A 72,089-nucleotide genomic window follows, 5' to 3' on the forward strand; every position below is an offset into this window, starting at 1 on the left:
GAGCTGCTGAGCGCCAGGAAGCAGGAGCCACCGTGTGGCCATCCTCACATCGGGCCAGCTCCATTGTGCTTAGTCTCTCAGAGCACTCCACCGGCTCCTGGTGGAGGTCATCTGGGGAATCAGTACCATTGTAGTATTGATTCCTTTTGTCTTTGATGTTACTTTTTGGCATTAAAGTTTTAATTGCATAAATATTCTAGTGCTTTGTTGTATGTATATAATACATGTACACACTGTGAGCACAGATTTAAGTGTACGGTCTGCAATGGAGCAAAAGAGCTGATGGAACATAGGTAAGAGCCCTATTTTAGAATCACTTATAAAGGGTAAGAGAGACACTATATCATTGTCAGAGTAATGAATGCTGAGTAACTGTATCCATTTTATAGAGAGCTGGTATTGTTTTAGCATAAATGGGCAATCATTTGGGGACTCAGAAAAATATAAACACCTTGATTTGAAATATAAAATCAAAATATAAAAGACCTTGATTCAGGACCTGCCCAGTGGTGTAGTGGTTAAGTTCATACACTTTACTTTGGCAGCCTGGGGTTCACAGGTCCGGATCCCGGGCGCAGACATAGCACTGCTTGTCAAGCCACATTGTGGTGGCATCCCACATGAAATAGAGGAAGATTGGCACAGATGTTAGCTCAGGGCCAATCTTCCTCACACACACACACAAAAAGACCTTGATTCAAATGTTACTTTTGAGATTATCAGGAAATCACTGGATAATTCCTTATTAAGGCATATTTTACTTTAAAAAAAATTTATAGCAGTAGACTGTAGTAAAGGGTAGAGTTTTGTATGTCTGTGCTTTAATTCAGGTCAAAGAAACAACAGGCTATAACATTTCAGAGGATGCACAGCGTCCCTGAGGGAACTGTTGTGTGCTAATTTCTGAAGAGAGAAATGAAGCGGTGAACCAGGGATTTTTAAGACAGCTACTTGGGAAATATGGGTTAAATTAAAACCAAATAGAACAGTAAAAGGAATTCATGTTTGTTTTGTCCAGGGATGCTGTATGATCAAAACGTTTTTCTGGGGCCGGCCCTGTGGCAGAGTGGTTAGTTCACATGCTCCACTTCGGCAGACCAGGGTTTCGCTGGTTCGGATTCTGGGTGCAGACATGGCACTGCTCATCAGGCCATGCTGAGGCGGCATCCTACATACCACAACTAGGAGGACCCACAACTAAAATATGCAAGTATGTACTGGGGGGATTTGGGGAGAAAAAGTAGGAAAAAAAAAAGATTGGCAACAGTTGTTAGCTCAGGTGCCAATCTGTTGCTAGAGCTTTCCAGAGGCCCGGTACCTGAAGGCGTGTCAGGGAGGAAGCGGCAGTGCCCTGATGCTGCCAGGTACTGCAGGTCACAGCTGCTCCTGGTGCCCCACTGACTCGGGCCTGACCCTGCCTCCCACAGATGGCCGGCATGCTGCTCAAACGGGGCTGCGACGTGAACAACACCAGCTCTGCAGGGAACACAGCCTTGCATGTGGCCGTGATGCGCAACCGCTTGGACTGCGTCATGGTGTTGCTGACCCACACCGATGCCCGCGGAGAGCACGGCAACACGCCGCTGCACCTGGCCATGTCGGTGAGCCCAAGCCCCGCTGTCCTCCCACGCACGGCCCTAGCTGAGTGCCCATGTGGTGGGGATGCCCGAGGACCGGCAGGGCTGGAGCCCTCCCACGCTGCCCTTGTCCTTTCCTCGGCTGCTTAGAATCTTCTTACGTTCTTACCTTCTGAGACTCAGTTCAGACCCTGCCTCCTCACTCAGGAAGCCTTCCGTGTGTCCCGGTCAGCTCCTTCCTCTGCACTCTGGTACCCCTCACTCTCGTGCCTGCCACTTGACACTTGCATGGTGTGAGAGGGAAAGTACAGCTCTGGCTCCTGCCTGTGACCTTGGGTAACTCACGTCACCTCTGTCGGCCTTGATTTCCTCCTCTGGAAAGGGGAGGTGCGGGGACGCAGGTGGCAGAGTGAGGGGAGTAAAGGGTACACGGCCGGTCTGAAGAATGTCTAAACAACACGCAGTTCCTGGCGCGGAGTGAGCCTCCCACAGATGTTCCTCCTCCTTCCCGGCACCGTTAGGGGAAGACGTCCATACCCTGGTGTGTGTGTACCTCACTTTGAAGACACAAATTTAGGCCATTATGATCTCTCATCTAGGCAGTGGCCCCTGACCATCCATTGGAAAAAATCCCAAGTTCTTTAGCACAGCCATCAAGTTCCTTCATGACTTGGCCCATGCCTACCTTTCTTGACTCATCTTCTATATGCTCCCGGTAAAAGTTTATGTTCCAGCAATGTTCAACTACTTCCTGCTCCTTACTCATACCACGCTGTTCCATGCTTCCATGTCTATGCACTGGCTGTTCCTCGTGTCTGAAGTGGACTGTCTCCTCCTGGTGAAATCTTTTACTTTTTATTTAAAACTTTGCTCCAGCATCAGCTCCTTTCTGAATGAATCATTCCTAACCTACACAGAGAGAATGAATTACTCCTTCCCCTAGTACCCTGTCCACGTACACGCACCATTTTACTGCCCAGATGTCATATGGTATTGTTTGTATTTATTTACTTCATTTCTTATACTTGAGTGCAATTGATCTTATACTTGAGATTACAGACAATGTCTTATGTATCTATATATCCTTGGCACGCGGCACAGGTGACTTGAAAAAAGTTGCTTGAGGCTGGGGAATAGCATAGCTTACTTATATTATCCATTGTAATGCCTTTCTCCAAGAACTATGCCTCAGATCTTAGAAATGTAAATATTCATTGAATAAATAAGCAGATAGATGAATGGACAGATGGATGGATGGACAGATGTACAAGTGAGTGGATAAGTAAAAAGGGGAAGGCATAAAATAATTTTAATATAAGAACAATCATATGGAAGAGGGAATATGTTTGTTCCATGGCACGCCAGGGGCAAAACCAGTTTCAAATAATCTAAGTAACAAGGAAGCATATTTTAGTTTAACCTACAAGAGAACATTTTAATCATTAGAATGTTCTTCATAAATGGCACAGGTTGTTTAAAGAGAGAAAGCTTCCGCTCAACAGAGGTTGTTTTTTTTTTTTTGAAGAATGGTATAGTCATTAGATAAGGTTGCCCAGAAAGGATATGGTATAGCTTCCACCACACCTCCATGATGGAGCCTCGGCCTGCCTTTCTGAACTCTTCCCAATTCCTTCCACTCCAGCCACACTGGCTTTCTTGCTCTTACTAAAGGGCAAGAAAGGGCCTCCTCTGGGCCTGAATACCTGATGCCTGGAATGTTCTTCCTCCAAATTTTCTCATGGATCTCCCTTCTTGTCAGCAGATCTCCGCTGGAGTGTTATCTCCTAGAAAGAGCTGTTTCTATCTAGATCACTCCATCCATACCAGTCTGCTCCCCACCCCCCAAACACACACACACACACACACACACACTCACACACACTTACCCTCTCCACTTAATTTGCTTAATGTTCTGTACAGAATTTATATCTGAAATTATACATTGTGTTTACTTGTTATTACCTGTCTTCTCCATTACAGTGTAAGCTCCAAGATGAAAGGGATCTTGCCTGTTTTATTCACTCCTGTGTCTTTAATACCTAAAACAATTTCTGGCACCATAGTAGGTGCTAAAAAAGTTTGTTGAGTGAGTAAATTTCTCTAATAACCAGTTGGTTGTTCTCAGAATTGAATCTTGACAAATGTGTACAGTCGACAGTTTGATCTAGTGGCTCTAACATCCTTTGCCCAATTTTGTTGAAAATGAATTCCCTCCCTGCATCAAGTCCCAGGTATGACTGGTATTACTCGATCCCAGGAACCAACTTTATAAAGCAGATAGTTGTTGCATGATGGTACTTGAATAGGCACTGAAAACGCCCTACCAATGCCTAAATCTCTCTCTTTCTAATGCATGAGTGCTTGAAATTGTACCTTTAAAGATTCATTTCCTTGTGTTCTCAAAGAATTTTAAAGTCTTCTAATAAATTGTTGAACTGAAGGCCATAGAGATAACTGGTTTAATTATTCAATTTTTAAATTTAAATAAAAATACCCCTATTCGAGGCAGTCTTCATCACATCTCATCTAGGAAACTTTTGGAAGGGGACAAATGTTTTGGGAAGGTAGGCAGGAAAGCACTGACTCCTCAGTTCTAGCTGGGATGGCCTGGTACTTCTCTATCAAGACCAGCTCATAGAAAATGACAACATGAAATCATTTAGACTAAGATGTAAATGACTGATTAAGCAAATCAGTGACCTGTTGCCCTATCTAGAAGCAATTGAAATTTTAGATGAAATTGGATAGACGGATAACATGCATTTCAAGGGGCAGGAAGTCCTGCCTTGTATCTCTGAAAGCATGTTTTTGAATTCCATTGCCAATCTCTGTTATGAGAAAGGGTATGAGTGCTATTTTGTAATAAAAGGAATGCTTGGCGAATAGCAGGTGCTCACATTTTATCACTCATTGGGTGAATGAATGGACAGTGATAACTGGAATGAGTGAAGTTGATTTAAATCAATATAGTGGCTCACAGGAGGAAATGATTAAATCCAGTGTTAGGGTTCAGGAAAAGCCTTTTGAAGGCGATGTATCAGTCCAAGGCACATCATTCTAGGCCAGAGCAAGGCCCAGGGGCTGGAGAATCTATATTTGTAAAAGGTGCCAGGTTGCATCTGAAGTATGATGTTTCAGACAGAGCAGCAGGGGTAAGGGCTGAGCCCAGGTGGGTAGGGCTGCAAGGGAGTTGATGGAAATGAGGCCAGAAGGACACATTTGGGAGATGCCCTCACATCAAACCACCTCACTTTCAGGCAGCTGAAGCCAAAATCGTTAGTTAAGTGGATTGCCCAAGGATGCACACAACAGCGCTGCAAAAGCGGATTTAGCCCCAGGTCTCCAGTGTTGTTTCCACTATACCAGGTGCCTAGGTAGCAGTTAGACCAGGAAAGTCTTGAAATGTCCAAAGGATGAGCTTTTTTGCTGAGGAAGATTCGCCCTGAGCTAACCCTCACTGCCAATTTCCCCCTTTTTGTACCTGAGCGGCCCCACAGCATGGCCACTGACGGACGAGCGGTGTAGGTCCCCCTGGGAACTGAACCCCGGCGCCAAAGCGGAGCGCCGGGAACTTAACCACCAGGCCGCCGAGGCAGCCCGGAAGGATTGAATTTTTTGATAGTCTGTCTTAATAGTGGCTAGATGGCCACTTCTAAATCATGGAACACCTGGTGCTGGACCTCCCAAATTCTTAGGGATTACTTTTCCGGCCTCAACATAAAAATGCTGGCATCCCCTCTCCACACCGACCCGCCACCACAGGAGGCACTCAGGCTGCTTTGCGCGGTCTGCGAGGGTCAAGCTGACAGACCGTCGCCTTCCCTGACCATCCGCCACATGCCCGAGATGACGTCATCCAACGAGCTCCGGGGGTGGTGCGTCCCTGACCACACCCCCTGCGGCCGAAGCCCCGCCCCTCAGCGTGTTCTCTCTCGTTTTTCCGGCGCGTCATGACGTAAGAAGTGGACCACGCAGAATTAACAACTGGCCCCGGAAGCAAAAAGCGAAGGGGCGGAGAAGAAGGCGGAAAGGAGGGCCCGCTCCCGGGTCGGCCGGCAGGGGGCGGGGAGGGGCGGAGCCGGGCATGGTAACGGCTCGCGGGCCGACGGGGCTGGGCTGGAGGGAGGCAGAGGAAGCCGTGTCGGCCGCGGCCTGTTCCGTGTGACCCGCGCGGACCCCGCCTCAGCCATGATGATCCACGGCTTCCAGAGCAGCCACGAGGACTTCTCCTTCGGGCCGTGGAAGCTGACGGCGGCCAAGACCCACATCATGAAGTCGGCGGATGTGGAGAAGTGAGGCTCCGGGGCGCCGGGCCTGGGCGGGAGGCCGGGCGAGCTCGGCGCAGCCGCAGCCCTCCCCTGGGGCGGGGGCTGTGGCTCTGGGGACGGGGTCTCCGAATGACACCTGAGAAGCTCTTACCACCGTCTCCGTCCTTCGGGTCGCTCGCCAGGCGCTGCCTGCGGGACGCCGTCGCTCCGCCGGGTGTGATGGAGCGCGGCTGTCCGGGGGACGTCCCCTCTCGCCGGCGGTCTCCACCTGCCCCCGACGGCGCCACCTTTAGACTGTTTCTTTGTGGGTGACCCTGACCTGTTTTCTTGGGGTTCATAACCGGCAGGGTGTATAGGCTTGGTTTTTAAAAAGCGTGTCAGGTGCTGTACCAGGCACTTGAGACACGGAAGATGGAAGATCACCTCTGCGTCAAGGAGTTCACGGAGAGAAAGACAGACAATTATCATACGGGGCGAGTAGCTGTTTGATAGAGATGTATCCGCGGGGTTATTTGAGGGGGACAAGGCATCCGGGAAGTTGGGATGCCTGAACTGAATCTCCACCCAGCCCGTGGATCGGGGTAGGGGTGGGGCACGTGTGAAGCCAGGAGGCCCGGCAGAGCGGGGAGAATGACTGGTTTGAAGGACCGTTTCTGTGACTGGAGCGTGAGGTCCCAGAGGAGCAGGGGTGAGAAGTGCGGGGAAGGCCCTGAGGGGATTTGTATGCCGGGCTAAGGAGTTTTGTATTTTATCTGCTACCACCGGGTGTAGTTTAATACGAAGGGGCGCCATTATCAGATGGACACCCTGGTGATTTCTCCGCAGGTGATGTGGAGGATGGATTGGAGGGCTTCAGGACTGGGCGAGGAGACCGCTTAGAAGGGGAGAGAGGAGAGGAGAGGTTTTAGAAGGTTAAGTTCCTAGATATGATGGCCAATTGATAGGAGGAGGAACCTACACTGATGGGAAGATTTCTGGCTGGGGCCACTGCGTGGAAAGCATTGCCACTGAACAGGGTGAGAAACACAGGAGGAGCGGACTGGGGGCAGGAGTTGCATTTATAAGAAGGGAAGAGGATCGTAGAGGATGAGTTCAGTTTGTTGAACTGTGATTGTGTGTGGGTCACAAAGTGGAGGTGTAGCAGGCATTTGGATATATTTATCTTGGAGCTTCAAAATGATGGCTTGTCCATGGGTTTATGTTTGGGAATCATCAGCTTATAGTTGATACCTGGAGCCTTTCCAGTCAATTAAGTTTATCTAGAAGTCATTCAGAAGAAAAGGAAAAGGTCGTGAGATGGAACCCCAGGGAGCTCTGGCGTTTTAAGATTTAGGAAGAAGAAAGAAAGGAGGGTCAGGAAAGGACATTTAGCTTCTTAATTAAAAAAAAAAAGCATTGTTGCAGACTCACTAAGAAAAATTAGGGAAATACAGAAAAGAAAGGAAAAAAGTTCCCTTTTTTGAGATTGAGTTACTCTGTGAGTTTTCCCCTCCATATAATTTTCTGTTACATATTGCACCATATATATAATTGTACTTATATAGAAAGCAATCAGCTTCAAGTTGTGGTTACCCACATAATTTACTTACAGACACTCTAAGAGGTGCTGGCTGCTTGGAGAGTTTGTTTTCTTTTGAGGAAGATTAGTCCTGAGCTAACATCCGTGCCCATCTTCCTCTACTTTATATGTGGGACGCCTGTCACAGCATGGCTTGATAATTGGTGCATAGGTCCATGCCCAGGATCCGAACGGGGGAAGCCGGGCCGCCGAAGCAGAGCGGGCAAATTTAACCACTATGCCACCCAGCCAGTCTCTAGAGAGTTTTTAAGGGAATCAAATTCCAGATCTTTAATATCTTTATTATTTCTAAAATAGATCTGCCTGAGTATACTAAGTCTTCTTTCTTATGACAAAAGAAAAGATTACCCTAACCCATCCTAAATTGTTCTGTGGTGCCTTGCCTTAGGGTATAAAAACCTCTAGGGTGCTAAATAAATGGATCAGGGGAAATAATTGAGTTAGAGAAGCTTCCTTTAATGAATGAAGGCATCTTAAACCCATAGAGGCTTCCGGTCTTCTCTGCCTTATAAATGGTCATACACATCTGTTAAGAGTGAAGCTCAGTAGTGGAAATGGGGTTAAGATCCTCTGTGTTTGGCCTGTGTTTGAGATACTCTGAATTTAGAACATTTGAAGTAGTTTAAGGTGGTGACAGTGTTTCTTTCACATATATAACTGGAATATCTCATAGGACTGCCACATTTTTCCAGGTATATTGGGAAAAAATCCACAGAATCACATCTTAGATTATTTCATATTTGGTATGCATTATTGAGTAAAGTAAGTAAACTTGTTTTATCTGATCTTTTTATGGTATTTATTCCAATTACAGTTGATCTTTATATTATTTAATTATTTAATATTTTCCTTTTTAAAAAAATACCGTTTTGTTGTTTTAGGAACACTTAACATGAGATCTACTCTCTTAACTGATTTTTCAGCGTCCAATACCTTATTATTGACTACAGGTAGAGTGTTGTATGGCAGATCTCTAGAGCTTACTTGCCTGGGTTGACTAAAACTTTATGCCTGTTGATTAGTAACTTCCTATTTCCCCTCCCCCAGCCCTTGGCAACCATCTTTGACTCTATTAATTTGACTATTTTAGATGCCTCATATAAGTGGAATCATGTGTATTTGTCATTCTGTGGCTGGCTTATTTCACTTAGCATAATGTCCTCAAAGTTCATCCATGTTGTCACATATTGCAGAATTTCCTTCTTTTTAAAGGCTGTATAATGTTCCATTGTATGAATAAACCACATTTTCTTCATTCATCTGTCAGTGGACATTTAGATTGTTTCCATGTCTTAGCTATTGTGAATAGTGCTGCAATGAACACAGGAGTGTTAATCTCTCTAGTATTTAATCTTTTCTATCTTTTAATAACAGTAAATTTTATTAAAATCTGTGATGAAAGATTAACATTATTAGAGATCATCCTAAAGATGTGCAACTTAAAATGTTAGATCATTGATATGTGCACATATGCATACACACGCACAGATCTAATAAATATACATTATGTGGCTGATTTTTTCCTTTGCTATTGTATCATAAGTATTTTTCTACATTATTATATTCTCTTTTTAAACATTTTTAATGATTCCATAATATTTCATCGTATGGATATATTGTAGTTTGCATACCATTTATTTTCTTATAATTGTATATTTAGAGTCTTTCTTTTTCACTACTGTAAATAAGATAATTATCAATATTAACGTGTAGTTTTTTTCCTTCATTGGGGATTATTTCTTTATTACAGATTTCCCAAAGCTGATATTTTGAGTCAAAGAGTATAAATTAGATTAAATTCTGGTGCTTTTTGCTTAATTGTTGCCCCAGGGTGGAATGTAAATTGACAGAGTCCTTCTGGAAATCCGTATGAGCAAGTGCTGGTTTCCCTCTTCAGTGTGGGTGTTTTTACTTTCTTCATCATCACCTTTTAAAACTTGCAACAAGTTGAAAATTTTACTGGAAAAGTTGTTTTCCTATAAGAAACAGGATCTTTGCTATCTTTTCCTATAATTAATATAACTTTGTTGTGTAAAAACAAAAGGTTCACCAGAGATATGAAGCTTATGGAAACATGGGGACTATGATGCGTTGTCATCTCCTAGAAAGGCATAATGGAATTAGAACCTATCTTTATTCTTGAAAGTGACGAGCCTTTGATGATCAGGAATGAAATAGATGTTTCTAATAAGAATCAATGTTTTTCTCATTGAAAGCCTAAACTATTTAATTTTTTCATTTAGGGTCTTTTGCTTATTTGTTTTTAATATATATACAAGATTTAATTGATGTGTCTGATTGGAAATAGATCTAAAGCAATTGGAAAGAGGGTAATTGTGGTCTTAGAATATGCCTAGATCTTTTGTTGGCTTTATGTAAGAATATATTCTTTAATATAGTAGTATTTTACCTTACCTAGCAAGTAAAGCCCTGTAGCTGTTCAAAAATCCAGAAGTCTTAGAAAAGAAAAAAGAAAAGAAAGCCTTCTGATCTGCTAAAGTAGCTATCATAGAACACCTGCACTGAAATGCTGTGCTTTATTAAGAGTCCCTTAGAATGTCGTTCAGAGCATATTTAGACTTTGGACTCTAGTGCACACTTTATAATTATAACCATATTGGAGATGGAAGGAAGCAAAAAGTTCCCTGCAGTCTCTTTGCCCTAGTAAATGAGTTGTTACTATTTTTCATGTTCTCTTTTTATTCATTATGCAATTTTAAGAAATGTGTGATTGTTTGCTTTTCCAGCCTATGATAGATTAGAAACCAAGTAGAAAGGGGCAAGGGTGCTTCAGGGGCAGATAGCACATTCTGGAGCAGCCAGAGGTGTACACACTCAATTGAGCTTGAGGACACTGTCTCACAAGATTGTTAAATGTGATGATCCCTGATCATCAAGAAAAAGTAAAATAATGTTTTATATTTTTTGTTTAAGAACACAGAAAAATCTGTAATACATTTTGAAAATTTTCCAAAATCAATAAAATAAAAAATTTGGTGTATAAAGTAACTGGAAAATTCACTTCCATGAAACCTCTGTGTTAGTTATGCTTTCAGGTTGCAAGGATTAGAGACCCAAGTTGCCTCAAGTAAGGGAATTTAATAGTACATGAGGAAATAATTAAACACAGAATTATCTCAGAAAATGAACGGCAATTCTCGCGGCCCCAACAACTGTAGAAGTCTGTTGTTGTTACTGTTATTTCTCAGTCTCTGCTTTGCTCTCTCTGCTTCTCTTGCTGTTACTGAACATTTTCACTCTTCCCCTCTCTCTACTTTGTGACTTCTGTTTTGTGTCCTGTCTCTTGGTCTGTGCTTGACTGTCATTCAGACTTAGGAAAAGAGAGATCAGAGTAAGTTTAATTGGCCATTATTCAATTCAGCATGAGTCTATGGGGCAGAGTTCTCAGGTTAAAGTTCAGGGGTTCCTGCCAGCCCGTAGATACTTGCATTTGGTTGAGAAGCTGAACTTTCATCCCTAAGTTGAAAGTCCGGGTTGTGACTGAGGTAATGGGTTCGTAAGGCACAGGAACCTGTACATACAGTTGCTTTTTCCGAAATGAGTAACTAGCTGCCACTTGGAAAACTTTCAACAAGGATTCCGAACTCAGCTTTCCGAAGGGCCAAGGTGACTGGTGAACCAGAGAGCCCGGGCCCCACTTAAAGGGGGCAGCCTCTACTCAGCTCTAGCCACTTGGTGCTGTGTGGCAATGCAGGTCCTATGTTGCCTAGTCTTCCATTTTTTTTAAAAAAGAGAAACCAGAAGTCCAGATTTCTCAAAAGGCTCTCAATTTTTATTGGCAACTATTTCTCAATAATTGTTGCCAACTATTTCAAATATTCAAGAAAATATTGTACAGGCTAATGAAAACACATCTGTGGATTAATAATTTATGATCCTGGCTTTGTAGTATGTCTAATATAACTTTCTTCTCCAATGAGGCTGGACAAATGAGGTCCAAGTATTTATAAAGCAGTCTAGTATAATAGAAAGAAGCCTAGTGTTAGCTCTTAGTAGCTCTGTGATCTTGAGGTAGTTACTTAAAGTCTCTGAACCTTTCTTAGCTCACAAGGTAGTTTTGCAGCTCATCTCAGAAGCGTCTCTAACCATCCTACCTAAAATAGCACCCCAATTACCTTGCTTTTCTTTGTGTGTCATTTATCACTAGCTGATGTTATGTTATGTATTTATTTATATTTTTGTTATCTGTCTTCTTTAGCTCACTACCTAGTACAGTGCCATGAAGATATACATGGAGAGAATGGATGACAAATGCATTTACAGACTTTACAAATACATTATGTTTATTAAATCATATCTTACTTAACTCATTCAGTAATGTAGGAAGTATTCTGTTGGGATCAAAAGGAAACAGCAGTGCCAACAGCTGTATAAAGTAATCCTCCCTGACTTTTGGTGATGTGTAGGTTAGCCGATGAATTGCATATGCCATCTCTCCCTGAAATGATGTTTGGAGACAACGTTTTAAGAATCCAGCATGGCTCTGGCTTTGGGATTGAATTCAATGCTACAGATGCCTTAAGATGTGTAAACAACTACCAAGGAATGCTTAAAGTAGCCTGTGCCGAAGAGTGGCAGGAAAGCAGGTGAGAATCTGGGCAGTACGGGTTAAAGGAGAAAGACTTGAAAGAAATATTCAGTCATAATATTAAGCTTGATAGTTGGATCATTCTAGAATTCTTTTTTTCTCATCCATGAAATGGAGATTACTTACTCACCTCTTGAATACTCGTTCAGTTGACTTACAGTCAAGCTGAGCTATGTAGGGTTTACTTTTTTGAGTTTTCAGGGTTCTTTAGTGAGGAGGCAGTACCCTGTGAACTGTAATGTTCTTGTTTTTGAAGAAAAATGCTTGCTTATGATTTGCATTGAAAATTTGAGGAACAGTGAAATTAAAAAAAATATATTTTCCTTGATAAATCAGCAGTTATTTACTTTGTGCCTGTTACGTACTAGGACCTTGGAGGATACAGTGAAGTATAAGCTTTTAAACCATGTCCTCAGGCAATATAAAGATGAGTGGGAGAGACTACATCAGCACATGACAAGTTAAATAACAATAAATGTGCAGAAAAACTGTAAGAAGTTGTATTTATGAATTATGACAAGTATATGTATTTAGTAGGATATTTTACATTATTTGTAGAATGTAATTTGATGTGATAAATGAATAGAGATGATCTATATTCTGCATCACTGAATCTGATCCTTCTCATTTTGGTATTTGAGGACGGAGGGTGACCACTCCAAGGAGGTTATTAAACCATACGATTGGACCTATACAACAGATTATAAGGGAACATTACTTGGAGAATCACTTAAGTTAAAGGTAAATCTTCTTTTTTGCTTTGTGAGTCATTGTCTTGGACGGTCTTAGCAGTAGAACTTTGTAATGGGTTATTTTTTGCTTCTACTTATTTTCTGTTGTGGGAGGCTTCAGAACCTAATGTGAGGGGATTTTGCTTGATGATTATCAGCAGAAAATAAAAGAAGGCCATAGTAGAACAATTTTTATCTTAAAAATGTGGTTGGTAGCAATAGCAAACTTCCTTAATGTTGTCATTATCACTGTCAAGAAGCATTAGAATGTGTATCTGTCCTTGGTGGAATGTGTTAGGTGATTTAGACAGAACCTGCTAGATAGTAGCTTACAGTTTTACAGATCAACAGGCATGTGGGCAAATAGGACTTTTGGTCAGACAACTTAGGTTTTTGTCCTGCCTGCACTATGTGTGAACTTGATACTACTTTAGCCAAGTTACTTAATCTGTCTGAGTCTCAGTTTAATCAGTAGATTGGGTAAACAGAAATATCTACCACGCAGTAGAGTTTTGATTTGAGATAATCTGTGGGCAAGCTCTCAATAAATTCTTAAGCCTTATATTGTCAAGTTGCATCTGTGTAAGACCTGCTTAAGAAGAGACTCAACTTCATCATAAATGACACTAGGAAAGTGGAATTGTTAGGTCTCACGTTGAGAGCTTAGCTGTATTTTGAAATCTTACAGTGTAACTGAAATGAAGTCACATTCATTTCACATGAATCACGCATTCTATTATAGATCACATTCTAAATATCACATTCTCAGTATCACATACTATTATATGTCACATTCTATTATAATGGATGATAAATATCCCATTCCATTATAGAGAACAAAATTATTTCAGTGTAAGCTATTTACATTAAAAGCAGTTATTGGAGACCCTATATTGTATGTTGGTGCTTAGGTGGAAATGTTAGGAAGATAGGGTTGTGTGCGGGCTCCTTGTTTCTGCGTAGATTTTTAGAATCTTGGGAAGATAGAAGTTCATAGCAGGAACTTCATAATTCTTATTTTCAGTTTATGGCACTCCTACATTCCAAGCTTTAAGTATTTTTCCATGCTGTTTCCTAGACAAAAACACAGTTTTTGAGAGAATGTGTATTCATTCATTCATTCTTGAGCTCTTACTGTGTGCCAGGCACTAATCCTAGGAGTCGTGGATACAGCAGAGGACAGTCAAAAATCCCTCCCTTACAGGCTAATGAGGGAAGAAGGTTGCATCAGTCCCTTATGATACTTCATTGATTAGTGTTCTCCTTTCTCCTCACTCTTGATTGAAAAACTTTGCAAATTGCATAGGCCGTTTAATATTTCATTGCCGGGAGTGAGGAAATGGGAACTTGTTTAACCCTCTGCAATAATGATGATGACTTACTTAGTTTGTGGGCTGACTTACAAAAAAGCCTCCTGGAGTCTATGAAGTAGCATTAGCCGTGACCCAGGAGCAAGAACTATGGCAATGGAAATGGAGTGAGAGAGTCGGAGGAGGTGAAAAGCGTGTGCTCAGTACTCTTATTGACCCTTCAGCCTGTAGTGTCATTTCTTCTAAGATATTGCCGACAAATGTCAGTGTTACTACCTACTCGCTGGTAGTGATGAGCTCGGGCTTTGGCAGAACACAGACCTGGGTTCAGATCCCAGAACCATCAGTTGACAGCTTGGAAAACAATTTGATCTTGCTAAGCTTTGTTTCTCACTTTGGTCAGCTGGGGATCATACCAGTTGTGAGGTAGTGAAAAAGATTGTATGTATAAAGTGCTTAGCACGGTGTCTGTTATACTGTAAGATGTCAATAAATGGCAGCTGCTGTTATTACTATGATAATATCATACCTCAAACTGAGGGGAGCTAAGTTACTATTATTGAAATACCAAGAATAAAATAGATATGTTATCTAAATATTTATTTTTGTTTTATGGTCTAAACAGAGCTGATGAATGTGTTCCTATATGGCTTTAAAAAATGAAGAGCCTGGGGCTGGCCCAGTGGCACAGCATTTAAGTTTGTGTGCTCTGCTTTGGTGGCCTGGGGTTTGCCTGTTTGGATCCCAGGTGCGGACCTATGCAGCACTCGTCAAGCCATGCTGTGGCAGGTGTTGGACATGTAAAGTAGAGGAAGATGGGCACAGATGTCAGCTCAGGGCCAATCTTCCTCAAAAAAAAAAAACAAAAAAAAAAAACCCCAGAAGAGACTGTTTCCAGGCAAAATTGTTAGGGCTTTGTCACTTAATCCTCAAAATAACCTTATAGGATAGGTATTATTATCCTCATTTTGTAGATGAAGAAATGGGTTCAAGATTTTAAAGTACGTATCTCAGTAACATAATAGCAATAACATAAATGTCAAGGCTATAGCTTATTGTTAAGCATGTCTGTTATATATGGAAGATCACTTCCATAGGAACATTTTTTGCATTTAACTCTTTTAATACCTTTAAGGTTTATTTGATCTATAATGTTACTTAAGATTTTTAAAATTCTTTACTCTTCAACCCTTCACCAAATCACTATTTAAAAGCCCTGGAATTGTATGCCTATCTAGGAGAATACATTTTATGTGGATAGTAAAGAGTGTCAGGCATTGAGGCATTAGAATGAGGTCTTTCTTTTGCACTTAAATTCTTGCTTTCTAGTTGCTGGGGGCTGCTGGTCTGTGTGTGTTTAGTGTTTTCTCACTCTTTGGGGTTGTTTAACCTCTGATTCTGTGAGTTGTAGCATGGTGTTAGAGAAAAGAGCCAGTCTCAGAGTTGTGCTGACCTGGCTGGATTCAAATTCAGCCTTGCCATTTATTAGCTGGGCCACCATAGGCACTTCTCTACGATCATGTTATGAGAATGTTATGAGAAAACAGGTCAAATGCCCAATATGTAGCTGGCCCATAGTAACCTATCAACATATGGCCGTTTTCTTCTTTCTTATTAAATAAATAAATTGACTTTGCAGGAGAGTAGAAGTGGAAGGCTGTTTCTCCTATTTGTACTGTCTCTTAGGAATAAGACATGCCTAGTATCCAGGCACTTAAAAAAGCATTTTTTAAAAACACATTGGAACATTTGCTCAACTGATTCGGTGTAACTTAATATCTTGAACTTCTTTTTCTTTTTATTGTGGTAAAAAATGCGTAACATAAAATTTACCATTGTAACAGTTTCTGGGTGTATTAAGTACAACCATGCATCGCTTAAGGATAGGGATACATTCTGAGAAATGTGTCCTTAGGCGATTTCGTCATTGTGGGACCATCATAGAGTGTCCTTACACAAACCTAGATGGTGTAGTCAACTACACACCTAGGCTATATGGTACTAATCTTATGGGCCCACCATCGTTTATGCGGTCAGTTGTTGACTGAAATGTCGTTATGTGGCATATGTCTGTAGTGTTAAGTATCTTCCTGTTGTCATGCATCGAATCTTTAGGACTTTTTCATCTTGCAAAACTGAAACTCTCTACCTGTTAAACAGCAGCTCCCCATTTCCTCCTCTCCCCAGGCCCTGTAAACTACCATTCTGTCCTCTGTTTCTCTGAATTTTGACTACTCTAGATAACAATGGGACCATCCTTTATTTGTCTTTTTGTGACTGCCTTATCTCACTCAGTATAATGTCCTCAGGGTTCATCCATGTAGCATACGTCAGACTTCCCATCCTTTTTAAGGCTGAATAATATTCTGTTGTAGGTATACACGTTTTATTTATCCATCCATTTGTCAGTGAGCATGTGGGTTGCTTCTACCTCTTGGTGTTGTGCTGCTGTGAACATAGTTGTGCAAATATCTCTGAGATTCTGCTTTTAGTTCTTTTGGATATATATGCAGAAATGGAATTGCTGGGTTGTATGGTAATTCTATTTTTAATTTTTTGAGGAATCTCCCTACTTCTCCACAGCAGCTGCACTGTTTTACGTTCCCGCCAGTAATGTGTGAGGGCTTTTGAGTTGCATTTCCTTAATGATTAGTGGTGTTGAACATCTTTATATATGCTTGTTGGCTATTTGTGTATCATCTTTAATATATTCAGTTTTTAAAAGTAAATTTAGGGGAAAATGTACTGATTTAAACATTGAAAATGAATGGTGTTTGTAAGACTGAAGGCAGAAGGAACTGCACGTAAGTATTGTACACTAGTTGATAAAGCTGTTTTCTCTAGGGGTATGAGTTAACAATTCTGATAGTGTTTCAGTTTTGCAGGATAAAAACGTTCTGGAGCTCTGTTTCACACCAATGTGAATATAGTTAACACTACTGAAATATACACTTAAAAATGGTTAAAATGGTAGATTGCATGTTATGTATTTTTTACTGTGATTAAAACAAAAAGGTTAAACATAGAGTTACCATATACCCTAGCAATTCCACTCCTAGGTATCCATTCAGGAGAACTGAAAACAAATATCCACACAAAAGCCTGTACACAGATGTTCATAGCAGCATTATTCATAATATCTAAAATGTGGAAGTCACCCAAACGTCCATCAATGGATAAACAGAACTAGTATATTGAGACAATGGAATATTATTTAGCCTTGAAAAAAAGAGGGAAGTACTGATCCGTGCTTCAGCATGGATGAACCTTGGAAACATGCTAAGGGAAAGAAGCCAGACACCAAAGGGCACAGATGTATGATTCCAGAATGATTTGCAGAACAGGCAAATCTATAGAAACAGAAATTAGATTAGTGGTTACCAGGGGTTGGGGGAAGCAGAGAGTGGAGAGTGACTGCTAATTGGATGTGGGGGTTTCTTTTGGGGTGGTGAAATGTTCTGGAATTAGATAGTGGTCATGACTGCATGATCTCGTGAATATACTAAAAAACACTGAATGGTGCACTTTAAAAGGGTGAATTATATAGTATGGGAGTTATATCTCCATGTTTTTAAAAAGAAAGAAATCATTGTAAAACACAGCAATTTGGCTATATATTGTTAATGAGATATACTCTAAAGACAAAAAGAAAAGATATACACACACACACACAACACACACATGCTGTTTTCAGTAACTTTTGGCATTTGCTGTTAATTAACTTTATGTGATAAGTTAAAAAATATTTACGTCAAGTAATTTCCTTGTTATAAACCTCCATCTGATGTGAGGGAGGTCCCGTTTGAAAGACGTGAACAGGACTTATTTTTCATGTATGGTATCAAGAGTTTGGTGTTCCATCCCTTTTTAAATTGTGAAATATCTCAGAAAAGTTCAGAAAACATAAAGGTACAGTTTAATGAATTGTAAAATGTGACCAGAAGGCAAAGAAATAGAACATTGCCAACACCCCCAGCATGATGCTTCCTGATCATAATTAAAAAAAAAAAAAATTTTCTAGTACCTTTGAAATTTTCACCCTCAGCTTTTATTTCCTCGAAACGAGAGTGCACTGTTCCTTCACAGCATGGGGTTTTTAGTACCTGAAGTCTCTAGGGTCTTGTATTGTCTCCTTATTTCTGGTTGGTTCTGGTTTAGGGTAGCTAGGCTCCTATATGCCTCCTTATTTTTGCGTGAATTCCAGGATGATGATTTTTCCTCTACAGGGGACTTGCGTTTTTTTCTGACAGGCACTTGAGGGCATTCATAGTCAAGGACATAGGTCTGCAACCTGATTCTGTAAAGGACCAGATAGTAAATATTTCAGGCTTTGAGGGCCATAGAGTGTATGTTGCAGCTACTCAGCGATGCTGTTGTAGTTGAAAGCAGCCATAGACAACACATAAACAAATGGGCATGGCTGTGTTCCAGTAAAATTTTATTTATGGACGTGGAAATTTGAATTTCATATAATTTTCGTATGTCATGAAATATTCTTTTTAAATTTTTTTTCCCATCATTTAAAAGAAGTAAAAATGATTCTTCGCTTGCAGTCTATACAGAAATAGGGGATGGGTCACGTTTGGCCTGCAGGTCTTAGTTTGCCAACCTCTGGTCTAGGACAAGAGTTTGAGGTTGACTGGGTCTGTAATGTAGGAAGCTGTGAACCAGTGTAGCGCTTTAGGGTATCATCCCAAAATTGGGAGGTGGCAGAGAATTCTCCAAGGTCCCTGCCCTTAGTGAGCACCAAAAGCTTGCAGAGTCCGCCTTCTCTGCATCTGCCAGTCCTGATGTTTCCAGGCCAAAGCCAGCCAGGTCCAGGCTCACTTTTCCGGCCTCCAGTCTTCTCCCAGATCTCAGCCTGGTAGTTATTTGGCATCTTGGCCATTTGATGCTTTTAAGAGGTCTTTGTTTTTTCACCAGCTTTTTAAAATGTCTTCAGCAAGAGGATTTGTCTGGGTTACTTACTCTGACAATACTGGAAGCCAAAAGTGTTTGATATACTTTAAGTTTAGCTGGGTTTTTTTCCCCTTTTCTTTTCAGATGCCTCAGTTCAGGGAGAAGATAAGTTGAGGAAGAGAGAGGCCTGGGAAGTAGAACGTTTTAAACATATTTCTCCTTGTAAATGAAGAAGATAGTATACATAAGTTAAAAATAATGACTGTCCCTAACCTATGTTTTATCTAATTATTTTTTATCTTTCTCTTTCAAACATTTTATAAGAACAAGTAAATGGCAGAACTGATGGATCCATTTTGATCGGTCACTTACTGAAGGTATATATGGAAAACATTGAGAGCATCCATATCATGATTAACTAATGTTTTGGAAGTCAGGAGTTTCTGTAAGGAGGATCTTTCAAATGTGTTCCTTTGAACTAAAACTAAATAAAAAGTAAGGAATTTACAAGTTGTGTTTATTTAACACTAAAGTTTCATGCTCTTTGGCAGTCCTAGAGGCACCACCTTTTGTCTGAAATAGATCAACGTGCAGTTGATGCAAGGGGCTGGTTATGTGCAGCCCTGTTCCCCCCATGCCCCATAATTTTCCGTTGTGGTCTCATGTCTGCTCCAGACATAGTTTGGAGTACAATTGCAGGAGATTAAGTGTTCCCTGTAGGTGAACATGGAGAACTGTGCGTTTTTTCATCTCTTGGGAATCATAGTCAAACTGCTTATTCTTTTCATTGCAACCTTTCTTCCCTCTACATAGCACTTAATACTGCCTTAGACCATTTTCCCCCAAAAGCTGTGCAGTCTTGAATATACTGTATCATTTTCTTCTAATTCTTGTCCATTTATCTCAAACTACTGTCCATTTCTTGATTCTATCCGTGAGTCAAACAAATGATCTAATCACGGCTATTAAGTAAAGCAAAATGATGGCTACCATTTACTGAATACGTGTGGTTTAACAAGCATTGTTGTGTTTATTTGGGATACAACCATGTCAAAGAATAGAAAACTGGAGATTTTGTAGTGAAATTGAGTGCAGTAAGGAATGGTATTACCCATCATGCTTTAGTGCTGCTATTAGGAGACACTTGATTTAGCGAGCTACCGATATGACCACGTCCCTCCTTGAGATTGTTGATTCTTCATCAGAAGAGTGTGTGTGTGTCTGTGTGTGTGTGTGTGTGAGTTACAAAGTAATACATTGAAAAAATTGCCAGCATCTTCTAAAGCCCTTTGGAGTGCTAGGAGTTTCCCCTCAGAGTTTCTCTGAAAGTTCTTATTTACCTCATTTAAAGCACTTTATGTTGTTTGTAGATTTTGGGGAACTAGGCTGGGAATCTAAAATATATAACATCGTTCTAATGGGGAAAAAAAGCTTGTTTTAAGTTCCAAATGAATGTCTTAAAAGTGGCCTTGCACAGCGCGAAACTGCTTTGAACTTTTATGATGGTCGTCGCTCACCATGCTGACTGATGTTCAGGTGATTATTTTTCTCATAGTCACAGCAGAACACTTGATTTTAATTTGACTTATGAAAGATGGTGAATTTTCACTCTGTCTTTTGGGAAGCTGTAATATCAGCCATCTGTAGCGTCTTAAGTTTTTCAGAGGCAAGGGGTATAGCTCATCTTTCATGTCTTCTGATGACACCCACAGAACCACGTGCTCTGGCTGTGCAGAAAGGGCTGGTAGGAAAAACTGCTTTCCTATGTCTTTAGTTCCTTCAATTTTTTTTTATGTGTTCCTTCTTAAATTTTTTCTTTCAGGTTGTACCTACAACAGATCATATAGATACAGAGAAATTGAAAGCCAGAGAACAGATTAAGTTTTTTGAAGAAGTTCTCCTGTTTGAGGATGAACTTCATGATCATGGAGTTTCAAGCCTGAGTGTAAAAGTTGTGAGTATTATGGTTTTTGTTTATAATTTCTTTCTTTCTTCCATTCTTACCATTGGTCAGAAATATAAGACTCATTTCGAATCACACTGTCTTTACATTATGTCATGTAAAGTTTCACTTGGTCTAGAGTACATCTTACTAATATCCATTATAAAAGTCACGAAATCTTAGTATATTGTTAAGACTTTAGCAAAGCAATTTTTTAATACTAACCTGGCCACTCTGTAGTTTGTTTGCCTATTATTTAATTTAAATGAAAACTATGGCTTAATTTTCACATTTTGAGTTAAAAATGATGTTGAAAGGATCTGCAGACAACAAGATGGGTGTCATTTAGAAAATAACCCACGTGTTAGGATTTCATTGCACCATTAAACTACTCTTCAGTCTCCAATATAGAAGTGGAAAATGGAAATGATGAGTGTAAAATCCCTTCTCCTTTTGTATTCTTTTCTATCAGTGGAGGACAAACTACTTCCATTGGTGGAACATGCTTAAAAAGAATAATAAATAGGCCACGAGCAGTTATTCATATTTGTTAACTATTAGGTTATAATTGGGTTTCTAACATTTTCCAGAAAAACTTCAACCTAATTATTTATTTATTTATTTATTTTGGTGAAGAAGATTGGGCCTGAGCTAACATCTGTTGCCAATCTTCCTCTTTTTCTAAGAAAGATTGCCCATGAGCTAACATCTGTGCCAGTCTTCCTCTATTTTGTATGTGGGTCCATGCCCGGGATCTGAACCCACAAACCCCGGGCCTCTGAAGTGGAGCATGTGAATCCAACCTACATGCCACCGGGCCAGGCCCACAACTGACAACTAAAATGTCACCTCCTCTGTACAGCCTTCCAGAACTCCCCTAGGCAGAGTTTAATATCCCTTTTCCATACTCCTATAAGTACTTTTTTTTAACCCCTCAATTATAGCACTTATCCGTAAGGTCTGTTAAAGACAGCGTCCCCAGCATTAAGCATTGTTCTTGAAGCATAATGATTGTGGGTGTTGTGATTTAAGCAATAATGAAATGAAAACAAATATATAAATAATAATAAATATATAATGAGTAAAGACAATAAATCAAAAGCAGCAATCAGTTTGTTTTAAAGTCAAGTTTTTTTGTAGACTCAGGGTTTTGGAATTGTGATGAATTCTCAGAGAATCATTTAGTCTATCCCTCTATATTTTATAGAAGAGGCCTAAAAGGTTAGTTTACCTAAGGTCGTGAAACTAATTAGCGACACAGTTTTCTTTGTACTACCTAAAATATCTCATGATGCTAGCATTAGATAATTGTTTCCTTAGCACCTGTAACTCTCCCCTAGTTTATCTTTTGTCATTTAGATTTGTTCATCCTGCAACTGATCTGGTCATGTAGCTCTCCACTTGTCTGCCACCTGTGGAACTGACCTTGTCGACTGTTCATTATGAGTTTGTGTATCTGATTGTGCCTTTGTATCCAAATGGGTGGATATTATATGATGTATACAAGTGGGTAGGTATGTGGGGAGCACATATGTTTTTGTGGATGAAGGGGTTGAAGACGATATCGGCATAAATGCATTATGTCTGTACCAAAGTAAATAGTAAGGCTCAAGCTGAAGAGTAACATCATCTTAAAACATTCTTTTTCTTATCCAGTGTAACTTTTTAAAAGTTAGGTGATAGCCTTGCGTTTTAAGAATGCTTGGAAGGGTTTCATTAGAATAGTGTCCTTTCTGGGTTGGTTTCTTTCTAAAAATGTAACAGATAATTGCTGTAAATAAATGCCATACTTCCTGGCGTAGAGGCCATGGGGTATGGACAAATGAAGTTCCCTTCTAGAGAAGCAAAGACTAGCCTGGAAAACATGGGTGTAGGGAAGAAATGAGGAATGTGGTGCCTGGGCAGCTACGGGAGTAGAACTATTCAAAAGGAAGGCGTGAAGGTCAGTGTCATGCTGTAAAGAGGTGTTGTAAGCTTAGAATGGGATGCTGTCCACTACACAAAAAATCTGTTTAGTGGTTTTAGCAGTTGGGATATTGTTCTTTACCTTGAATGTGGATGATTGTGGATGTAGACCAGACTTTCAAAAAGCTTACTGGTATAGGAGAAGAAACAGAAACATGGCTAGGAGAGACCATGAGGTCGACAGAGGCTTGAGTGGTGTATGTGCTGTGTTTTTTAAATATGGGAAAAACTTGAGCATGTTTGGGTGCTCCTAGGAAGGAATCACTTGTAGAGAGAGGAGAAAATGGCTGGATGAGCTTTCTGAGGCAGAGGAGTAGGGGAGGAAGAGAAAGCCCTTGAGCCTTGACTGTATTTGAGCACTGAGTCGGAAACACTCCAGTCATCTCCTCCTGTTGTCTCCTTTACTCTCACACTACTGTCACACTCACAACACTTCTGACACCAGATAATGTGGGTTCGTTTCCCCACTCCAGGCAATTCTCTGACACCAGCTAGGTGTCGTACAATTTAGCTCAGTTCTGACACTGTCTACCTGGAGATAGCTTCAGATCCCGCAGGTTAAGGGCTCAGTCCCACAAGACTGCCACCTCCACCCCGCCTCAGATTCCAATCACAAGTAGTAGGTCCCCAGGTTACTCACAGCTTCTGTCTGACTTGACTGTAAATTGGAGGTTCTCATGACCTCCTCCCCATGTGATGTGATTATTTGCTAGAACAGTTCGTAGAACTGAGGGAAACATTCATGTTTACCAGTTTATTAAAGGATATGATAAAGGATACAGATGAACAGCCAGATGAAAAGACACATAGGGAGGTCTGGGAGGGTCCCAAGTGGAGGAGCTGTGTCCCTGTGGAGTTGGGATGTGTTCACTAACCTGGAAGCTCTCTGAACCCCGTACTGTTGGGGCTGTATGGAGGCTTCCTCATTAGGCATGATCACTTATTAACTCCATTTCCGGCCCTTCTCCCCTCTCTGGAGGATGCAGCAGTGGGGCTGAAAGTTCCAAGCCTCTAATCATGGCTTGGTCTTTCTGGCGACCAGCCCCCATCCCAGAGCCCAAGTGCCCTCATTAGAACAAAAGATACTCTTAGTGCTCTTACCACTTAGGAATTGACAAGGGTTTCAGAAGCCCTGTGTCAGGAACCAGGGGCTGGTTCATTTAATCCTCAGGAAAATTCTGTGTGGTGAGTACTTCCATATCCTTGTTTTACAGATGAGGAAAGGGAGGTCAGATATATTCAGTAACTTGCCCAAGATCGATCATGCAGCAGATCCGTTTGCCCCTCTGCCCTTGCTCCTAGTCTTCTGGGATGTAGATCATGGGTAGAAGGAGACAGAGCTGCTTCTTCCATGGTGACAGGAGGAAAGGGGACAGGCTGTCCATAAGTCTACCTCTATTCCCAAACCTGGAGTTTTATCAGAATTACCCCGGCAGATTATAGATTTAGTTGTCTTTTAACACTATAGGACAAAGAACATTTCTTACTTGGGGCCAGCCTGGGGGCATCGTGGTTAAGTTCGCACACTCTGCTCTGGCAGCCCAGGGTTTGCAGGTTTGAATCCTGGGCACAGACTCACACACCACTCATCAAGCCATGCTGTGGTGGCGTCCCACATACGAAGTGGAGGAAGATTGGCACAGATGTTAGCTCAGGGACATCTTCCTCACCAAATAAAAGACTTGACTATGCATAGTGTGCTTGCTGTATGTTTGTTGACTGGAAACATGGATAGAAAAGCTCTGATCTAAAACTCAGATCAGAGAAGGTAGTTCCTGATCTGAGTTTTAGTTGTATAAGTTTCTCCAGCCAGACCAGGGAGGGGCCTGGTGGTTGAATACCATGACATTGACGCATTGTCTGAGCTGGTCACTTGTGAGAATTGCTAATTGCTTCAGGCTGTCATCTTATTAGCTGCTGCCAGAGAACGGAGTGTGATGATCATTTCCAAAGACTTCGCTAGATGCTTTCCACTTACAGCTCGCTTAAGGAGATGGTTTAACTGGCCGTTTCTGTAGAGCTTCTCCTGACTTAAAATCTCCATGTCCCAATTGTTGTCAAATAAAATGTGAACCATCACAGATTATTTTTAGTGTAACAAAGCTTTCCAAGGAACTTCTAAAAAAACCAACGTATATGTTTTTAAGTACTACCTGCTATCTTTCCTTATTGCTAGGAGTTTGATTGGAGGTATGGAATGTATAGATAGATATCATCTCACTTTCAAAATGTTCCTAGAGTCATCTGGGTGATGGTAGTAGTATTCATTGCTTTTATTTGGTGTTTGAACCTTGGCCGGAAAACTGCTAGAAAGTTCTTGTTTTAGAATTGCAAAACTAGTTTCTTATGAATGTTTGTTTTTTCCCGTTTCCGTAATGATTATAAAACACTGAAAAGAAATGCTGTTGAAATATGGAGGCTGCTTATATAAACAAAGTAGCTTACTTTACATTCCTGATATTGTTAGATGGAACCTTTTAGGTTGCCCTTAATTTATTTAACTGTTTCAGGTTTTGAAGTGTTTTTTCCACCTTAATTTTCAATTCTAAACCTGGGCAGTTTTTGCTAAAAGAAAAAAAAAATTAATTTCCTTGTGATACAGTTCCCCAGGGAGAAAGGGTAGCTTTAGAGCTCTGGGCACCATGAGGCCTGGGATGTGATGGATTTGCTTCATTGAGTTGATTATGAGTTTTGATAACTTTATGTGAATGGTATTACCTATATCTAATTAGAAGACATTTGTTTCAGAAGTTAGTTTTTCTTTTGTGTTTCTAAATTACCTTGTCTCAACAATGTTTGTTTTGAGGTTAGGATTTTGTGTCCTAATCTAGTGTCCTTGGTAGGGCTTACCGTTTGTAGGACTGTGTTGTAACAGAGACCTAAAGAGAAGTTATTTTCATGCTAATATGTTAGTTTTTAACTTACAAAGAAAATAAATTTACTGTCTGCCAAATACTGGCATTGCTGTGATGGTCTGTGAAGGTTTTTACAGCTAATGGTTAGTTCCATTCTGAGTAGTCAGGCATGAATGTTGTCCACCTTCTGCTTCCATGTTTTACCTAGAGTCCAAGTACGCTGGGCAGGGACTTAGCTTTCATCTCTGTTGTATTGTGCAAGGAATTCCACGATGGCTGTGCAGTAGTAGCTGTTGTTAGAGATGGAGTCCTAGAGAATTGTATTTTATAGAGACAAGACCTAAGAGATTGTTTCCTCACATCCTCTATTTTTATAAGTGAGCGAGGGGACCTTGGGTGGTTCAGGAACTTGCTCTAAGTTAGTGATTCTCAACCTTATCAGACCCAGTGCTCCTTTTTTTTTTTGTCAAATACTTTCAAGCACCCCTTACCTTTTACTACTCTGAAATGAAATTCATACATAATATAATCCATCTTTTTTCCAATAAGTCAACATAATGTCCTAATTATAAAATAAAAGGGAAATAAAAAGAAATTGATTTGGAAAAAACAATATGTAGTTCAGTATGTAAATACATAATATGACTGCACTACAAGACAATGAAGTAGTCAGGCACTTATGTTTGCGCGTTAAATCACTGTGAACGTGACAGCTGACAGCTACAAGTGTAGGCAGGCGAGACGCCGGTTGTCAGTCAGTGACTCAAATAACACAGTTGGGATGCCATTGGTGATGTACTTTTTCAAAATGGTGAACGACTCTTAGTAAAGTTCCAAATAAGACAAAATATAATCTCCCCTTGATTTACAAGGTAATTGCCTTCCTAGAAATTGAGTGTGTTTTCTATTTATATGTAAAACGGAGTTAGGTTCTGAGGTCACGTAATTATAAATCGATTTTTTCACCCACGTGAATCCCAGGGGAGGAATTTGGAAGTTTTGTGGGATGCAGGGTTGGATTTTGTTGTTTAGGATCATCCTGTGCATTATAGAACATCTGACATCTCTGGTCTTTAACTGCGAAATGTTAGTATTGGCTGCTCATCATTATTACAACAAAAAATACCCTCCCAAATTTCCAAACGTCCCTAGGAGAGAACTACTGCCTTAAAATATACAATTAAAGTGTAGCATTGGGACTGGAGCTCGCACGTCCTAATTCCTAGTCTCCCCACTATGCCATACAGAAATGATGCTTCAACTTGCTTCCTGGGTGTGACTGGTAATAACTGCTTTGGGGGGCCGGCCCTGTGGCCAAGTAGTTAAGTTCCCATGCTCCGTTTTGGTGGCTAGGATTTTGTCGGTTCGAACCCTGGGCGCAGATGTGGCACCACTCAAGCCATGCTGAGGCAGTGTCCCATATGCCATGACTAGAAGGACCTACAACTAGAAATACACGACTATGTACCAGGGGCCTTTGGCGAGAAGAAGGAAAAATTTAAAAAATAAAATAAAATAACTGATTTTGAAATTTGAAGAAATATTGTGCATTAGTCTTTCCAGTAATGACAAATAGCACTCTGACCGCTAGTGCTGTGCTTCCCCGTCAGTTTGTTGTGACCTATCAAGTTGTCATGTCAGTTCTTCCTCCGGCTCTTCTTTACTGTGTCTTGCTTTTCACAGTCTCTTGCTGCTAACCCCATCAGAATGCAGTGTGACTCAGAGCCTGTTCTCCAGCAAAGGTGGCTTCCAGCCTTTATTTCAGTCAGCCAGTAGCTAATGAGCGCCTGCTGTGTGCTAGCTGCTTTTCTAGGCAGTAGGGACACAGTGACGAACAAAGCAGGTATTCCCACTGTCATGGAGGCTGCAGTCAAGTAGGGAGATCGGCTTTAAGCGAGTAAACACGTAAGTGACTCTGGTTACAAATCGGTTCATTTGTAGTGGAGTGCTATGAGAGAGAATGAAAGAGGAATCTGCTGTCGTTATGGAATGGTAGGAAAGGCCTCTCTAGAAGTGCCGTTTCCACTGAGGTCTGAAGGACGAGTGAGCGTTAGCTAGGAGACACTCCAGGTCAAGGGACAGGGTGTGTGAAAGTCCCAGGGCAGGAGAGCTTGGCCTTTAGCTGGTGACTCTCCAGGCAGTAAAGCCACTATCATTATTGGGTTGCCTTGTTACTTCTTCTTCCTTCATTAACGTTGCCCTGTGCTTGTATGGAATTACAAGCAGTTCCCTGAATATGCTCTCCTGTTTCATGCCTCAGTACTTTCCGTACATGCTGTTTCCTCTTTCTGGAATTCTCCTGCCCACCCCTAACTCTTCTTTCCAGGGTTAACTCAAGTGTTGCCTTCCCTGACTTTCTTCAGCAGACTAGGGTCCTTCTTTCTTTGAATACGGCTTTTTTTTTCTTTTTTTTTTAAGATTGGCCCTGAGCTAACATCTGTTGCCAATCTTCTTTTTTCTCTTTGTCTTCTTCTTCCCAAAGTCCCCCAGTACAGAGTTGTATATTTTAGTTCCTTGTGGTTGTGCTGTGTGGGATGCCACCTCAGCATGGCCTGATGAGCCATGGTCCGTGCCCGGGATCCGAACTGGCGAAACCCTGGCCTGCCAAAGTGGAGCATGGGAACTTAACCACTCGGCCCCTGAGTGCTTCGTGAACCTTGTGCATAGTTCTCTTATAGCAGCTACCACTCTTTATCTGTCTGACTGTTTCTCTCTTTGATAAACTTCTTGAGCATTGAGATTATAACTTTCATTTATATAAATCTAAGACCTACTATAATAAGAACCAACACTTAGTAGACAGTGAGTATTTATTTAGTAAATGGTCAAGCATATTCATTTTAAAGACCTAAAGACCCAACCCCCATCCAATCCTTCCCTCCCTGCCACCGGGACCCCCCTTCTTACTCTCCACTAATTCTGGCTTTCTTCAGTGATTATATTTGGGAAACAACTGTGCAGATGTGACACAGGTGAAAGATGTTAAGAACATGTTATAATGATCTGGTAAACCAGTCTTTGGCAGTACGAAATAGCACTTAATTGATTGACTGAATTAGAGGATTTGTTTAAGGCATCCTGTCTTTATCTTTGTAAAGTGAATAGAAGATGAGTAATGGGGCCAGCCTGGTGGGGTAGTGGTTAAGTTCATGCACTCCACTTCAGCTGTCCAGGGTTCGCTGGTTCAGATCCCAGGGTCGTACCTAGCCCTAGCACTGCTCGTCAAGCCATGCTGTGGTGGCATCCCACGTAAAAGAGAGGAAGAGGGGCTGGCCAGGTTGCATAGTGGTTAAGTTCATGTGCTCCACTTCAGCAGCCTGGGGTTCATCAGTTCGGATCCCGGGCACGGACCAGTGCACTGCTTATCAAGCAATGCTGTGGCAGGCATCCCACATATAAAATAGAGGAGGATGGGCACAGTGTTAGCTCAGGGCCGATCTTCCTCAAAAAATAAAAATAAAATAGAGGAAGATTGGCACAGATGTTAGCTCAGGGCCAGTCTTCCTCACAAAATACAAGATAAGTAGCAACAAAGAACCAAGTTCTTCTTTCATTTTGATGTTACTGGTATTGACAGTTACTGTAAGTACTATCTTTTAAGGTGAGCATTATAATTTTCGCATTACTTAGGTATGTTTTAAGTCTTTTTAACCTCAATATCTTTTGACCTAGAAAAAAATATTTTTCTCTTATAGGAAACTGAATACAATATAAAAAGATTTTGAGCCTTAGTTGAAGCTGGGAAAAAGAACCTCTGGTTCAGAGATTTCTGTATACTGCTAATTCAGCCTTCTTCTGATGACTTTTTAAAAAACTTTTTTCTTTTAACAAAGTAATAAAATCTTAATTTTCATTACAATATTAATATACTTTTTTTTTCAGAGAGTAATGCCTTCTAGCTTCTTCCTGCTGTTGCGGTTTTTCTTGAGAATTGATGGGGTGCTTATCAGAATGAATGACACAAGACTTTACCATGAGGTATCTGTTCTCATTTATGACCATACTGATTGATGCTGGGCTGGGTCACGTTGTTTGCTTGTCAGTCTGAGAATCTGAAATTAACTGATGCTTTATGTTATATAGTGATCCTTCTAGCCTTTAAGATTGGGTGTTGCACATTCACTGTTGACTGCACAGTTATTGAAACATTGTATGTTCTTTTCCAAAAGTTCTGGTAGCTGAAAATATTTTCTAAAAGACACTTGGTGCAGGGGGCTGGTGAGGGGTCTGATGCATTGAAAAAAAATCTCACATGTACTTAATCTGTGTTTAAGAAAACTGTCGCTTGGGGCCGGTCCTGTGGCCAAGTGGTTGGGTTTACGCACTCCGCTTCAGTGGCCCAGGGTTTCACTGGTTCGGATCCTGGGCGCGGACGAGGCACTGCTCATCAGGCCATGTTGAGGCAGTGTCCCACGTGCCACAACTAGAAGGACCCACAACAAAATATACAGCTATGTACTGGGGGCATTTGGGGAGAAAAAGCAGGAAAAAAAAGAGATTGGCAACCGTTGTTAGCTCAGGTGCCAATCTTTAAAAAAAATAAACAACTTTGTTTATAGTATGTAATGTAGTATGTATAGTATGGTAGTATATAATGTCCTGATATTAGAAATACCAATCACTTGGTTTCCTGAAATTTATATATATATACTTTAAGAGTATAATCTTGTGATTTTCCTTTTATTAAATAATATTTCACCAAAAAACAAATTATAATAAATTGCTTTCTAAAACCTAACTTTAAAAAGTCTTAAATGGGAAAGGTTGAAGTACCTAAAAAGTAATTTTAAGTAAGCAATTTGAAAAGAATTTTGTGGAAATGGGAGAGAACAAAATTTGTTCAGACTTTTTTTGGAGCATAAAAGTAGCCACCATTATGTAGGTAGATGATGACGTAGCTTAAGGAAAAGATGTAGTTCCAGACTTGAAGTAATATTAAAATCTCTTGCATACGTCATTACAAACATTATTTTTTTCAAAGTAAAACCTTTGCTTGTGTTTTTCTTACACAGCAATTATTAAATCTGTTTACATATATGTCTCTGATATTACTGTGATTTATAGAGATTGGAATTAATCATTCAGAATTGTTGGTGAGAATTAGTTATCTCACTGTAGAATAAGATATTCTTGTCAGACTTCGAGCTGCTTTCACAATCTGTTCTAAAACGTAGGCAGTTCTGTTTAGTATGAAGGATTTTATAAGTCAATATAAATAAATTTATTGCAACCTTTTTTCTATTTTTAAACATAGGCTGACAAAAGTTACATGTTACGAGAATATACATCACGGGAGAGCAAGATTGCTAATTTAATGGTATGGTATTTAAATAGCAGTTTTTAGAAGTTGAATTTTAATGTTTCATTTTAAGTATGCTATCTCCCAGTATCCTACCCGTCCCCCCAAATCTACATCCCTAAATCCATTCATTTACCTAACAGTGCTCGAGAGGCTAAATCCTGCTGGAGCATAACTTTTCTGAACCTATCTCAGATACAAGAACAGTTAGAGTAGTTCCTAGCCATCATCCAGTCTGATTTCAACATTTTATTCTGGAAAAACTGAGTCCCAGAGGCGTGACTTATCCAGGTCACACAGCTGGTTGGTGGTAGAGCTGCAACTGTCACCAGTTGAGTATATTCCACTTATCACCCTGTCACCCTATAATTTCTTTCTACCCAGTCTCCTTTTTTCTTCCTAAAATTTAGCAATTCTGTACCATGACTTGTTTGTTTTGGCATAGTTTTCATTTATTTTTTGCTCCCCTGGGGTTTGTAAAGAGCTTCTGCAGGTCTGTGGGATTCTCTGATGGGTTGCTTAAAAAGTGATACCTTCTTACAAACTTGATGTACTTTTTTCACCACCTGCTTATTCCTGTCTGGGTATAAAGTATCTGTGTGTTAGAAAAGTTACTCAGTCTGTTGTTGACTACATGCTGGGCTCCTATTGAAGGCTAGTGCTTTCAAGGTACAAAAGCAACAGGAAAAGGGGATTAGATTAAGCTGTATTAAATTCTTAGGACATTTATGGGAGCATTATAAATAACCATACTGAATGATTCAGTAACAAGAGATGGCTGTTATTATTAGGAACACTTAATGATGCTCCTTCTATCTGTATATTACACCTCATTTTAAAATTGGCATGCTTTATGAATGCTGGAATCAGTGCAATGACTGAATGTGCTAATATGATTTATGTATTTCCTAGCATGTTTCACCTTCGCTCTTCACGGAACCTAATGAAATATCACAGTATTTACCGATAAAGGAAGCCGTTTGTGAGAAGCTAGTGTTTCCGGAAAGAATTCCAGAAAGGATTGATTCTAATCCTGCAGACTCACAAGACAGTACTCCTATGGAATAGAATGTGATGCAACATACGTTCACCGTGCACTCTTGACTGGAGACCCTGGCTATTTGGAGGGGGGTATTTTGTTATGAGAATTAATTGCCTTGTCTCTGTGCAGTTTTTCTGTAGCCTTCGAGGAAAAAAATAAAAAGATTGTTGCAGGCAGGTTCCACTCAACTGCTGTTTGTACTGTCTGTCTTCAAAGTCATATTCCAGACTTAAGTTTTCTGAAGTTAAATTCAGATTTCTAGATTATCGCAAAGTGGGACCTCACCAGTCGTGACGTGTGTGTCTCATGAGCAGTGGGCACAGTCTGCATCTGTCATGACACACTGTCCTCTGCCGTGAGGAGGTTCATTTGAATCACTGAATTGCAACACTTGTGACTTCGTAGGATTCTTGATTGTGCATGTTGATGTACTGGCTTTTTACCTTGGACTTTTTGATGTTTATTCGTATTTCTGGAGAGTCATGACTTGCCTCTTAGGAAATTGATCTCATACTAATGATCTTTACCGGGAAATTAAAAAAAAATTACCCCCAAAATTTAACTTAGCTTTTGAAGTTTAAAGAAAGTTTCAGACATAGAACCAAATTACCTAGGTCTTTCTTTGGAGCACATAAGGTATTATGTCCATGGAAACACGTGAACATGGTTTGCCCCTGAGAGGTAGGATGTCAGAGCTGTCCTTCCTCCCTCTTTAGGTGCTTTTTCTCATGTGTGGTTCTGCTTGTACTGGCATTTTTTACTTCCACCCTCCATGCAACCTCAGAGTGAAGAAATCCGTTGAATGTTGAATTTGGCATTGGTCCTAAAAAGTTTGAAGAGTTAGTGTGGATTGCTTTAAGCAAATGTTACATCCACCCCAAAGCAATCAGGTTAACTTTCTGCTTAAAGTATTTGAGAGGCAGCTGTGGTGGGAGAGAGCTTATTTTACAGCGGGAAAGCCAGTTTTTCCATTTTAAGATTAAGATACCTGGTTTTAACATTTCAGGGGGTCCAGTAAAATGTAATTAATTAGTATAAGACCTAGGTAGTACAGAAAGTACGCAAAAGTAAGTTTAAAATCCGTGTGGTTATTTTGATGATGACCCTTTAAACATTTTATATTCTTTTCTGCCTTTCTAAATAGTCTTCATAAAGTGAAAAGTAGTTATAAAGCACCAAGTAAGGAATTACTTGAAATGGATTTTTAAAAATAGTTTTTTACAGGGCAGGGGGAAAAAATCATCCCTTTTTTTCTGGTTTGAAATAACTGTTGTACTTATTTCCACTTGATGCATAAATCGTTGAATAAGAATATTTAATTGAAAGTATTAGCAAAGATCTTCAGGTATTAACCTGAAGATAAATTTTAATGAAACAAGTACAATTGGATATTCATCATTGCTCAGACTCTGGTATATCGTTGTGTGGTGGTGTTTAGCTAATTTTATTAGCTAAATTTGGTCATAAATGGTTTTGGTATTTGCCTTCTGCTGTGTCACCTGCAGGGCCTAGGAAATCAGGATTTTGTTGGCTTTAAGGAAATACGTGGCATGTTCACTGTATATTAAATATACTGTATTTAATGTTTTCTCTTAGGACAGAAAAGTGTATATATTGTCCTCAGCTTTCTGTTTTACTTTATTTGCCATTCAGATTTGAACAGAACAAACTCTTTGTTCATACAAATTATAAGAAATGAAAGACTTGTAAGAATATTCATTAGTTGAAGTTTCTGGGCAACATCATATATATTTTTAACTTGATTCCAATGTCTTAGTCCCTGAGTCAGTCTTCAATTACTTATTTTGAGAATCCATTGTTAAAAATTGTAGGGAATTAAAAGAATTGATGGCTAGGATGAATGTACTTCAGAAGACATTAGTTTATTCCTGTGGAGAATACCAAGAAAACCTGTACTTGCCCATTGCTAAATAAGACATGTACCAGTTTATATTTATTTGTCCTGAGTCTCTTTTTGTAAGAGGATAATAAACAATAAGGAATTACTGATCTATGTTTTGCTATTTCAGTTTTTCTTGAAGCTTAATTAAAGAATGGTTTGGTGTACCTTTCTCGTTTGTGCTTTGTGTTTTGAACTTGGTCAGTGTTGCAGCCTCGTTCTCCAGACAGATTATAAATGGAAATGGAAGAGAGAGTTCAGAGTATCATCTCCCAGTTTAGCTTTAGGCTCTGTTCTCCTCTCCCTCTGTCCTCCAGCACTTCTACGGATGTTTTAATTAGCCACTGTTTTCCGTATGTTGGGTTAATGTTCTCTTTTTCTGAAAATATAAATACCTGTCGTATGTATCATTCCATTTAGTTTTGAGTACTATGTGTCCAATACGGTGCTAGGTACAAGGGATTACAATAATGAATAGATATAGTGTATGTCTTCATGGGGGTAAAGTCTAATGGAGGAGCAAAGTAAAAATAATTACAAATTTTAATAAGTGCTGTGATGGAAATACACTGGTTTAAGAGAATGACAAAATCACCTTTAGTAGAGGAAGTCAGAGTTCTGCTTCTGAAGAGAATGTAGACAGCCTCAAGAGAATGTCACTCCTGACTTAACAAGGAGAAAAATCTGAGCAATCTACAAAGTTATAGCTTTTTACTGAATCCCAAAGATTGATAAACCCTCCAGCGGGAGATGGGACCTACAAATTGTGTCGTCTTAGAACCTGAGAGTAAGAGGTGGCCACTATACAAGCGGGTAAGAAAAAATTAGCTAAAATTTTAACAAATTCTTGAAGGCTAAGTGTGGGTAGTGCATCAGTTTGGAATAGCCAAGAGTCTCAAATCTGGGGACTTTAGACACACAAGTTCTTTCCCAAGGGCCTACACCAGGTGCTCACAAGAAACACTGGGGCAGGCAGGGGACCAGAAAGTCCCTGTCAGTGGCTCAGGCATGCCGGAGGTCATTGGCTGCTGCGGAGGGACAGGTATGAAACCCTGCCACTTCCCCCCAGGCTTCTCTTGAAGGATGCAAAAGCCTTCGGCTGCTAGGGGGAGGACCAGCAAATCATATCACTCCCAGGACCTGGGCAAAAATCCGTTATTTCTGGGGAGGAATAAAGGCAAAACCCATCTGCCTCTGGGGGAGCAGTAGGAAATGCTCTGCTTTCAGGACTCTGACAAAGAACCATTACTGCTAGAGAAGGAGTACGAGCAGATATCCTCTGACCTTGGAGGAGGAATAGGCAAACCTGGGCCTTATGATCCCACGTGGATAACAAAAAGAGTCTTCTCCCACTGCGGGATGGGTATGAAATTCACACAAGACCAACAACAGATTTAAGGCAGAATTTGGCTGCTACTGGGGAATGGGGCAGAAATGTGGAGAAAGCCACACCTCTAAAGGCCCAGGCACACAAAACCCGCCTGAGACTGCAGCTAGCAAGGTCAACTGAGAAAACCTTCCTGTGTCCACCATAAGCCTCACACTAGTAACAAAGACCACCAGTCTATCACTGGGGAAGTGGCACCAGTGTAGAGATAGACCCTCTGTGTGGTCACGGAGCCCTGAAAGTTGAGGGTGGGACTCAAAGAAAAATTCCACCTGCACTCCAGGTGCACTCTAAGGACAAGGTAAAAGAGTCAACCACTGAAGGAATTTGAAGCCTCTGGTGAACTAGATAACAGTAGCAAGAATGTAATCCAAACCCAGATGAACTCCTGTCTACACCGACACAACCCCCAAACTAATGGCCTGACAGCAAAAGTGTGTACCTTTCCAGGTAAAAACAATCCCCTTCCTTCTGTTATACACGTGTCTGGCATTCAATCAAAAGTCAACAGAACAAATTCAGAGATGACACAGAGGTTGGAACTATCAGAGAGGGACTTTAAAACAACTATGATTAATGTTAACATATATAGTGGAAAAGCATGAAAAAGATAGGGAACTTTGGCAGAGATTTGGATAGGAAAGAGTCAAATGGAAACATTAGAAATAGAAAACATTGAAGAGAATTCTTTCAGAAAACTTGACATAGCTGAAGAAAGAATCAGTGAACTTGGAAGAGAGTTCAATAAGAATTACCTAAATTGAGTTACAAAGAGATAAAAGTAGTGTAGGTGGGGAAAAGTAGAGCATCCAAGAACCATGTGACAAGATCAACTAGCCTGATGTCTGTAATTGGAGCCCATAAGAAGCAGAGACTGGAGCAAAAGAAGTATTGAAAGAGATAATGGCCAAGAATTTAACAAAGTTAATGAAACACAATATACCACAGACCCCAGAATTCCAGAAAACCTACATCAGAGTCAAAATGCTGAAGCCAAAGATAAGAGGAAAAATTTCATGGAGGCAGACAGTGGAAAAAGAAATATTACATAGAGAAGAAGAAACAACAGTATCAACAGACTTACCGTCAGAAGCTATACAAGCAAGGAGACAATGGAGCAAAGGGCCCAGCGTGAAAGCAGCTTAGACATTGTCACTCTGTCCTAACAAGTTAGCTGAACAAAGTGAAAAATCAACAATGCTTCTTGGATCCATCAGAGAAATCAGGTCACAGGGTAAACTGCTGCCCCCAAAATTGGAGAGAGAAGTGAATACAGAGAACCACAACTTATCAGAGAATAAACCTATGAGCAGAAACCTCCGTGCCAGGGTAGGAAAAGCTAAACTGTAATTGACAAATTGCTGGAGCTTAGTTTGGACAAGTCTGAGAGTTAAAAACTCCAAGGGCATCCAGTCATGGGGGTGAGGGGACTCCACCCTTTTGTGAGTTTTACTTCTAGGAGCTTGACCAGGTTCTCAGTGAAGATCAGAGAAAAATCCCCTGGGTTTCTGGCACGGGGAGGGGAAAAGGAAGCATTCTGGAATACACCAGAGCATTCTGTCCTCAGCGAGGCCTGGCCTCAGGAGACACCATTTTGCCAGAGCCTAAACTATTGTTTTTTCAGTCTACCCAACCCAGAGAAAGGGAAATATCCAGCTCCAGCCCAGTGTAGCCTTCTACACTGGGGAAAGGAAATATCCAGCTGCCACCCACTCTACCTATCCTGTCCCACCTGAGTTGGGGAGGGGGCCACACTGAGAAGCACATGTGAAAGTTCACAGTCCAGAGGCTCATTAAAAGATTGAGACCTTTTTATAGTTCATAGGATTATAGAATGCTTCCCATCCTCCCACCTCTTACCACCACATGACTAACGGCCTGTTTACTGTAGTTTCTTTCATCCAGTACATCATGTCAGGTCATCAAGAAAAAATAGGATATACTAAAAGGCAAAACAACAACAACAAGAACCAGCAAACCTGAAACTCCCCAGTTTGAAGACAGAGAGCAAGCAGCAGAACCAGACTCAGATATGGCGAGGATGTTGGAATTATCAGACTGGGAATTTAAAACAACTGATTAATATGTTAGGACTCTAATGGATAAAGTAGACAGCATACAAGAACAGATGGGCAATGTAAGCAGAGAGCTGGAAATCCTAAGAAAGAACCAAGAAGAAATGATGAAGATTAAAAACACTGCAACAGAGATGAAGAATGCCCTTCATGGGCTCATTAGTAGCCTGGACATGACTAAGGAAAGAATCTCTGAACTTGAGGCTATCTCAATAAAAACTTCCAAAACACAAAACCAACGAGAGAAAAAATGGACTGAAAAAAACCCAGAACAGAATATCCAAGAATAGTGGGACAACTATAAAATGTGTAACATATGCATAATGGGAATACTCCAGGAGAAGAAAGAGAAAAAGGAACAGAAGAAATATTTGAAGCAATAATGACTGAGAATTTCCCCAAATTAATGTCAGATACCAAACCATGGATCCAGGAAGTTCAGAGAACGCCAAGCAGGATAAATGCCAAACAAACACAAAAACTATACCTCAGCATATCATAAACTGCAGAAAATCAAAGACAAAGAAACAAAATCTTGAAATAAGCCAGAGGAAAAAAACACACCTTACCTCTAGAGGAGTAAAGATAAGTGTTACATCCAACTCCAGGAGCCAAGCAAGCAAGAAGAGAATGGAGCGAAATAGAGGAAGTGTTGAGAAGGAAAACCACCAAGCTAGAATTCTGCACCCTGTGAAATTATCCTTCAAAAGTGGAGAAATAAAGACTTCCTCAGACAAACAAATACTGAGGGAATTTTTTGCCAATAGACCTGCCTTGGAAGAAATGTTAAAAGTTCCTCAGAGAAAAGGAAAATTATATAGGTCAGAAACTTGGATCTACATAAAGAAAGGAAGAGTATCAGAGAAGGAATAGGTGACGGTAAAATAACTTATTTTTCTTATTCCTAATTGATCTAACAGGTAACAGTTTGTTCGAAATAAGAATAGCAACAATGCATTTGATTATGTATGCTTGTGTGTGTGTATATATATGTATTTATATATATACTCTCATACATCAGTGAAATGAATGTCAGCAATGATACAAGGGATGAGGAGGGGGCTTTAGGATTATTTTGTTATTACAATGTACTTACACTACCCATGAAGATGTATAGAATTATTTGTAAATGGACTTGGATTTGTTGTAAATGTATTTTGCGATCTCTATGGCAATGACTAAAAAGAGCTTAAGAAGTATAATTGATATGCTAAGAAAGGAGAGAAAATAGAATCATAGAAAATGCAGGGTTAAAACCATGAAAGGCAGAAAGAGTGGAAGACAAAAATAGGGACAAAGAAAAAGGGCAACAAATAAAAAACAGTAACAAATATGGCAGATATTAATCCAACCATACCAATACTCACTTTAAAGGTCAATGGTCTAAATATACCAATTAAAAGACAGAGATTGTCACAGTGGATCAAGAAACAAGACCCAACTATATATTATCTACAAGAAACCCACTTTAAATATAAAGACACATATAGATTAAAAGTAAATGGAGAACGATGTATCATCAAAAAACAGCAGGAGCAGCTATATTAATTTCAGACAGTGTTGACTTCAGACAAGGAAAGTTATCAAGGATAAAGAGGGGCATCACATAAAGACAAAGTGGTTAATCCTCCGAGAAGACATGACAGTCCTTAATGTGTATGTGCCTAACAAGAGAGGGTCAAAATACATGGGGCAAAACCTGATAAAACTGCAAGGAGAAATAGATGAATCCACTTTTATAGTTGGAGACTTCAACACCCTTCTAGCAGAAATGGACAGATCCAGCAGACAGAAAATCAGTAAGAACATAGCTGAACTCAACAGCACAATCAATCAACAGGATAAAAGTGAAATGTGCCACCTACTTCGTCTAACGGCAGTACTGCACACTTTCTTTCCAAGCTCACGTGGAACAGTCATCAAGAGAGAAAACATCTGGACCATAAAACATTCCTTAACAAATTCAAAAGAATAAAAATCATACAACATCTGCTCTCAGACCACACTGGAAATAAACTGGAAATCAGTAACAGAAAGATAACCAGAAAAATCTCCAAATATGTGGAGATTAAGCAACACACTTCTAAATAACTCATGGATCAAAGAGGAAATCTCAAGAAAAATTAGGAAATATTTTCAACAAAATGAAAACGGAACACAACTTATCATTTGCAGGATGCAGCAAAAGCAGTGCTTAGAGGAAATTCCTAGCATTGAATTCTTATAGTAGAAAAGAAGAAAGACCTAAAATCAAACATCAAAACTTCCAACTTTGGAAACTAGAAAAAGAAGAGAAGTTTAAATCCAAAATAAGCAGAAGAAAAGAAATACAAATATTAGAGCAGAAATCAATGAAATTGAAAACAGGAAATTGATAGAGAAAAATCAACAAAATCACAATCTGGTTCTCTGAGAAGACAATGGAATAAGTTCTATTCCCAATGAAAATACCTTTCAAAATGAAGGTGAAGTTAACACTTTTACAGGCAAACAGAAGCCAAGAAAATGTCCTGGCAGCAGAACTACTGAAAATCTGAGGCAGCAAGAAAATACCAGATGGAAACTTGATCACATGGAAATAAAGAGTGCTAGAAATTGTAAAAATGAAGATAAATATAAAGGACATTTTTTTCTTCTTTTAAACAGCTTTAATAGGTAACTATCTAAAGCTATCTAAAAATAGTAACACTGTGTTGTGAGGCTCACATCACATGCAGCGTTAAAATGTACAGGAAAAATAGCACAACGAGCTGGAGAGGAAATGGAAGCACACTTACGTCAGGCTCTTACATCGTAGGTGTCATGGCATAATATTATTGAAAGTAAATTGCGATAAATTTAAGATGTATGCTGTCAACTCTAGAACAATCACTTAAAAAAAGCACTAAAAGTAGTAGAGGAGGTAAAATGGAATCATAAAAACTACTTAATCCAAGAAAGGTGGGAAATAGGGAATAAAGAATAGATGGGACAAATATAAAACAACCAGCAAATAGTAGATTTAAATCTAACAATCTCATTAATTAAAAGTGAATGGCCTACAAACCTCAGGTAAAAGACAGAGATTCTTAGATTGAGTTAAAACATCAAGATCTAACAGCATGTTGCCTACGTGAAACTCACTTTAAACAGAAACACACAGATAGGTTAGAAGAACTGAAAAAGATGTCCCATGCAAACACCAATCCACAGAGAGCTGGATTTGCTATGTTAACATCAGACAAAGGAGACTCCGAGCGAGGAATATCACCACGCACATACAGGGAAATTTCCTAACGGTAAGCAGGTCAACTCAGTGAGAAGACAGCTGTCCCAGATGTGCGTGCACCTGGCAACAGAACTTCAGGATACTTGAGGCTAAGTGGTGGAACTGAAAGGAGAAGTAGATACATTTACAATTTGTGGTTGGAGCCTTCAACAGTTTTCTCTCAGTAATTGACAGAACAAATAGAAAATCAGTAAGCCTATGGAAGACTTGGAAATCACATCAATGAAGTTGGTCTAGTTGATATTCACAGAATAAACCACTCAACAACAGTAGAATGCACGTTGTTTTCAACTGCACACAGAACACTCACCAAGACAGAGAATATTCTGGGCCATAAAACAAACCTCAACAAATTTAAAAGACTTGAAATCATAGGAAGTATGTTCTCTGACCATAACCGAATTAGACTAGCAAAAACCAGTAACAGAAGGATATGTGGGAAATAACCTCTGATGAGAGAAATGAAGGAAGTCCTGAGTAAGGGGAGAGAAACACTGTGTTCATAGACTGAAAGACTCAAGATGTTAACATGCCGATTCTCCCCAGATTGATCTGCAGAGTCAATGAAATCCCATTCAAAATCCGAGCAGGCTTTTTCATCAGAAATTTATAAGACAATTCTAAAATGTATATGGAAATCCAAAAAGTCTAGAATAGCTAAAACGATTTTGAGAAAGAACAAAGTTGGAGGACTCATGACCCGATTTCAAGTCCTACTCTTGAGCTACAGTCATCAAGACTGTGTGGCAATTGTGTTAGGATAGACATACAGATTAATGCAACAGAGCAGTGAATCAAGAAACAGACCCGCACATACACGGCTGATTGATTCTGAACAAAGATGTGAAGGCAATTCAAGAGAGAAAGGGTAGTCTTTTCAACAAATGGTCCTGGAACAATTAGACATCCACAGGCAGAAAAAATGAATCTTGAACCTGACCTTACGCTATATACAAAATTTAGCGCAAATGAATCATAGACCTCAATGTAAAACCTAAAATCATAAAAATTGTGCAAGTAAACAAGAGAAAATCTTAGTGCCTTTGAGTAGGCAAATATTTCTTCAATAAAACACGAAAAGCGCTAAACATAAGAGAAATAAAGGATAAAATGGCCTTCATTAAAATGAAAAACTTTTACTCTGAGAGACACTGTTAAGAACATTAAAAGATAAGGCACAGACTGGGAGAAAATTTTTGCAAGACGTATATCTGATAAAAGACTTGATTCCAGAATATGCAAAGAACCCTTGCCGTTCAATAATAAAACAAGTAACTCAATTTTAAAGAGGGCGAAAGTTGTAGATGGTAAATGAGCACATGAAAAGTTGCTCCAAGTCATCAGTTATTAGGCAAATGCAAATTAAAGCTTCAGTGAGAAGCCACTAAACCTATTACAATAGCTAAAATTTAAAAATCTGACCATATGAATTGGCAGTGAGGAGCTCAAAGAACCAGAATCTCCGACATCACTGGTGAGAATGTGAAATAGTTCAACCACTTTGGAAAACAGTGTGGTGGTTTGTTATAAAGATAAACTTTCACTTACCAGTCAACCCAGCAATCCTACTCCTAGATTAGTAAAATACACATCCACACAAAGGCATATACATGAATGTTCATAACTTTATTCACAATTGTTAAAAACTGGAAACAATCCAGATGTCCAGATAAAAAAATTGTGGTAGCTCCTTACTACTCAGCAATAAAATGAAACTAACTATTACTACATGCAACTATATGGATGAATCTCAAAAGCCTTATGCTAAGGGAAGGAAGCCAGACATGGAAGACTACACACTGTATGATTTCATTTTTCATCTTTTGAGGAAGATTAGCCCTGAGCTAACATCTGCCACCAATCCTCCTCTTGTTTTTGCTGAGGAAGACTGGCCCCGAGCTAACATCTGTGCCCATCTTCCTCCACTTTATATGTGGGATGCCTGCCACAGCATGGATTGACAAGTGGTGCATAGGTCCACACCTTGGATCTGAACCAGTGAACCCAGGGCCACCAGAGTGGAATGTGTGAACTTAACTGCTGCACCACTGGGCCGGCCCCAATACTGTATGATTTCATTTTATAGCTGTATTAGGGTTCTCCAGAGAAACAGAACAAATAAGAGAGTACATATATATTTATTATATACATCTATATAGAATTTGAATATACGTGAGCTGGATTATAAGAAATCGGTTCTTGCAGTTACGGAGGCTGAGAAGTCCCCAGATCTGCAGTCCAGCAAGATGGAGACCTGGCAGAGTCAATATTGTAAATCACAATCTGAAACCCAGCAGGCTTGAGCCCCAAGAAGGGCCAATGTTTCAGTTCAAATCCAAAGGTAGGAAAAGACCTCTGTCCCAGATCAAGGCAGTCAGGCAGGAGAAGTTCTCTCTTACTCTCGCGAGGGTCAGGCTTTTTGCTCTATTCAGGCCTTCAGCTGATTGGATGAGGCCCACCCACACTGTAGAGGGCCAGCTGCTTTACTCAGTCTACCAATTCAAAGGTTAATCTCATCCAGAAACACCCTCACAGACACATTCAGAATAACGTTTGACCCAATGTCTGGCACCCTGTGGCTCAGTCAAGTTGACATATGACATCACTATCACAATAACATTCTGGAAAAGGAAAAACTGTTGGGCAGAAATGTCAGTGGTTGCAAGAGAAGGGGAAATTATTGAACACAAAGGGATATGAAGGAAATTTGGGGGCGGTGATGGAATATGCTATATTTCTATGTGGTGGTGATTATATGACCATCTATGTTTGTCAGAACTCATTGAATTGTACACATAAAAAGGGTGAATTTCCTCATATGTAATTATACTTCAATAAACATGAGTTAAAAAACGAAAAGAATTGGAGGAGCAATTTAAAAAAGAAGAGGTAGGCTGGGAACTATTCTGAGGATATGGCATTTAAGCTGAAACCGGAAGTATGAAAATAATTTAGCCATGTGGTTTGTTTGGGGTGGGAAGAGCTTTCTAAGAGAGGAACAGCATGAGAACAGTCCTCAAGGTGGGAAAGGATGCCACATTCGTGGAAGTGGAGAGAGACCAGGGTTGCCTTATCACAAGATGAGATCGAAGAGACTGGCCGAGGCCAGATTATGAGGGGTTTGTAGTCCATATTTAGGGAGGATAGATTTTGATGCAATGAGAAACAATGAGAAGTTAAGGATGGTGCAAGTGATCTGACTTACATCTTAAATTCACTTTAGCTGTGATGTGGAGAATGGGTTGAGGTGTTAGGAGGAGAAGCAGAGACTCAGTTTAGGATGCTGTCTCAGTAGACGGGGTGAGCAAGATGCAGCAGTGCATATGAAGAAAACTGGACTCAAAATAGATTTTGAAGTTTGAATTTTTTGGGTTTTCTGATAAATTCAACATGAGGAATGAAGAAAATGGAGGGATGACGGAGCATATTTAGATTTTTGTCTTGACCAAGTAGGAAGATATTGGTGCTGCATAAACTGATGGGGACAGAAAGGGGGGACAAGTTTACAGGAATGAAAGTTCTGTTTGACACGTTAGGTCTGGAATGCCTATGAGACATCCTAAAGGACATTTTTCTCTTAAAGATTGGCCCTGAGCTAACATCTGTTGCCAATCTTCTTCTTTTTTCCTTCTTCTCCCCAAAGCCCCCTGGTACATAGTTGTATATTCTAGTCATAGGTGCCTCTGGTTGTGGCATGTGGGATGCCGCCTCAGCATGGCCTGATGAGCGGTGCCATGTCCGCGCCCAGGATCCGAATCTTCGAATCCCTGGGCCGCTGAAGCGGAATGTGCGAACTTAACCACTCGGCCACGGGGCCGGCCCCTAAAGGACGTGTTTAATGTGTGGTCAATGGGTAACAGTATCTGTACCTCAAAAGATGTCTGAGCTAAAGAAAGAAATTGGGGGTTATCACCGATACGGATAACATTTAAAGTTTCAGCAGTGAAGGAGATGACATTGAGAACTTGTTAAGGAAATGGAGAAGGCCTTGGAGGGATCTCCGAGCAACACTTGGAGATCAGGGGAGGAAGAAGAGCCAGTAAGCAGGTAGAAGCCCGAGGATCGCAGTGTCAGAGAAGCCAAGCGAAGAGCACAGTGTTCAAAGCGGGGTGTTGTCATCTGTGCTGAATGCTGGTGAAGGAACCAGTGAGAGGACAGATTCCATTGGCAGCAGGGGATTTTTGCTGATTTTGATATAATTTGGGGGAGTGGTGATGACGGAACCAGACTGGACTGTGAAAATCAAATGTGGAGATAGGTCTTTCAACAAAACTGCTTTCAAAGAAATAGGCAGGTACTGGGGTGTTGTGGGGACAGTCACGTCCGTGGGAATCGTCCAGTAATCACGTTGGTGGTTCAGGAGAGGGGACGACCAGCGGAGCAATCAGTACTATTGCCAATAAGGTGATTTAGAGCCCCTGTTTCCTAATCGTGTGTCAGTCACTCCTCACAGTAACTTCGTAAAGAATTGTTAAGTCTGTCAGAACAAGTTTCCAGGTAACACTGGTTCCAGAAGCCAGAAATAATCTGGTTTCTTTCTTTACATGCTTAACCATGAAACTTTTCTCAGGGATTTACAAAACACCGAATCTTCTCCCCGGTCATTCCCGTGAGCACACACTCGGTTGACCCGAGGATGTGATACTCGCGTGAATGTGAGGCCTGTTCTGCTTTGGGGCTTTATTGAGTGGCCTTATAACTACAGGGTCAGGCGGGGCTTGTGGAAATTAGGCCTGTACTGGCGTAGCCGCCAGTAAACGTCTTCAGGTGTGTGGGTTTTCCTACTTGTGACGTATTCAGGGTGCTGGCAGGGAAAGCACTCGTGTGGGTCTGAAGGCTGCACAGCGACAGGCCTCTCTGTGTGGGTGTGACACCTGGATCCGTCAGACACAGAAATAAAAGCCCCTTACAGCAAACCCCACCCCACCTGGACCCGGGTTCCTCCCAGCATGCCCTGAGACGGGCACGAGGTGGCAGGTGGTACGGGAGGTGATCTCAGGAGGAACAAGTTAGAAAGTGGGGAGAAGGAGATAAGGGGGAGAAGGCACATGGGTGTGGTAATGAACGAGCGGCGGCTGCTGTGGTCGACTGGGGCTCCATCTTGCTGGAGACTTCTGAGGAACTCTGTGGGACATGCCTCAGGTGGTCCCACCAGAGGAGGGCAAGGCTGGGCTATTCATACCCCCATCCTAGTGGGCGTGGCTCCAGGATGATGGCTCCCTCTTAACTCGCACCCCCAACACACACACACACACGCACACACGCACACACAAGGAGAGGTTTGAGGAGAGATGCTCTCGGCGTGCCAGGACGTCCACCACAGGTAGAGCTGGGTTCACGTCGGTGACGGGATATGAGGTGGGGCATCCACAGCCCTTGTCACAAACCCCAAAATTCATGCATTGCATAGTCACCCCCTGCAGTGAGGACTGGAAGCGTCTTGTTCTTATCCCCAGTGCTGTGCACTCCTGAACTGAAACGGTTCCTGTGGTCCCTGTCCACATCGCTGTTCTTTTTTCAGCCAGCTGTATTGCAATTAACAAAGGAGAATAGCCGAAGAGTGGTAGTTCGACATCAAACTATTACACTTCAGCTCCATTTCCTACCTTTATTTTATTTCTTTTTCTTTTTTTTTTCCTGTGAGGAAGATGGTCCCTGAGCTAACATCTGTGCCAGTCTTCCTCCACTTTATATATAGGCCGCTGCCACAGCCTGTCTTGATGAGTGGCGTGTAGGTCCACCCCCAGGATCCAACCTGGGAACCCCGGGTGCCAAAGCGGAGTGCCTGAACTTAACCACCATGCTGCCACTGGGCTGGCCTCGCTTTCCTACCTTTAGATGATCATGCCTCTCCCCAAAGGAATTTGGGAAAAATTATCAAAACTCTTGCACCATCACTAAATCAAGTGAACACACAAAGCAATCCAGGGCTTGGAGATTCAGGAAGCCAGTGAGTGTGTTTCCCCCAAGCCTGGGGTTCTCAACCACAGATCCGTAGCCAAGGGCTGAACTGCCGGGCTACATGACCCCCTGGAACTGCAGGCAACTTTTCTGCATGTGGCATATGGACAGAGGCTCTATGCAATCATATTTTCAAAAAGGTCTATGACGCCAAACTAGAATAAGAACCACAATCCTGACCGGCTCAGCAAGGGCCCCTTCGCTACTTCACTTCTTTACTTCAGGTGGAAGATTCAAGAAAAGGCAAGAATACCCACTGGATGTAGAGAGGAGGTCTGGCTGCCCAGACAAATCCCCACGGGGTGGCATAACCCCGAGAAGTCCTCCCTAGTTCAGCCTCTTGGCTTCGTAGGTCAGGGTCTGACTTGTGACCACTCAGGCGGCTGACATCTTCCCAGGAGCAGTAGATTATAATGGAGAAGGTTGCTCAGTAAGCAAGAACCAGAGCAAAAGAATAAAGCTCAGGATTTGCAAGGTCGGTGGCCCCAGGCTCTCACAATTGTGATAGGGCTGTGCCTGGCTCAGGTGGCGCCAAGCCCCAGAACCGCATCTTACCTGGTCTGTGCAAACTGGACTGGGCCCACGGTACCTGCGACCCTCCCTTCCCACCTCCGGGATTAACTAGTCTGAGGAATCAGCTTTCCTTCCCTCCTCTTTCTTTTTCCTCTCCAGACACATCAGGATATTCAATCTTGATATCATAAGGTCTTTTAGGCCCTTTTCTTTAAAATCACCAAGAACGCATATCTCCGCTCAGATTATTTCTGTCATAATTTCACACATTAACGCTCAGACGTGCTTTGTATTCCCTGGGGCCACCTCCCCATAGCTCCCTAAACACAGACTTCTTAGAGACTCTAAAAGCTGTTTTGTTTTTAGCTCTCTCTGAGGGGAGGGTGACATTTGACAAGGCACATGTAGAATTTCCTCTGAAATCTGCCTGCTTGTCCACCCGGGCAAAACAGATGTACAGAAGGGCCGTGCAGAAGCGCCCCAAGCCTGGAGGTGGCCCGCTGCCACATCGCACAGGTGGGTGAGGAGAACGGCTGGCAGCAGCCTTCTGGGCAGTGACTGGAGTACATACTTAGCACCCACTATGGTGCTACATTTACCTATTTATTTAGCACCTACTGTGTCCCAGGCACTGTGCTTGGTGCTGGAGATGCAAAGACAAGTAAGACAGAGCCCCTGCCCCATGGGGACCTGCATGTGAATGGGGGGAACAGCGTATGAACAAATGGAGCATATCGTCTTAAGTGTTAACACTGAGGTAAGACTAAGGTGGCCCGGGAGCTCTGTGTTGGGGGAAGAGAAGGGACAGGGATGGGAACAGAGTAGGAGTTTTCCAGGAGGCCAAGGTGGGAGCACAATGAGTTCAGGAACTATGTCTCTTGTGCTGGGAGGCTGGGGTGTGTGAGAAAAGGGAAGGCAGACGAGTCCAAAAACGCAGGTGTGTGCCGTTGAGAAGTCAGCCACACTTATCTGTAGATGGAGGTGACCATGTGCATGAGCCTCCTGGGCTGCGGAAACAAATCATCACAAACTTGGTGGCTCGAAACACCAGAAATTCCTTCTCTCTTAGTTCTGGGGGCCAGAAAGGCTGAACTCAAGGTGTGGGCGGGGCTGTGCTCCCTCCAGAGGCTCTAGGAGAGAATTCTTTGCTTCCTATTCCAGCTCCTAGTGGTCTCCAGCTCTCCTCAGCATGCGGCTGCATCGTTGCCATCTCTGCTCATGCTACCTTCTCCTCTTCTGTCCGTGTCACATCTCCCTCGGCCTCCCTCTTATAAGGACACATAGGACTGCATTTAGGGCCCACCTGGGTAAACCAGGATAATCTTCTATCTCAAGATTCTTAAAGTAATCACATTAGCAAAATCCTCTTTGCCATATAAGATAACAGTCACAGAAATTCCAGAAATTAGGACATGGACATCTATCTCATGGGGGATACTTCTTAGTTTACCATATTGTGGGAGATTTTAAGCAGGGCACCAACCCAGTCAAACTTAGGTTTACAAAGATCCTTCAGGGGATGGTGTGGTCCAGTCAGAAAGAACCCTCCGAAGACATTTATTAACCCTAACTTGAAGTAGCATGGTGGAACAGCGGACAGAAGGAAGCCAGGCAAATCACTGAATCTCCCCAGGGTGGCAGCCTGCTGGCCAGGAGAGGGGCAGGAGTTAGACCGCTTAATTAGGGACTCAGAAACCAGAGGAAGTCATTTTATCTTTGCATCCTCTATTTCCTCTGCTAGGAAAGCTGGATTATCACAGTGTCTACCTTTTGGGGTTGCTGAGAAGGAAACACTCAGCAGGACACATGAAAGGTGATCGGCAGGTGAGCAGTACTCAGCAAAACCCACTCTGATTACGACTGAGATTCTGCTATCAGGCTCTTGAGCAGAATGACTGGGAAACCAGGAGGTGGGGCATATTTCACCCACTGGCCTCTGACCTGCTGGTGGAACTGGTCACCTGAAAGATAGACATTGTCTGTGCTGCGCTGAAGGAGTTCTGGTTCTTAGAGGGGTGGTTTAGTCATATTCAAATGCAGAAATCACCTAAAAGTCATGTTGCCTTAGACTAGCAGCACTTGCCAATGACTTGACACCCTAAATTGAGAAATATTTAGCAGGAACAATGCATTTTTAATTTTAATGTGTAACATTTCAAGTCAATCGGTACGCACTAGTTGAGCAATTATGTGCCGAGCACGATGCTTGAACCATTGTGCCAGGAGACCAGGCTGGAAAGGCAGTTCCAGGCCATTAAAGGGGACTTGAGCGCCACTAGGGTCTTCCGACTTGATGGTGAAGGCGGGGTAGGCTCCCGAGTGAGGGGCGTTGCCCGATGAAAATGGCCCTCGAAGGTGATCAGAGCTGTGGCCGTGGCAGGAGGGATTTGAGGCAGAACCAATAAAAAGGCAGGGCGGCCGTCTAGAAGGCTGGCGGAGTTTCCACCTGTGAGGAGACTCGACTGGACTGGAGGGATGCAGGGGGAGGAGACAGACCTGGAGGAAACCTTCCTGCAGTGAGTGTGTTGATAAGGGTGGTTCCGAAGACAGCGAGGGAGCAGTACCAACACGAGGGGAGGACTGCGAGAGACTGGCAGGTGGGCAGAGTGAGGACCGTGCAGCAGGAGCCGCTGGGGTTTCTTGCCCTCGTGGGGCGGGGTCAGGGCAGCCGTGCTCACCTCGGGAAGCGTGAGTCACCACCGCAGAATGAAGACCGCAGCCTGCAGGGAGTTTGGGAGTCCCTGGAGAGGATCAGGCTCTACCCCTACTATCCTGGGAGAAAACCCAGCGTTTCGTGTTAAATTTTAAAAGGAGAAGCTGCAGGGCCATGATGGGGTCCACAGAGCTGTCAAGACAACCAGAGGGGAGCGGCCCCAAGGGCAGGAGAGCTGGCAGGGGCCGCCGATGAGGCCTCGGAGGGGCGGCTCTGACGAGGGCGGGTGGGAAGAGGCGTGACTGGTGCTCTGGGTCCTTACATGGTGGGTGGTGGAGGCCAGAGCGCACGCCGGCTGACCTGCCAGCAGGGGATAGGTCCTGAGCACCCGAGCCGAGCCCCAGCGGACAGAGGAAGCACGCGCCGCTGCGCTCCCGCGCTGGCCCCAACACCTCCCTGGTCGCTGTGACAACTGTTTCCTTCCTTAGCACAGGCCTCGCCAGATGAAGCTGTTTGCTCAAAACCCGCCAGGCCAGCTGCCACTCTGTGATCCCAACTTCTGCATCCTCCCCTCCCTCCCTCTCTTCCTTCCTTCCTTCTCTGTCTTTCTCTTTCCCCTTTCCTCGCCATCTTTCTTTCTCTTTAAAAATAATTATTTATTGAGATGAAATTTGCATTACATAAAATTAACCATTTCGAAGGCAACAATTCAGTTGCGTTCAGTACATTCACAATATTGTGCAACCACCACTTCTATCTAGTTCCAAAACATTTTCATCCCTCTCAAGGAAAACCCTCACCATTAACCAGTTTCTCTCCTTTCTCCCTTTCCCCTTTCCCCTGGCAACCACCAATCTGCTCTCTGCTTCCATGGATTTATCTAATATGGATATTTCATATAGATGGAATCACACAATCTGTAACCTTTTGTGTCTATATTTATTTTTGAATAGCAGGTACATTGGAAAGGTTCATAACTGAAGAGTTGGTACAAGACACGTAGTGAAAGTTCTCTGCCTCATGGTCACCTAGTTTCCCTCCCTGCAGGTAAAGAATAACCCTGGTATTTTTTCTGTTTAGTTATTCTTGTTTTAATTTTTCTATCCTTCCAGATATATTTCATGCATATAAAAGCAAATCTACATATGTACACACAAATATGTCTATCATCTATCTATCTCTATGTATCTGTCATCTATCTTCTCCTACACTCTTGGGACCTGATTTTTTTTCTCCTAACAATATATCTTGGAGAGAGTTTCATATCAATATATAAAGAACTTCCTCATTCTTCTCTTTAAATGACTGTTTAGCATTCTCGTGAATGGATGTATCATAATTTATTTAACCATTCCTCCCATTGGTGGACTTTTAGGTTGCTTCCAATCTTTTGTTATTGGAAACAATGTCACAAGGAATCACCTTGTACATGGGCCAATGTGCACATGTGCAAATGTGGCTGTAGATAAATTAGGAGTCTAATATTCTGGGTTCAAACTTGGACACGTAGGGCAAGATAAGAGTGGATACCTGTTATATTATACAACAAATAACATTCATGGATTGGGAAACATGTATTAGGCACTGTGCTAGGCATTTTTTAAGTGGCTTTACTGCAATATAATTCATATACCATAAGATTCACTTATTTAAGTGTATAATTCAATGATTTTTACTATATTCACAGAATTATACTACAATCACCACAATTGATTTTAGAACATTTCATCACCCCAAAAAGAAACTCTGTACCCATTAGCCATCACTCCCCATTCCCTTCTGCCCCCAACTCCTGGCAACCACTACTCTACTTTTCATCTTTATGGATTTGCCCATTCTGGACATTTCATATAAATGAAAAAATACAACATATCATTTTATATCTGGCTTCTTTCACTTAGCATAATGTTTTCAAGGTTCATCCATGTTGTAGCATGTATCAGCACTTCATTCCTTTTAATTGCAGAATAACATTCCACTGTATGGATGTATCACATTTTATTTATTGATTCATCAGTTGATGACCATTTGAGTTGTTGCCGCTTTTTGGTTCTTATGAATGCTGCTGCTATGGACAACTACATACAAGTTTTTGTGTGGATGTATCGTTTTGTTTCTCTTGGGTAAATGCCTAAAAGTAGAATTACTGAGTCATGTGGTAACTCTATTTTTAAACTTTTGTGCAATTGCCAAACTGTTTTCCAAAGTGGCTGCCCTATTTTACGTTCCCACCAGCAGTGTATGAGGGTTCCAATTTCTCCATATCTTCAAAAACGCTTGTTATTATTATCTGTTTCATCACAGCCATCTTAGTGGACGTGAAGTTTTATCTCCTTGTGGTTTTGACTTGCATTTCCTTGATGACAAATGATGTTGAATATCTTTTCATGTGCTTATTGGCCATTTGTGTATCTTTTTTAGACAAAAGTCCATACAGAGTCTCTTGTCCATTTGAAAAATTGGGTTTTTTAAAATTATTGAGTTGTCTTTGCACCTTTTAGATATAAGTCCCTTATTAGATTGATGATTTTCAAGTATTTTCTCCCATCCTGTGGCTTCTTTTTTCCACTTTCTTGGTGTCTTTTGAGCATAAAAGTTTTTCATTTTGATGAACTTCAATTTTTTTTCTTTTGTTACTTGTGTTTTTGGTGTCATAACTCAGAGGGCTTTGACTAACCCAAGGTCATGAAGATTTATTCTTATATTTTCTTCTAAGAGTTTATAGTTTTAGCTCTTATATTGAAGTCTATGATCCATTTTGATCTAATTTTTGCTTCTGGTGTGAGGAGAGGTCCAACTTCATCCTTTTGTATGTGGATATCCAGATGTCCTAGTACCATTTGTTGAAAAGATATACTAAGTATTTTATACTGATTATCTCATTTACTCCCCAAAAAATCCTGAGTAGGTATTATTATTATTCTTTTGTTGCTAATGAAGAAATCAAGTCTTAGAATGATTAGATAACTTGCCCATGGTTGCACAAGTAACAAGTGGAGGAGCCTAGATTTAAACCCACATCTTTCTGACACCAGGGACTACACTACGTTTTACAAATTGTAAAGCACAGTAGAAGTGTGTTGTTGAAACACTGAAAGGATTAAGCTTTCCAAAGGTGAACGTGTAAAGAGAGAAAACAGAGGGGGCACAACCTGGCCTTGTGAAACACCCACTTTATGGTGGGAAAAAGAAATGAAGGTAGAGAAGGACTGGTTATTTCTGTGGGTCCATGAGACCAGGGGTTCTCAAACTTGTGGATTTCATAGGCGTGGTGTGCACAGTACGACAACTGATATCATGACCTTTCTGTCCATACCATGTATGCAACTCACACAAATACTGGGTCAAGGCACCATGAACAGAGTTGTGGAAGACCACAAATATTTAATCTTGCTAAGAATATTATTAAAAACCTACCTTTTTCTATCATTATCAATTAAAAAACTCATCAGTAATTACAGAAAAAAGAACAGCTCTTCCCAAGGAGTGTGTGTATTATACCAATACATACACAACATGCATTATCATATGCAGTATATTAAATATTTCTTAAGCACTGACATGCCATGTAGGTACTGTTTTGTTTCGGTCTTTTTTCATTTCACTGCTCAAATGGTCAAACCTCATCACAGACTGGCATCTATGACTTTATCCACTCTGAGAGCAGAAGCTGTGTATTTCTTTACCGGCACATAGCACTCAATAAATATTTTTCGAGTGAATAATAAGACTCATTAAAAGAATGAACCAGCAACCCTGAGGACAAAGGGAGGAGAAAGTTAGTTTTAAGATATTCATGCACAATGTTCCTCAAACCTTCCAAAACGACTTGCATAGCAGTAGAACTAGTAAAATTGGGCTCCAGCGCAAATTCTACTATTCTGCCTCCCTTTTTCTTATGGGTCCTTCAATCAACTCCAAGTGCTTCCTTCCTCTTTCCAGCAGGAGAGGAGGTTGGTCTCTAGAGCTCTTTGAAGGCAGGCATGATGTCTGTTTAGTTCTGCGTTTGCATGTCAAACACCTGGCAGTGTTCACAGTATGTAGTAGGTTCTCAGTAAACGTGGAAGGAACAGATGACCATGCGAGGTTAAGTCAAAGGGGGAGACGGAGTAAGAGGACACGCTCCAATCCTGCAGGAGGCAGCCACCTCTCCCTCCTGCCTCAGGCTGAGATTCTGCATGAAGAGCCTTGCTGTACACACTGCTTTCTGGGCCCCGGGCTTGTCATCTTGTGCTTCGGACCATTTCATCACTACTAGAACATACAGCTTGTGCGCTGACACTTTGGCAGCAGGCTTGTTTTTCTCCTATTTTAAAATAGAAAATCCTCCTTGCACTTTTACATCCTGAACTGATCTAGCATCTCCCCTTAGGCAACCCAAGTCCTTGCACTGGGCCCCTGAGACACAGGTGTGCCCCGAAGATTTGTGGGGCCTGGGAAACAGCACAAACGAAAGTCCATATGTCTAAATATTTAAAAGTTATAAATCCAGCTAAACAATTGTTAATAAATTGTGTTAGATCCTCCTACCTTAACAAGTACGTGTAAAGTTATGCCTTTAACGACTGAAAATTAGCAAAATATCAAAGATGACTGAACTCAATTATTATCACAAAATTAGAATATATTATCATAACAATATAAATTCAATTTCAAAATAAAATAATTTTTCATGTTTTCAAGAGTTATTTTTTAAAAAATATTGAAAATCATCCACAACAGTTAAAGGAAGAAATATAATTTATAATTAACAGATGTTAAAAAATTAGATTTCAAGTATTTAAATAAACTTGAAGCTTTTTACTTGAGTTTTGAAAATGTAGTGAAATCTTATTTTTATAAAAAAGCTATTTGTGACTCTAGTGTCCAATGCCTTAGATTCAGTATCATGTTTCATGTGTGTTATGCCTAGAGCCACACATATTCACATTTAAGAGTGATATGAATTGTTCAGTATCACAAAGTTTCCTCAGCCTCCATGTGAGCAGTCGCAAATGGTACGTCATCCTAGAAGCCTCTGCTGCGTTCAAGGAGTCCTCGTGGAGGGATGTGACAGTGCACCTGCCTCTCCCGCTCCCTCAGTGCTTCCACTGCTCGCATCCCACTGGCACCCTGGAGCCGTGTCTGTCCGCACTGTTAGCAGCACAACCTACAACCTTCACAGCATTTGGATGTCGTTGCCTTTGTTCTGGGGACACAGGGCAGGAGACCTGAAGAAGCAGGTCCCAGGGGCCCAAACAGTGTTATTTGGGAGAGGTGGTGTCCCAGCCTGGGGCATGAGACCCATGAGCATTGGAGAAGCCATGCCCTCTTTAGTCCATGTGCCTTGTGTTTGTGGTCTGCAGCCTGTCCTAAAGCACGGGCCACCAGCAGAGCTCCCTCAGCCCGGCACACAGAGAAATACTGCTCTTAGGCATGAGGTGAGATTACAGGTGTTACCAAACCAGGTTCATTTTTGCCTGTCACCCAGAAAGCCAAACACCGAGACGACAAGGTTGCAGCAGAGTTTACTCACAAGGCAGCCATGCGAGGAAGCGAGAGCATGAGCCTCAACTTCGCTTCTCTGAAAATAGGGACTCAGGGATATTTATGGGATAGGAGGCAAGGTGGTCTGAAATGTGGAGAGAGGTGGTTGGAAGTGAGGAGAGGTGAGGTAATTGATGATTTGCGCAAGCGTAGTCAGACTCCATGCCTCTTCACAGGACGCATGTTCACAAAATGGCAGCTTGAACGTGATCTGAGGGTGGAGTTTTTAGCCTCTTGACATCAAAAGGTTGCTTATCAGACATCTGTGTTGGCCCAGTTGATGAGTTGGTGGTCTTAGCCAGTCTGAAGTGGACAAGGAGTTCTAATTCCTGAAAAACAGCTCACACACCCATTACCATGGTAACCCAGGCCCCAGGTGTTATCTATAGAAGCCTAGTAGGAGTCAGATAGCATATTGCCTAAACAGTACAGTTAACAATGGGCAGGTTAAACAGCTAAAGGCTATAACCAGTAATTTCAAAAAGGAAAAAACTTTAGTACCTAGATACTTAATCATCAGTGGTTGTTTGATGGTTTTGATCCCCCATGTTCTTTGGTCATTCCTCATTCTTGAGGGATTTGGGGCAACGACCAATCTAGCTATTTCCTGCTGAATTGGGGCATAGATCTGGGTTAAAGGAATGAAATTGTTTAGCATCCATTTGGAAATATTCTCTTGTTCCCAGCTTCATGTTGACATTTTTGTATTATTAGAATTTTGTATCTTGCTCCACATCTAAAACATCTCAAAAACACATTTTATAATCAAGTGTCTGACAAGAAGGATAAGAAGTATAGACAACCCAAATTTTAACAGCCCCTGAAAAATAGACCTAATCCCAGTGGGGCCTCCATCTGATCTCCAGGTGGGGCAGACATCTGGTCTCAGTTCCTGATAGTCTTTTGTTTTACTGGATATGCATCAGAGACCAGAGCAACGGCCCATACCCTGATCTTTCAGTTGTCATAGATGCTGGCCATCAGCACAGACTCTCTGCCTGGGGGTCATCACAGTCCTAAGGAAACCAAAAGAACAAAGTTATCAACTTATAGCAGCTGAGAGGGTCCATAAAATCTACAGAGCATGTCTGGGTTAGTTAATCAGAGGTTGTTCAAAGTTACAACATCGTTTCTTTTTTACAATACGGCTTCCCTTGTGTCAACCTTGTGTTGACTGGTATCAATCCCCCCTTTTGTTGTTCATCTTCAATCTTGAGGGATTAGCCTGCTGATGAGGGGCTAGGTTGTTCCATCACATTGGACCAGTCTCTTAGTAAGACAGTGATGCAGGTGGGCCCCCAGAGTTCAGCCTGTAATGTGTAAGCAAATAACCAAGTATTTAATAAGAAGTATTTCTAGAGAGACAAAAAGAAAAACAAGGTTAATCATGGGAGCAAATTATAAACCAGCAAATTATTTCTGAGCCCAGGAGGCAACCAGTCAAAAGATTTCTAGGTGGCAGAGTTGAAGCATCTTTTGCAGTTTGAAATGTCTCTGATGATGTCATCAGGTGTCCAGGTATCTTACACGGCAACAACACGAATCTCTCTTAAGTTTATATCAAGTTGTCCAGCTTCAGTGTGCAAGGCTTCAGGAAAAAGGGCAGGTTCAGTCTCAATGATTCCAAATGAAAATGATGGGAAAAGACTGAAAACGTTAGTTTGGAGATTTGTAGCCAGATATTTCAAGAGACTAGAAGAATTCAGGATCCAGTCCAGGTAACAGATATAAAATAAAAACCTCAAAGACAATGATCAGAACTAGAACCTAATATCAATAATGTGTACTATAGTTTTTATTGAAACAATTTTTTTCTCTAAAATCACCCTCATTTTTACCAAAGATAGCCAAATTAAAACTAATTGGTTTCTAAAATGTTTAATTTCAATAAACTTGGCCCAATTATTTACATAAGACAGAAAGAATAGCCATTGATCATATAGGCTCTTTTAAATCTGCTTTGCTGGAACTTTTTATGAGGAATCTTAGATTGAATTTTAAAGGCCTCTCAAGGCCAAGGAAGCCAAATCAAGAATTTGTCATCAGGCTTCACCTGCAATACCTTAGATTTGGGTGGATTCCTCTCTTCTCTTGAGGTTCCCCCAAATATTTCAAGCTTCCACGCATCTGCCAGATAAGTGACCTTCTTTACTTAGCCAGGATGCTGAAATCCTTGTGACCAAGGTACCAGGCCATTATTTCCAAGTGGCTTTATTCCACAAAGTCCAATCCTTGTCTCTCAAAAGCTGTCTGGTCATATCTGAGTCTGCATGTTTCTCTCAAATATGACATTCCAGTTAAAGCCTTGGTAAGATAACCAATGTTTCCAATTGTGTCCTGTTATAAGGAGAACAAATTCTTATTGAACTTATGCAAATAACTATATTGCCATGAAAACAATACTTACTCATTAAGAATTTCCAAATCCTGGAGGGATCAGGTAGGGAGAAAAATAAATGTTTCAAATTTGCACACAAAGGTATAATTTATAAAATTGATATAAGTCATAGTTAGTATGAGAGAAAAAGAGAAAAAGACTTCCTTAAGTCTGGAAACAACAGAACATCAAAGAAATCAGCAATATCTCAAATGAAAAGTCATATAAATCATAATCATCCTCATCAGTTCATTCAGCCCTGTGTAATCGATTCTTGATTTTCATCTTCTGTTAGCAGTTTTATGAGGACATCAGTTTTTCTGTTAGAGTTCTGTAATTTCTTACCCAGTTTTATGATCTGAAAGTTTATCAGAAACCTATGTTCTAGAGTGTCAGAGTCCTTTCTATGAATTTCTCTGAAGACGAAATATATTTTGCAAAAACATCAGAGTAAAACAATAACTGTCTGTAAATAACAAGATCCCAAAAGGGCAACTGACAAAGAAATTTGGTTAATTTTGTGACATACAATACTTTAAAATAATAACCAGAATTATGGTTGACAACCAGGACTCATCAGAATTTTAGGAATGTTATAAATATTTTAAAAATTATATATCAATAACATTTACTCACATACTACCACCCTAGAAAGTTTATCATCACTTACTTGACAATGCTTCCCATGTAATTTAATAGGCAAAATAAGCCTAATTAGTATTTTCCTCCTTATAGGAAGAGAGAGCAAATTTCTTTGAGAAGTCTCAGGGTTCCTCTGAAAATCCTCAGAGAAATTCTCTTCCTTCTTCCAGGCCAAAAGAAAGACTTTATTCAGGATTTGATTTTTTTTTTTTTTTTTTTTTTTGGCAGAGGGCTTGTCAAAAGTATCAAAAGGTTTTAAAACACTTGGTCAAATAGGAAACAATGCTCACTCTATTCGATCAAAGTGACAACAGAAACAGTCAAGGGCAAACAGTTAAAACAGTAAAACAACCTTAATAGGGAGACCTCAGTCTGTCGGAACAGTGGAAATTATTTTAAGAAAACATGGAGTTTTCTTTTAGGTAGACTTATAGAAAAACCTCTTATAACCTCTTTATCAAGAGCAGACCAAAAGTTCAAGAAAATTATCCTTTTGAGAGTGAAAACCAAATTTTAATTTTTGCACCAGCTCATTTTTTTACACTAAAACTCATTTACTTAATTGGATTTACTTTAATCTTATCCAACTTGACCAGGCATAAAACTCTTTTCAGAATTTCTCCTTAACAACCTTCTACAACTGTCTTTTTACATTCAGAATTTGTCCCATGCTTGCTTTCTTCCCTTCTACCACTTGAGGACAAATTTACCTTTCTTAACCCAACAAACAAAAATACCTCCATTCTTTATAACTTCTACTGAAAACATACATTTTACTTTCCTTAGATACAAAGATGTTTGCCTTATTAATTTTTAGTACCTTTAATTACATATATTAACTAGAATTTTTAACCCTTACAGATCCTAGTAAAAACTAAAAACTAAGCAATTATGAACGTTTACATTAGCATACTGTGGCTTGGCAAATTTATGAATACTTTTTATAATTTATAGAAACATGCCACTTCATGGTACAATCTTAATAAAATACAAGACATGTTTACTAATAGACCCAAATATCTTTTAGTTTCTTTGTAATAAGAAGTCAAAAGTAGATAAATCTAGACATGTCTAACGATAACGTTTCAGTATTTTATCTTATTTGAAAAATGACCCAGATAGTCAGTGAGTTTATAATTCAATTTTACCTAGCAACACTTCAAAGTTTCAAGTTACCAGAAAGATTTTGGAAGTTGTTTTAAATATACATGTCATAAGACATAACTATTTTAAAAAGTTTACCCAACACTTATCTTTTTCACATCTATTTAGTTTACTCATTTCCAATAATTATTTAGATTGCCTATAATACTTCATGAGACATTAGACAAAATTAGCCACCATTTTAAGTTATTATTTTTGCTAATCGCTTCTGTAATAGAGATAACATCAGCTTATTTGACCAATAAACGTAGAATAAAGGCTGCATGTCTGCATCATATCCAGCGCTAAATCTGGAGGACATGCCCATTTTAATCAAACCAAACTTAAATAAGCTTTCATTTACCAAAGATTAATTTTATATCATGTTAACTTAAAAGACATTGGGTTAATTTATTTTCCACTTAGAAATAATTTAGGTAAGCACTTACTTTAAGTCAATTAAACAGAGCTGTTAATTTTTGGCCATACCATCCCGAAGTAAAAATATCACACACATTTAACATGCATATAGACACACATACACAGAGACTGCACAGCTATTGTTTTAAAATTACTGCCATGAATCAGGTCCAAGGCTCACCAGTTATGAATCCAGATTTTTATTGTAAGCCTTTTTACTAATATTTGTGGAGAAGACACTCAAGATGCTAGATTTTTGGCGGGGGTGCTCTTCTGGCTGTCTTTTTGGCCTTTTTCCTTTTTTTCCCCTTTAGTCTTAGGAATTAGTGACGGGTTAGAGATTCCCCAGAGGACTCGCAGGCTCTCTGAGATAAGGGAATGGGTGGAACTGCCCCTACAGCTGCATTTCCAGTCTTACAAAGATTTCCCTTGCTCTTCATTCCTCAGAAATTGGGTAGTAACTCAAATGACATTATGGGTTGACCTACCTGTCCAACTACATCATAAAAGCACAGGGAAACCACTCAAGTTTTCTCCAAGATGGAGTTTCTGAGGCATAACCCATCCAAAGTTGAAAGTGTTTCCAACTAATTAAAATGCACCCGAGGGGTGAGTCTCTGGGGATGCTTGCGGCGTCCCCATGGCGGTAAAGCTGGTGTCTGACTGACAGCAGCCGGAGAAGGGTGCGGAGCACGACTGCAGGTGTCAACAGAGTTATAAGATTTGGTCAAGTCCCATTCAGCCCGGGAACTTAGTCCCTGAGCCAGCACAAGGCGAGCCAGGGAGGCAGGAGGAAAAGGCCTGGAGCTGCCCGGGGCGGGCTCCCAACACCAGGGTTGAGAGTTAAGTCCCTGGCTGAAAGCTTTTCAAGTTTGATTTTACAGAAGGTCTAGGTTCCACTCAGGTCCAGCCTGAACTTAACCCCGACTTGATGACAACAGAGGAGCTGACGAACAAGACAGACAAAGAAGGGAAAGAGGTGATCAGGCCTCACCCTCCAGGCCTCTTCCCAAGAGTTATCAAGATAAAGGTCACACAAATGACAGCTCCCGGGCAAGACAGTTCACAGAATAAGGTACAGGTCTCCTCTCTCCACAACTGACTCAGTAGGTGCCTAAAATCCTCAACAAGCTCTTGACAGGAGACAAAACAGGGTTCCAGATTGTCAGTCAAATGACTGACCAAGAGGCTAACCTGGAATAACTCCAGGTGCCCCAAAACCAGAGGAGAACTCCTGGGGGCGGAACTTGGAGTCTCTGAAACCAGGCAGAGGACAACTCCTAGGGGTGGAATGAGGACTCTCCCATTCCAGGCAGAGGAGGACTCCCGGGGGATGGGGTGGGGTGTGGAGCTTTCATTAGCATCTGTAAGACCTTGAGAGGAAGCTGAGATTCCAAATTTGATTAAGTTCTGGAGACTAGTCATTGCGAGAGTTCTCTGATTGTGGCCACACCGTGTTACAGAAAACTACCATCGTTTTCTTTTTCATGGACTCGGAACTGAAAGTCGCCCAATTTAGAAGAATGCTGCCTAGGGGTCTACAGGTGGGAACTGAATTAGCATTACCCATTGTTTCAGACTGTAGACACGGCAGGTCAAAGGCAGGTCAAAGTACACGTATGCTGCAGCGAGAAGCCGATCTCAAAACCAAGCCGAGCCAAACCAAGAGCACTTTCAAGAGCGGATCCTCTAATTCTTCCTTATTATGAGCGTCCTCGAAACCAAGACCCTCACAGGGAAGGCCAGACCAAGGCTTCCTTTGTCGGAAGTCGCGGAGGGCGTCCCCTGCCAAACCAAGGCTTCCTTTCGGAAGTCAGACTTGAAGAAGAAGTAAGAATCCAGTCACTTGTACCGAAGTAACTCACCAAAAAGACGTCTTCCAAACCCAGAAAGCGTCTCTCTACTGCAAAGTTAAAATGCGTGCCAAGGAATCGGCAGCGCCACACCAGGCAAGAATCCCGGACAGTCCCGGGAAACGCCTGGCGGCTGCTGGACCCACCCACAGGCTCTCCACGCGGGTAGGGGGCTCACGAGTCTCGGTCGAAAAGGTCTGTCTGGACTGAGCTCCTGGCTGGCTCGCCATTTGTTACTGAACCAGGTTCGTTTTTGCCCACCACCCAGAAAGCCAAACACCGAGATGACGAGGTTGCAGCAGAGAGAGGGTTTACTCACAAGGCAGGCACGTGAGGAAGCGAGGGCCTGAGCCTCAAATTCGCTTCCCTGAAAATAGGGACTCAGGGATTTTTATGGGATGGGTGTTACCGAACCTGAAGTGAGTTCGCTCACCCGTTGTGCAGCAAGCTAATCTCTGACACCGGGGGTGGTGGAAGAAAGTAGGAACTTTATTTTTGCACAGCGCTGAGCAAGGAGAGAGGGCAGCTAATGCTGAAATCTCAAACTCCCAGAAAAAGCTAAAAGGAAGGGTTTTTATTTGGGGTTTTAGGTAGGGGAGGGGGAGCATATGGCCTTGCTGGTAGGAGCTTTCCCACCAGCCTGTCTTTGGCCTTGAGACACTTGCAGAGAGTAGGGAGCTCATGACCTTGCTGGTCAGAAGCTTTCCCACCACTCTGTATCTCTGCAGGAGGAGATAGTCCAGGTGCTTGTCCTTGATGGTGTCTGTCTCCATGCAGCATAGTGGATTCTGGAGCCAGGAAGCCAGAGAGTAAGCAGGGAATGAGTGTTTTGGTTTTAACCCCATATATGCTGGGTTTAATGTGGGGAAACTGATGTCAGGGTTGATATCATGGGGGCAAGGTGGTCTGAAATGTGGAGAGAGGTGGTTGGAGGTGGGGAGAAGTGAGGTAATTGACAATCTGCGCAAGCGTAGTCAGACTTCATGCCTCTTCACAGGACCCATGTTCACAAAATGGCAGTGCTAGCATGAGCTGAGGGTAGAGTTTTTAGCCTCTTGACGTCCAAAGGTCGCCTATGAGACATCTGCATGGGCCCAGTTGATGGGCTGGTGGTCTCAACTGGCCTGAAGTGGACAAGGAGTTCTAATTCCTGAAGAACAGCTCACACACCCATTACCATGGTGACCCAGGCTCCAGAGAGATGTTATCTATAGGAGCCTAGTGGGAGTCAGCACATTGCCTAAACAGCACAGTTAATGATGGGTGGGTTAACCAGCTAAAGCTATAATCAGTAATTGCAAAAGGGAAGAAAGACTTTAGTTCCTAGCTACTTAATCATCAATGGCTGTTTGCTGTTTTCACAGCTGTGGCCTTTCTGACCAAAATCTCATTTACATGATGAATGTAGTGAGCGGAGGCGGCGGGATTTTCTTACTTCGCCGACAAAAATAAGCTTTACCTGCTGACTTGAAATGGTTATTTCGAGTGTTGCCCTGTCTGCCAGTCTGGCTGCTACAACTCACACAGTTGCAAAAGACAGACGCGGTTTCTCACTACTCATTCTCTTTAGGGTATTTGCTGAGCGCCATTCTCTAGGTGCTTTCCGGTTGGGAGAGGAAAGAACTGAAGACACCGTGCAGACCTCACCAGGTGGAGGAGCCAGACCTGAACGTGAATGATGGCGACACTGCGCGGCGGGGACCCCCAGGTGCCGCTGAAGCGCTGCCGGAGCACAGCAGAAGGAGCAGTGCGCGCTTGGGGTGGCCGGCCCAGGGACGGCTTCAGAGGACATGGCAGAGCAGGACTGGCTCCACTGGACGTTAACCGAGCGCCTGCCATGTCCCAGGCTCTCTTCATATACTGTCACTTCTCCTTCCCACAAGGACTTACAGAGGTAGTCATTTATGTCCATTTTACAGATGAGAAAACTGAGGACTAGAAAGGTAAGGTAACTTGCTCAAGGTCACACAGCTAGTCAGTGATGGTGCTGGGGTCTCAACTCCTAGCTCTTGCTAACTTCACAGGGGATGGACTTTCCACTGTGTCCTGATATTTGCGAAGTCTTGAAAGACGTGTAGGAATTTACCTGAGTGGAACAAGGGGATAAGGAGCATCCAGGCAAAAGTAACAGTATTTGTTATTCAAGAGCTGAGGTATAACGAAAATTATAAAGCAAAGCACGTTTGAGCAACTGTAAAGATGAAATCATAAGCGTGTAATTATAACCACGTGACTGACTTGAATAGGGTCGTGTGCAAATCCCTTTGCTTGGTCGATTGATGATAATTTCTAACAGGCCCAAGTTCTTGGTAAGTTTTACATCCTCTCCATTCAGACACAGCATTCCTACTCTTTCATAGGTGTTCTCGTGTATGCGCCCGTGTGTGCGCGCGCGTGTGTGTAGGGAGGGCCGGGGAGGTCCTCTAGTGGGTGCTCCTGGTAACCTCTCCTTGCATTTGTTTTTCTGAGCTGACTGAATCTTGAGGTTAACTTTCCGGACATTCCCCGGGAAGCAGGGTGAGATCCGCGCGCACGCCCGCCTCTGGCCCTGTCCCGGGGGTTCCGCGGGCTCCTGGGATTCTCCGGTATAGAAGCGTTAGCCCTGGATCCGGCTTGAGGTCAGTAAACACAAAGACAAAACAACCTAATACACCTGTCCCCACTCCCTCGCATGAGTTCTACCTGCTCCTCAAGTTTTTGCCCAAATTATACCTCTCGATGCATTTCCACTTATGTTTTTCTCTTAACGTTTCCACAAAGCTTGTTATGTATTCAACTTATTCCAGCTGGCCTCAAGTGATTTTCAAAAAACTGTTTCCAGTGCAACTACCATCAGAACGTGGATTAAGCACAGCGTTTGTTTGCAAGTCTGCATCCGCCCTGCGGTAGGGAGGCTCTTTGTCTCCGAGGGCCTCGTCGGTACTCAGCGTTTGTTGACTGAAGCAGGGACGGCCCCGGGAGGGCGGCGCCGGCCGCAGGACCGACGTTGAGCAAGGCCCGCCGGACCTTAACCCCGGCTCTTCCTGCCGCTCCCGCCTCCCGCCGCCGAGCCCGCCCCTCGGCGCGGCGCCTGCGCGGGCGGCGGCCAGGTGGGCAGGTGCCGGGCGGGGCGGGGCGGGGCGGCGCGGCGGGCGCCCGGAAGAGGCGGCGGGGCGGCCAGCGCAACAGGCGGCGGCGCGGCGCGGCGGCATGGACAAGCTGAAGAAGGTGCTGAGCGGGCAGGACACCGAGGACCGCGGCGGCCTGTCCGAGGTGAGCGCGCCCCGCGCCCGGCCTCGGGGGTCCCCGGGCCCTGGCGATGGGCGGGGTCGCGGGGGCCGTCCTGGAGGCCCTGCCGCCGCGCCGCCCTCGGCCTCGGCCCGGCCTGCGGACCGCGGACCCCCGGCCCGGGAGGGGCCTGGCGGGGTGGCCCGGGGCTCGGCGGCGTGCCTGCCAGGGCTTAGGTTGTGGGCTGTGACCCTCCCACCCCACCTCGTGCCAGCTCCTCCTTGTCGCCTGTCTCCGCGACACCGTGAGCTCCTGGAGGGCGGGGACGCAGCTCGCGTCGCTGCCCAGTCGGTCTGCACGGCGGGCCCTCCGGAGACGGCACGTTTCACGGTTTTATTAGAAAGGTGTCGGTCGAGCTGAAACCTGGGCACTCTGTTCTAGAGCCGCGCGGAATGTGTGTCTCCAGTGCTGTGTGCTCTTAGCTTTTGCTTTTGTTTTCCTTATAGCATTCCTCTTTACTTTGTGGTGTGTCCCCCATCTGGAAAAGGAGGGTGTTGAGCAAGATGATATGGCTTCCTTCAACTCGAGACAAATTCCTCCCCTCGCTTTAGGCGGCGCCCCCCTCCCGGGGTTCTCAGCCTGCTTCTCTCCCCGGCTTCTGTGGTTGCTGACTTTATTCCGAGTTTTGTGTGATCCTGGAACCTTCACCCCCTCCGTGACATCCACAACTGTAAACTTGTTTTCTGAGTCTTCACCTTGAAGAAGTGATACTATAGGAATCCAGTGTCACAGGAATTGGGGTTTAACTGTTTTTTTTTTTTACATTTCAGAACAGCTCTGTGGGTTCTTTTTAATTTGTTGCCTTTATTAATTGGTCGAGGCTCAGGGGTAATTTCCTGAGTTCTTTGTCCTTGATTTCTGGATTCTATTAGGAACTCTCCAGTCAGACATCAGGTGGGGCCTAAGAAAGCGTGAGTAGCCACTGTCATGCTCGTCTCCAGCTTCACACCCTGCAGATTGTCAGCCAGCTTTTATGAGCAGCGGGGCTTGGGGGCATGGGGGACCACCCGACTCTTTCTCTTCCTGAGGCCTTTGCTGGGGATGGCCAGTGCTGACAGGAGCGTGATGCCCATATTATCTGTTTAGAAAATAATCGTGCAGCAGGAGACACCCTCCGGAGGGAATGGTGGAGTACAGATTGAAAACATAAACGCTGAGTTTGTTTTTACCTAAAATGATGAATGCCTGTGTTGGACACAATGAAGGGCTTTAAACTATTGTCAGCTCAGGCATGTATTAAATCGATTTTAAAAAGAGTAGGTGCTTCTCTCTTGTTCTAAAACCCTGCTGTCAGTTTCCTCTTTTTGAGTGTGCAATTGCTGTTTGCGTACATCATCGCGTGGACTTCCCGTGGCCGACCTCCCGGGAAACGCTTTGTAGCTGGCCGAATTCCTTTGCAGGGTTGTTTGTGGTAGGTGAGGGCCTCCTTTAAGATGTTGGGACTGACTTGATTGTCCCGCATTTCCCATGGTGTTGAGGCTGGCAAGGCTGGAGGAGTTTTGGTGAAATTTCTGTTTTGTGTGGTAAGTTGAAGTAGGTGGCCTCAAAGTCTCTTCAAATTCGATTACATAAGCTGTCAGAGGTAACCAGAAGTGAGTGATTTTAGACATTTTTACTCTTTTAATGCAGACAATAAAAGCATGACTAGTTCTGTTTCTCCTATCTCTGGAACTCTGTCATTATAAAAGTTGCTTGGCAGTGTCTGATCACAAGTAGCCCTGTGGTAGGTTGTCAACTTGATACCTCACCTTCCTAAAGCCACCTTCAGTCCTTAGTTTCAGTGGGCTTCTCTCTACAAGGCTGGGTTTTATGTTTTCTCTGAAAGAGTCCAGGGATGAGGAGGGTATGAACGGTGCTTGGTTTGAAAGCTCCGGTATTTGTGCAGTATTCCTTTCTCACCTGCTTCTGGTTCCCAACCCTGGAACCCGAACAATTCTTTGCTTTACTTCTTTTTGGCAAGAGCCCCTCTTCTCTCCATGTCCCGGAGTCAAAGGGACCTTTGTGCCTAACTGCCAATCGGACGGCCGGTGAGAGATCGCCTACAAATTCTATCCAGGGACCCTTTTAGCTACTCTGATTTCCACAAAGTGCACTAGCACACTTTCCAGCAACCGTGAGTTTAGAGAGACATTTTACACCCACTGAGCTTGTTTTCATAAGTGGCAACAAGAAGTGTTGAGCTTTCACTGCGTCCAGTCGGGAGATGTGGAACCACAGCTGCCTCCAGCCTGCCCCCAAGCGTGCGCGGGAGAGAGCTTGCAGCTGCCTGGAGTGGAAAAACCCCAACAGTGAAAAGTTACCTCCCCCGCCCCATTTTGGCAAATAGGGTGACATTTGGATGGAATTCAGCTTGAAAGACCTTTGGGACCAACGAGCTGCTTTCCTTTCTGAAGGTGGAAACCAGAACTGCTTCAGGTGATACTGATTTTTGCGAGGGCTGGAATCTCACAGTCCTGTTGAGACTATTCGGTGATCTAAATGTCAAGGCCACTTCAATTTTGGTACTTAACCTTATGGTTTAGCCTCTTTAAAAAAAAAGGTTGACTCTTTAACAGTATCCCTGTTGATGGCAACTAGTGCTCAGGCGCTGAGTCCCATCCAGTCCTGCCCCTACCCTTTTCTCCCTCCATGCAGCTTGGTTTTCTTTTTTACGCCTTGGCAGGGTAAGTTCTCTGGTTCTTGCATGAGCAGAAAGAGTGGTGCCTTTTGACTTTATTCTCTCCTTGGTGGGAGATTGGACAGGTTAGTGAGATGGGGTCTAACCCACTTGTCTGGGGTGCCGGTGCAGCCTGCTGTCAGAGCATCTCATGGCTCAATTTGGGAGGGGAGGTTTCCTTCTATGGAACCACTCCTAACACCCCACTCCTGCTGCGTGTTTCCATCCCTGAGCGTGCCTTTCCGTGCAGGGTTCTATGTTGCTACATGTTCTTGCAGGTGCTGTGTGTGTGTGTGTGTGTATATATGTGTGTATGGGTGTATGTGTGTATGTGTAGTGGGATTGCAGGGTCAGGAGCTCACTTTCAGTATGTGTGACTGTACGGGGTAAAAGGAGAACCCCTTTGGATAACCTGCCCTAAATACCTTTCTCCTGTGTGGAGATGAAGCCACTCTGGAGCAATGCCTGCCACACCCCGGGGAGCCTCTGGTCCTTTTTTTCAAGCATCCAGTTTGACAGGAAGTTTGGAGACAGAGTTGAAAACAGGTCCCTGAGCTGGGAGCAGTCAAGGCTGAGGGAGTGGCCGTTCTAGTGACCCTTGCAGCCTCTGCCACCACCTGCCTTCCTTCATTGGTCGGGTGGCTGTTTGCTCGACAGCTTTCACCACGTTGCCGGGTGGAGACTGTGCTGGCCTCACGAGGTGAGCCCCGTGTGAATATACACTGGGCCTGTCAGGCCAGGAGGCAAGGCCTTTGGTCTCACTGGCTGCCTGTGCCCAGCTTAGAGCAGCAGTGGCCACTTGCATCAGGTGGACAGACTGGAAAGGTCTCTAGCGCAGGCAGTTGGCTGTCATCTTTGACATGGGGAATAAAAACTCTGGCGAGCCACTTACAGGCTGCCCTGTTCGAGCCGTCTTCCTGGAAATCTTGGCCTCCCCTGAACTTGCTCTTGGCAGGGCTGAATCATGGTGGCAGAGAGTTGGGCTGAGTAGGGCAGTAATTAATTATCTAGGATCTGTCTCACACTTGGGTGACTAGGCTGATGCCAGCACCCTGCAGAACAGTATCTGCACCAGGAGCGAATAACTCAGATGAGAATCCTGATAAGGGTGAGGACCTCAGCCCTCCGAGGTCCTAGAAGTGCCAGCAGGAACAGCAACTGCTGAAGCTCGGCAGGTGGACGCAGCAGACGATGCCCAGTGGGCCCACCTGCCTGAGTGTTGTGCCCTGTCTTTTCCCTTCCCTGGGCCCCGGCATGCCTCTCCAGTGGCGGTCCTCATCCTGCTCGGGCTGCTCTGGGGTCTCCCTGTTTGTGAACTGGGTTGTGCTTGAGGCAGAGTTTCCACTTCTGGAGATGCCCAGCCAGAGGCTCGGTAATGTCTTATCAGCTGCCGGAGAGGAGATTCTCGGGTGGATAAGGACCTGGGTTCCATGACTCATGAGGGTTCTTGTAGCTGTGAGCGGGTAGGATTCCTGTTCCTGCCTTCCTCAGTACAGATTCACACACTGCCTCTATATTAAATTTTATGCTTCCTTTGTTTTTGGCGACTAAACATGCATATACATGTTTGTAATCAGTTTTTTAAAATTTCAGGTTGTCGAGACCTCTTCCTTAAGCTGGGATACCAGAATAAAAGGCTTCATTGCCTGTTTTGCTGTAGGAATTCTCTGCTCGCTCCTGGTAAGACTTCCCTCCCCTCCTCTGTCTTCCGCCTCCCTCCTGCCCTCTGTCTTTCTCCTTTCCTCCACCTGTCTTCTCTTTTGCTCTTCACTGAGCTGCATGGATAAGAAGAGAGAGAGGTGAGGGCGGTGGGAGGGAGCTGAGGGGGTGCAGGGCGGGGCAGGGGGCCAGGCTGTTCTGGGCACTCCTGGCGCGGGCTGCGGTGGGCGGGGTCCTTGCGTGACACCCCGTGCATGCTTCCTCTTCCAGGGTACTTTTCTGCTCTGGGTGCCGAGGAAGGGACTGTACCTCTTCGCGGTGTTTTACACCTTTGGCAACATCGCCTCCATCGGGAGGTAAGTGTTTTTTTATCTAACCGTAGCCAGTTATTAGATGGGAAAACGACTGTGGATTGTGCTTGAGACGAGGTGAGGGCGGATGCTTCAATAGTTTCAAAGACTTGGAGAGAAAAGAGGTAGTTAAAATACATCCCGTCCATATCCTATCACTTGAAAATGTTTTTATATCTCAGTTTATCTTTGAAATACACCTAAGAGAATGCACACACCGGTGAGATTTTACATACGAGGGAGCCGTAGTGCAGGGCTGGTGAATGGGTTCTTCGAGGCTTACGACACACCCCTCTCCAGTGCTCTAGTCTTACTGCTGCCAGAGACTGAGTCGATGATTTTGGGCCACCGGGCCAGTGGCTGCAGGTGAAACTTGGTATTATTTTGTGTAAGACCATCTCAGACCTGAGCGTCGGCTCATGAGGGCGGGGTGTCTGATGGAGAGGTTCCGGATGTGGGCAGCCCTTTCCACGCGCTGTGGGTGCAGAGACGTCCTGGTCGAGCTCATTTACTCTACTGCTTCAGCCGCATGTGTGTGCTGACAGCTCCAGTCCTGCCTCCAGCCAGGAGTGCTGGTCTGACCTCTGCCTGAGCGGCCTGCTGGGACCTGACCTCAGCCATCTTTTGTCCACCTTCCCTTGTATCTCAGGGAATGGCTCAGAGCCCTGGGTGTCCAGGCGCCCCCCCTAATTACTCACCAGGGCTTGGCGTCGACCTCTTACTGCTCCTTCCTCCTTGTCTCTGTAGCTCTTGTCCCTCTCTGATTGACTCACGTGCTCCATGAGTAAGCCCTGTTCACATCCTGTGCTGGGCTCTGAGCATTCAAAGACAAGTGTGGTGTGGTTCCTGCCTCGATGGCGCTCACTGGTCAGCCAGGCAGACAGACATATAAACTGCTAACATAATAGGATATGGAGAGAGAGGTGCTCGGGGAGGGGCAGCTGAGCCGATCTGATCCGACCTGGGGAGCTGGGGGGACTCCTAAGAAGGGGGCGTCTGAGCTGCCCTTGGCTCTGGCCTGTACCACTTCTCCTCTGAACTGCTGCAGGAGTCCTCTCCTGGGCTTCTCTGCCTCCTCCTTGTCCCTCTCCATGCCGTTTTCCACAGAGGTTTGGCACCACTCATGTTCAGCCCTGATCACCTCCCTTAGTGGCTCTCCGTTCCCTCTCTACGGGGGACGTCCAGACCCCTCAGCATGCATACAGGTGAGGCCCTTAAGGTCTGCCCCTACCCAGTGCACTCCCCAGCCAGGCTCAACTGCCTGCATTTCCCCAGACATCTGCGTGCCTTTGCTGAGGCTCTGTTCTCTGCGTGGAATGCTGCCCCATCTAAGACTCCCTGCCCCCCCAACCCCTGCATTTCATGGATACTTGGTCATTTCTCAAGGCTCAAAAGTCACTTCTATGAAACTTTTCCTGATTACCTTTTGCCTTCCAGAATCAGTGACCTCCTCCTTTATATGGGGCTCTCTAGATCCCATATATATTTATGTGACAGCACAGATCGCATTTTATTACACTTGTTACAAGTCTGTAAGCAACTTGACAAGGGCTGCACTCTGTCTTACTTGTCCCTAATTGTCCCCAAGCCTAAATTGTCTGTTTTTGGCTGGAAATGTTAACAAAATGATTGAGTATCTGACTCTGGCCACCTCCTTAAAGCTTAATTTACTAATGCTTGTGATAGTAAAACGATGGCCTGCAGAGATGTCTAATCTTGCCTCTAATGCCCTCTCAAATACTACCTTTAGTGGGGAGCTTTGGGCAGACAGTGTAGCTTATAATGTGGCGCTTAGACCGAGCATAAACATAGGGGTGCGTGGGTTAGTCCAAAGGAACGATTTAGCAGATCCTAATGGGGCCAACTCTTTGCAGCATTGCCTAGGGAAGTAATCAGGGGAGCAGGTTGTTCCAGGGTGCGTCTGGGAGTCTGTGGCCTTACCTGTAATCTGTTATATTTTTGTATATTCGCTGCATTCAGCTTTTAAGGCCTGCGTTGGCTGTTGCCTCTTGTTCAGTGTAGGCTACAGAGTGCCTCAGCTCTAACACTTGACCTGAGCCTACAGCCTTGGGTTCAAGTTGAAACTTAATGGCGCTTCAAAAAGAGAGGTAGCTTTATTAAAAAATTTTTTTTAATTGAATACTCAGTAGCTACTGCTGGTTGGCTTGAATTGTAACCACTGACTGTAACAAGCTACCCTGGGGTGATTCCACACGGGGTGTTTCTCTCAGGGGCTGGGAAATGTGCTGTAGAGCTGGCCCGCCCCTGCTGTGTCAGGTGTGCCGGTCTGCCTCATTCATGCACATGCTCCCTCACCGTCACCTCCCACGTGCCATTCATACAAAGGCACGCCAGGGATGTCT

At 42.7% G+C, this 72,089-nt stretch overlaps 2 protein-coding genes across 3 annotated transcripts in view; both read left to right on the forward strand.

Annotated features, from left to right (window-relative positions):
• The first annotated feature begins 5,438 nt into the window (after nucleotides 1-5,438).
• TIPRL (TOR signaling pathway regulator) lies at nucleotides 5,439-34,148 on the forward strand. Of its 2 annotated transcripts, none has more exons than XM_070591533.1 (7): nucleotides 5,439-5,869; nucleotides 11,852-12,031; nucleotides 12,675-12,774; nucleotides 20,796-20,927; nucleotides 29,618-29,713; nucleotides 30,990-31,052; nucleotides 31,947-34,148. In XM_070591533.1, the coding sequence occupies exons 1-7, from the start codon at nucleotides 5,766-5,768 to the stop codon at nucleotides 32,100-32,102; spliced, it is 831 nt and encodes a 276-aa protein (XP_070447634.1). In that variant the 5' UTR covers nucleotides 5,439-5,765; the 3' UTR covers nucleotides 32,103-34,148. The 2 variants fall into 2 exon arrangements, with proteins under 2 accessions (XP_070447634.1, XP_070447635.1); XM_070591534.1 differs by having other exon boundaries at nucleotides 5,632-6,318.
• A 30,740-nt stretch (nucleotides 34,149-64,888) lies between these two features.
• SFT2D2 (SFT2 domain containing 2) overlaps nucleotides 64,889-72,089 on the forward strand; it is a 19,406-nt gene continuing 12,205 nt past the window's right edge. The window contains exons 1-3 of the mRNA XM_070591313.1: nucleotides 64,889-65,046; nucleotides 69,311-69,397; nucleotides 69,647-69,732. Of these exons, the coding sequence (XP_070447414.1) occupies nucleotides 64,984-65,046; nucleotides 69,311-69,397; nucleotides 69,647-69,732 (236 nt within the window). The 5' untranslated portion in view covers nucleotides 64,889-64,983. The remainder of the gene's footprint in view (nucleotides 65,047-69,310; nucleotides 69,398-69,646; nucleotides 69,733-72,089) is intronic.

Source organism: Equus przewalskii, chromosome 23 (genome assembly GCF_037783145.1).
Source record: "Equus przewalskii isolate Varuska chromosome 23, EquPr2, whole genome shotgun sequence".
Taxonomy (NCBI): domain Eukaryota; kingdom Metazoa; phylum Chordata; class Mammalia; order Perissodactyla; family Equidae; genus Equus; species Equus przewalskii.

Coding starts and splice junctions, on each gene's coding strand:
- TIPRL (XM_070591533.1), top strand. CDS start 5,766: ATGATGATCCACGGCTTCCAGAGCAGCCACGAGGACTTCTCCTTCGGG. Junction 5,870..11,851: donor AAGTCGGCGGATGTGGAGAA/GTGAGGCTCCGG, acceptor GGTGATGTGTAG/GTTAGCCGATGAATTGCATA. Junction 20,928..29,617: donor CAAGCCTGAGTGTAAAAGTT/GTGAGTATTATG, acceptor TTTTTTTTTCAG/AGAGTAATGCCTTCTAGCTT.